This window comes from Cynara cardunculus, unplaced genomic scaffold, assembly GCF_001531365.2.
Source record: "Cynara cardunculus var. scolymus isolate 2C unplaced genomic scaffold, CcrdV1 Un_Scaffold_1688, whole genome shotgun sequence".
NCBI lineage: Eukaryota > Viridiplantae > Streptophyta > Magnoliopsida > Asterales > Asteraceae > Cynara > Cynara cardunculus.
The window spans coordinates 39,499-109,362 of NW_020200840.1; the positions used below are offsets into that span (position 1 = coordinate 39,499).

Genomic DNA, 69,864 nt, shown 5'->3' on the forward strand with positions numbered 1-69,864 from the left:
ATCAATCACAAAGTGGTGAACCACCGTTACGAAGGGTCAACTACAACAACTAGTTGCCCAAGAGTCAAAGAAAGTGAAATCCGTACCTTAAGCTGAATAGAGAAGTAAAACATGATCAAACGGGATTCACGATAAAGTTCGACTTGCTCGCGTGCCTAACGAATGCGCAAATCGGTTATTACTTAAACGACGTAAAATCATATCCTAGTTCTACTAATAAATTACATAGATCCTACATGTTTATAAACAACTTAAACTTCAAATACGACAACCGAATATGTATTACGAAATCGACGCAACACTTAGCTTTATATAATTCCGATTCGACTTTAACAACTTTTGATCTTCATTTTCGGGAGCATTTTTACCCCACTTAGAGATCAATACAGAAAATACTAGCTAAACGAAAGATGTAGTATGATATGCGATGAAACTACTGGTTTTCAAATCACCTCATTTGGATTATCCATCTATTTTATACGAATATTACAAAACAGCAGATCAATCCTAAATACATTACAAACAGCCCCGAAAACACACTATTTTGGGCCACTTAGATTCATAACTGGATTTTCGACCCTACATGAAAGTTGTAGTATACATTAAGGTCTTTGTAACTGAAAAATATGAGCTTATTTCGACTTACGGTTTATAAGTTATACACTGTCATTGCTACCCTAAGCTTAATCATGAAATTTTATCCTTTTCGGCATTATATCGAATAATTGGTGTGTCGTTAAACATATACACCAAATCTCACCATAATGAAACCATAATCTACCCTTTTAATTTCTACATCAATTTAACCAATCCTATTATTCTAAACATGAAATATATCATACTTATAACAATATCTATCCGTAAACTTATACATAACATAAATTATAAACCAGTCTAAAAATTAATAACGTAAACACCCTAACAAGATTGAATGAAATTTATATCTTTATGAAGGGTTCGAAGAGTGGATTCCGAATATATAATCGTTACTTCGATTGCTTCAATGATTTGCAAGAAATCTTAGAGAAAAGAAGAAGAAATGAGAGAGAGAGAGAGAGAGAGAGAGAGATGAGGCGGTTGAAGAGAAGAAGATGAAGAAGAATGGAGAAGCAGCCGATGGATTGCTTTTTTTTTCTTCGTATATATATACATATTATATATATATATACATATTATATATATAAGCCGACGTTGGATTGCTTATCTATTTTTTTCATATATTTATATATTATATATATATATACATATTATATATATATATATATATATTTAATTATTAAAAGTTTAGAAGTTTGGTGGTTTTCCTTAATAATTATCGACCGTTATTTAAGTACGGTACAATTTGGATAAGTTAACGAGAATGTGTTTTTAAAACCCGGGTATTACAATTCTCCCCCCTTAAAAGGAGATTTCGTCCCCGAAATATCTTTCTTTTCAGTGATAATATGTTTTAAACGGTCTTATCAGTGTTTTGTTAAACGTTGTATGACTTTTCGTTTTCTTAAAAACTTTTTGTTTTTAAAAGAAAATTGTTAATGAACCGTCTTAATGACGACATTCTCTATTTACTATGCGCAACGCTTTGAGACGTGCAAAAGGTTATGTCATTACGCTACCTCATTTAATGCCATCCAATCATGGATGAGAACGTGGTCTTTTTCATTATGACCACTTTCACGAACCGTCGTCTTTTTACCCTCTCATATTCCTTCTCTCTCCTCCTACCTATAAATATGAGACTTCTTATCCACTTTTCTCTTTACGCTTTCAAATTTCTTAGACGAAACTCTCCAAAGCAAGATATCTCCAAAGCAAGATATCTCCAAAGCAAGATATCTCTCAAATCTTCAAACTCTTTCCGACCTTTCTCTCTACTCCTCAAAGGTCATTATCTTCTTTTATTTATCTTATGTTATAAGAAACAAGTTTAATCTGTTTAAGAACTTTGTTCTCTTAATACATTAAACAACAAAGGTTATTTAATCATCTCCTTCATGGTTATAATCTTGTTTCTATATACACATTCTACTTGAAAAACCCTAAATCTTCATTAAGGATTTCTCAAAAGAAGTTTTTATTGTTTCAAAAACTTTTTCTATATTCTCATCCCAAACAATCTTTGTTTATACTAACAGTCTGTGTCTATATTTCTTATTATTACAAACAGATGGCCGCCAAGAATGTCAACTTCTCAATCGATGAGGTATCCTTCAAGGCCAACAACCACATTGCCTTGTTGGATATTCCCTCATCTAAGGAGGACTACCAAGAAGCGGCTAACTTCCTCAAGCAGTCGTCATTAGGCTTCACACTCAACCATGAGCCCATCATGGTGAAAGAACTTCTTCAGCAGTTATGGTTCACTGTTGAAGTTGTTGAGATCGAGGTCAAGCCTGGACGCCAAACGGAGCTGATCAACTTCACCTTCAACCGCATGGAAGTGAAGTTTGGCGTCACCACATTCAGGTCGGTTCTTGGCCTTCCCAAAGGCCCCTACGACAGCGAACCAACCACTGTCGAGATCATCGAGTTTCTCTATGCTATTGGCTATCAGTGGCCAATAAAGAAGGACTCAAATGCTCCCATGAAGTCATTGTCCAAGATTGAGAAGAACAGGATGTCAGCTGTCTGGCAATACCTGTTCTCTCATTTCATCCAGTGCATGGATGGAAAAACTGAATGTTAGGACCAGGCCTCTAGGATCGCCTTAACCATAGGCGTATCTGCGATTCAGCGTCGCAATGTAAATTATGATGCGATCATTTTCAATGACCTGGTGCTCAAGCTGAACAAGCACCAGCGAGAAAAGGTGGTTCCTTACACCAGGTTCCTTTCGATGGGGTTTGCAAAGATCTTTAAAGATCATTACTCTACGGAAGGAAACCCCCCCCCCCTGAGTCCAGCCAAGCCACCAAAATCCCTTCAAAACGACCCTCTCAACCAACTCTTGGTTCTCCTCAGAGAGCCAAGAAGTCCAAAAAGGGGACAGCCACGTCTCTGGCTGAAGCCTCTCAAAAGGTTTCAGCTATTGAAACTAGCCTTACCCCCGAGGCGTCTTCAACTAACCCTCCTAGCTCTTCAGTGATTTCTCCCATCACATTCGTATCACTGGTACCTACCCCAACCGCCTCAGTGACCCAAATCACTGAAGGTGTGAATATCAGCGCCGCCACCACTGAACACCCATGTCTCTTCTCGACCATTTTCTCTTTTCCTCCTTCTTTGGTCTTTACACATGTCGATGATGTATCAGCGACCGTCCTCCCTGATACTGAGACACGAACCTCTGAACCTGAGGTTGCTCCTCTCGACACTCCTCAGCATACTGATGTCCATCCTCTCGACGATATCTTTGCTCACGTCAGTGACAATCCTTTTGATGTCATTGATGGCCCCACAGGTTTTCCATTTTCCTACCCGTTTTTTCTACTAACCTTGAGCCTTTTGCTCACACTTTCTCTCTTGCAGGTCCTTCTTCTATGCATCAGCCTGATGCTCAGGGAGAGGAAGAGAACGGGGGCAAGAAAGAAGATGGAGGGGATGAAGAAATTGATGATGACTATGATATGTCATATGATATTAAAATTCCCTTCCCTACTGTTGATTCCATCCTTTGCAGGATAACAAAAGTCCACCAGAAGATGCCCCGCCAGGCTGACCCTGATGCGAGCTTCCTTGCTATCCAGGCGGACGTTCAAGAAGTTCAGAGTTATCTCCAGACTCTCCAAGAAGTTGTTCAAGCCAACACCGACGCCATTGTTGTTCTTTCCAGTAGGGCAGACGATGCTCAGGCTGTCGTCGATCAACAGACTGGTCTTCTTCAATAGATCCTGGATGTTATCCGTCAACCAGCTCCAGTGATTCCTCCTTCTTTCTCTGCCGATGATCGCGCCCAGCTCTATGAGACGCGTGAGGCAATGAAAACTCTAGTCGGTGCTCTGTCAAGGCTAGAGGAGGTAATGGTTCTCCAATGTCAGCGCTTGGACGAACTCTCTAGCCAATTCTCTCAAGTCTTAGCCAGAGAGGGGGAGATGAGGTCCAACGCTGGTGGATCATCTGATGTTGTTCTTGCTCCTTCTGAGGCTGTTGGTCTAGTATCAGCTATAGGTGAAGCTGAAGCTGAGGCTCCTACAGCTGAAGCGGTCGCTACTCCTGTAATCCCGACCACCGAAGTTGCTCCAGCTGAGGTTGTCGATGTCATCCCTAGGGATGATGCCTCTTCCATCACTGCTGTTGGTGATGATGATGATGATGACAAAGATGATGATGAGGATGATGAACCTACCATTCCAGACCCCGGAAGTGACCTAGATGGCAACGACGATGATGATGATGATGATGATGATGATGATGACTTTACCATCAAATACCAGAAGCCATCAACCGCCACCAAGGGAGTTGCTCTCAGGGATTCTGCATCCCAGGGGGAGCAAAGGGAAGGTCAATCTACTCAAAGAAGGAACTAGGACCCCAAGTCTAAGGGCAAGGCGGTCGATGAAGAAGGTAACTTGAAGGTATTGTTCAAAAACCCTCAACAACCTGTTTTTGAAGACTCTACCTCTCAGGTAATAGTCATTTCCTTGTATCAACTTCAGATTCCATCAACAACCTGCAGTCAACTGGAGTGGGTCCCTGATCACCCTATCTTCAGTGCTCCGACCAACCAGCAGATGACTCAACTAAAGGAGTCACTCGACCAGACTAGAGTAAAAATTCCTCTTTGTACCTCTAGTGGTGGTGAGTTCGACTTCCTTTCCGAAGCTGAAAGACTCGAGGCATTGAGGGTTGAAGAAGAGCTAGAGCTTCAGAAGAAGCAGACTGAAGACAGCTTGAAGCTGGCCAAGTCACTAGCTGTAAAGGTCCTCCCCAAGAGAAAGTCCAAGAAAACGGTAAACGTTGTCCAAGCCCAGGCTAAACTTCTTTCTATTGCAGAAGCTGAGCATGAGAAGAACCTGAAGCTGGTGGAAAAGGACAAGCGGTGGAGAGAAGCAAAGCTGAACAAGAGAATCAGTCCCCGCCCGATTATCAGCGTTAGCATCAGCGGACATTCAAAAGATGGTGGAACACTAGTCTCAATGCTCACCAGGGACAATCTCGATGCCATCATCGAGTACCCTTCCTACCTAGGCCATTATGGATACAATGAATGGATGGAGATCAGACAAGCCATTCAGTGATCCAAGTCGACAAACAAGACAATTATCGAGGACACCATCAGCGAGCTCATCAAAAGGATGTCCAGGTATGTCAAGGTCCCTGACAGGCTATCTCTGAAGAAAGGTGGGAAGAAGAAACTCAAGCTCTCWKATCYTAATGATGGACCATTCCTAAGGAACGAACATGAAACAAGGTTCTCTTTAGATGAAGTCCTGAAGGGTCACCAGAGTACAGACATTTCTATGGTGAATCTTGACTTGCCAGATAAGGGTCCCTATACACCCAATGTTGTGCATTTTAAACCTGAGTTAGGAGTTATATTCCTTGACTATGAAGGTGAAGTCAGATTTCAGAGAATGTCAGAGCTACATCTATGTCCAATGAGTCATTTGGTTTACCTTTTGCTCTGGATAGATGATAGCATGCCTGGAAAAGTCATCGATTTGAAGATACAAAGGGAATGCCTACGTCGAAGAAACCTTGGTGAAGATGTACCTAGCTACATAGATCTAAGTGTTCTAGATTAGTTTTCTTTTTGTAACAACAATCTATTTTTCCTTGTAACTTCTTGTACTATGTCTACTTTCAGTGATCATACTTATAGTCTGTAAGCACTAGACATGTACTATAATACTTGTAATATTACCAATGATAATAAAATGAGTATTCCATGTACTTCACTGAAAAAGATCCTTGAAAAAAGTAATAGGGACACAAGTCTATGAGTTCCAATGTTACTTTTTACAATCACTGACAATCTATAAGTCAGTGAATAAGCTTTCAGTTTCAGGTTCTGTACTTGTAATTTTCTCTCAGATATAACTTAAGGAAAATTCTCCAGCTGAGACTGACTTACTGAAAAAGAACCCAAAATAGTAAAAAGGGACATGTACTTTATATGTAACTTTTCTTTACTATTCTTTGATAAGACAACCTTCTTTATGTTGTCTTGTTATCATCAAATAGGGGGAGATTGTTGATCCTCTCTCTCAGTGATTTGATGATAATCCTTTTTCACTTATACATTGTATTTATGTTTCTGTCTTTTCAGTTCCAGCGATCATCACTGAGCCTGTTCAGTGATCGCTGAAGAACTTGTATTGTAATTCAATCAGAGACAACGATACTTCAAGAAGATAACACTCACACCAAAGAACCTTCAGCCAAAGTCGAAGACTGAAACTGAAGATTAGAGATTGGAGAGTACATGCTCTGAAGCGTTACTCAGTGATTATAAACCAGTCTACATATGTGTGAAGACTGCTCAAGCCTCAGCGAATGCTGAAGAGACCTTTAGGTTATTCCAGCATTCAGTGATCAAAGGAAGCTTGCTTAGCACGACTGTTGTTGTCTTGTCCTTATACACACAAAGGACAAACCCATACCCTTCTAAATGTTGGTACGGTACGGAGCTGACTAGTTGACTCTATTGCCCACCAACTTTAGGTAAGAATGTCTGCTCATGAATAGTGCTTTTTGTACTATTCACTGTAGCAAAGGACAAGCCTTTCTCTTAAGGCTTGACACGCACTCTAATCCTACCATTTTGCATTAAATGAACATTTAATGCACTTGGTATAAATAGAAGTGTTTCTTCTCCATGCAGAATCACTATTTAATCTCATGCCTTTCTTCGTTAGGGCTTCTTCCTATACCTATGAATTCCATTGGACTAATTTAAATATGACAATAGGTTGCCCGGATGATCCGTGACAGACTCCAGCTAAATTCTGGCGGATTTTCTATTCATAGAATATCGAAAAAGAAGAACGGCTTTAACTATAACCTCAGCTCTGGTTCTTTTTCATCTACATCTATCCCGATGAGCCGTCTATCGAATACAAAGCAAAGTGGAAAAAGAGAGGAAATATGATACTTGGGCTAAGGGTCAAGTTGGTGATTTTTCTTACATCTCCTCCTCCCGGAGCCGTGGATATTGGCAGGAATTGATTGAAACTTTGGGCCACTGGCCATCCGCCGGGATGTTCAATTTATCTCTCTCAACTTGGATGCCGTGAGGCGGACCTTGGAAAGATTTAACAACGGACCGACCATAGAACCCTGTTCAATAAGTGGAACGCATTAGCTGTTTTTTTATTTTTTCTAGGCATTTCACTTCGAAATACGAAATTGTGGATGTTTTTATTTGGACATCTTGTTTGGGCTACTGGATTTATGTTTCTTTTTCCTCCACCTACCGGGCTAGGTAATTGTTGGGAAAGCCTCTACTGGGCGGGCTACTCCAATAATTACTTTTTTTCTGGGTTCTTTCACGCGAATTTGCTTCCGAAGTCGAGCAGTCTCAATTTCACTACACGATTTTAGAATGAATGCTGGGCCCTAAGCAATCACTTAGTGGAAAAGGAAGTGATCGAGCGATGAACCCTCACGATTTTTGAAATCAACGGATGCGCAGCTTAGGTGGAAGGCGAAGAAGGCCTCCTTCCGGGGGGGTCCGAGCAATCAAAATACTTAATAGCATGGCGATACATTTATACAAAACTTCTACCCCCCGAAAACCTAAGGGTTCCTCCGCAAGGTGCCGCATTTCGCTCAAAGGGTTGAAGGGAGATAGTGCATCAAGCTGTTCGAGCAAGCCCAACTCACTCTTTTAACCTAATTCTTACTTTGAGCATTTTCTAGCCTAAGTAAAGGATCTTCTCTTTACAGCATTTCTTTTCTCATTTGCTAAGAATTCGTGTGTAACCAAAGATTGTTTAGATAGGTTTTTTCTTACCTTATCTTTCTGCAAACAATCTTGTAAAATCTGTATTGATCTTCTTTATCAATATATATTTTAAATTTGAAAATATTGTGTTTGTATTCATCCCCCCCTTCTAGAAACTGTTGTACTTATCTTGTAATCCCTCAAGGGACCAACAGTCTCACCCTCCTCCACGATTGTTGCCCCTCCATGCTCTCAAAACAGCACTGGTTCTCTATCCACCATATTGATGCCTCCTACGTCGCCTCCTTTGAGGCTAATATATTTAAAACTTATTACACTAAAATTTCATGATTAATATAACTAAAAAAAGTTAAATATTTAAATTTGACAAAAAAAATTACCTCGTCAACATCAAGGTGTTAGTTATTACGTATGATAAAAATCAAATTTTTATACGAAAAACAGGGAAGCAAGAAATGCAACAACGAAACCGAGGAACACGTTTATGTAATAAAAGCAACAAACAAAAACTACTAACGTACCTCAATTGTAGATCAACATGATTAAGGATCCAACATAGAATCCCTCTACCAGTCCGCACACAAAGTCGTAAACCGGAACAAGAAAACCTTCTCGCTTGGAGCATCAAAATCGACCTCAAGAACCCCTTAGGGTTGAATTGGCTGTAGATGGGAGAGAGAGAGAGAGAGGAGGAGGAGGAGGAGAGAGCCGATTTTGATTAGGGTTTAATTGTTATGTTTTATCTTTAGGTTAGTTAGGTTTAAATACCCGCGATTTGGGCTTAAATCCTAACGGGCTTGTAAAACCTAACGGACTTCTAAAGCCTCTTTAAACATATTTAAAACTGATTAATAATTAATAACTTACCAAAATAAATTATCAAATTATTATTTTCTAATTAATTGTTAACTATTAACAACTAACAAAATCAGTCCCCAATGTTTTTTACTTTCCAATTTTCGCTAACTGTGTAGCCTCGATAGGTTCATGGAATTTATTTAATAAATTCATTTGTGACATTGGACACTATTTCCAACAAACTCCCACTTGTAAAATTCACAATGAATCCTAGTAAGGTACAATAAATTCACATAAGGTATGTCATCCCTATGATAAATACTGTATTCTAAAACCATATGGTAAGAATAACAGCTCCAGTAAGTGATCCAATATCCCTTCGTTCTATGATATCCTGTTGAATGTATGACATGGAGTACTGTCAATCAAACATTCAAAATTCTATTTCTAGATCGAGATTCGTGTTGACCACATAAAGGACTGTACTATTGATTATCTATCAACTCAGTCCGATCATGGCCATGCGTTTCTGTGTCAGCACGCAATCCTCAAGAGCCCCACATATATCACTTCCCCATAATAGGCGGAAGGAATGGATAAACTTCAACTACACAGACCTTATCTACTCATTATGTTACACTTGACCAAATGCTGTATGGCTGACAATTACGAACAACGTTGGGGAATGATCAAAGCATATCGGACTGCAGATCAAGATCCTATGCATCTCCATTTTAAATATAAAAGATATTACTTTCTTAGAATCACTTTTTGACAGTACCCATGAAGTGATCTCTAAGCTTTTGGCTACTCCAATACTTGATCTCGCATCATGTACATGTAAGTGTAGTTGCATCTCATATGCTATATCCATCAATATGGATATCAACATACACTTCACATCAGTCTTAATTCACTTCTTTCTTCCATAAAGAATGACCGACTATGGACATTTGAATAGATTTTTATTTGGGAAGTGCAAAACATGCAAAAGTAATACAATAATGTACTCAATGTAATTACTCATTAAAATCTCTATAGTAATGCATTACATCTCAAAAGGTACTAATTGTATAAGTCTCAAAACCACTTAAAATACACTTAATCCATTCACTTGCAAATTTAATCCCTATCGCCCTAGTATGACAATCATGCTTGGCTTGTGATAACGGCTTGGTAAACAGATCGTCTGCATTTTCTTCTAATGTAACTCTGCTTACTTTGATGTCTCCTTCTTCAACAACCTTCCGAATGTAGTGATACTTCCTGAGTATATGTCTTGTACGCTTGTGTGTTCGGGGTTCTTTAGCCAAAATAACTGCAACTTCGTTGTCGCAGAAAATCTCATGGTTCCTTAATACTGGGGACCACTCCGAGATCTTCGATGAACTTCTTCATCCACATAGCTTCTTTTACAGCTTCATTAACTGCTATGTACTCATTTTCGGTTGTCGAGTCAGCTACAATATCTTGTTTGGAACTCTTCCAGGTCACCGCTCCCCCATTCAGTACATATATGAATCCTGATTGCGATCGCGAATCATCTCTATCTGTCTGAAAGCTAGCATCTGAATAACCCTTTATTCTTAGCTCTTCTTTGCCACCATAGATTAGTAACATATCTTTAGTTTTTCTCAAGTACATTAGAATATTCTTAACTGCGGTCCAGTGGGCTTCGCTAGGGTTTCCTTGATATCTGCTCATCATGCTCAAAGCACATAAGACATTAGGTCTAGTACATGTCATGGCGTACATGATCGATCCAATAGCTGAAGCATATGGGATCCGACTCATCCTTTCTAGCTCTTCTGCAGTGCTAGGACTTTGAGTTTTACTCAGTATCAAGCCATGCTGTATAGGTATGAATCCTCTTTTGGAGTCTTGCATCTTGAATTTCTTCAAGATCTTATCTATGTATGTACTTTGGCTTAGCCCAATCAGGCGTTGGGATCTATCTCTATAGATCTTAATTCCCAAGATATATGTTGCTTCTCCCAAGTCTTTCATTGAGAAACATTTCCTTAACCAAGATTGTGCCATTAACACATCCACGGATAGTTTTCCATTTAAAAAAGAGGTTTTCACATCCATTTTCCATATTTTATAATCATGAAACGCTGCTTTGGCTATCAGTATCCTAATAGACTTTAACATAGCCACTGATGAAAAGGTCTCATCATAGTCTACACCATGAGTTTGCGTGTAGCCTTTAGCCACCAGTCTGGATTTGTAAGTGTGTAGGTTTCCATTCATGTTGGTCTTCTTCTTGAAAACCCAATTGCACCCAATTTTCTTACAATCAGGTGAACGATCAACCAAGGACCATACTTGGTTATCGTACATGGATTGCATTTAGATTTCCATCGCCTCTTTCCATTTGGCAGACTTAGGGCCCGTCATAGCTTCCTGGTAGCTTGTAAGTTCATCAGAATCTACCAATACATCGCTTTTTTCAGATATGTGAAGACCATATCTTTTAGGTTCTTGACGTATCCTATCGGATCTTCGGAAAAGAGGTGGAATAATGTTAGATTCCTTAATAACACCTTGTTGAGGCTCAACAGGTTCACAAACCTCAGGTTGAGAACAAGTTCCAACAACAGATTCATTTGTTGACTCTCGAATTTCTTCAAGATAAACATGGCTCCTACTGCCCTCTTTTGATATAAATTCTCTTTCTAAGAAGGTTGCCCTGCGAGCTACAAATATTTTGTTCTCAGTGGGTTTATAGAAGAAATATCCAAAAGAGTAGGTCGGTTATCCAATAAAATGATACTTCTCTGATCTGGGTTCAAGCTTGTCTTGAGTTTCACGTCGTATGTAAGCCTCAAAACCCAAACTTTCAAATATGAGAGGTGTGGAACCTTTCCAGTCCATATTTCAGATGGTGTCTTTTTAACCTTTTTTGTTGGTACAAGGTTCAGGATCCTATCACCTGTCTCTAGGGCATAAACCCAAAAGCTTATTGGAAGCATTGTTCGACTCATCATAGAATGAACCATGTCTAACAAAGTTCGATTTCGCCTCTCCAACACACCATTATGCTATGGTGTTGCTGGCGGAGTAAGTTGTGAAACAATTCTACAGTTTCTAAGATGTTCATTAAATTCTTGACTAAGATATTCTCCACCCCTATCGGATCTGAGAATCTTAATCCTTTTGCCCAACTGATTCTCTACTTCATTCTGAAAAGTCTTAATTGCCTCTAAGGTTTCAGACTTATACTTTATCAAATAAACATACCCATAGCGACTATAATCATCAGTAAAGGTAACGAATTAATTTTGACCATGTCTTGTGGCTACCCTGAATGGTCCACATACATCAGAATGTATAAGGTCTAACATGTCATTGCCCCTCTCACAAGTGCCTGTGAAGGGAGCCTTTGTCATCTTTCTTAATAAACTTGATTCGCAATCATCAAATGACTTAGAGTCTAATGATTCCAAAATTCCTTCTGACTGGAGTTTTGCGATTCGATTCTTGTTTATATGCCCAAGACGAGAGTGCCACAGGTATGTCTTATCCAAAACGTTTTGGATGAATCAATATTCAAGATTGAGTTGTTCCTAACATTTACACTGGTGTCATACATGCCACGACAAGGAATTGCTTTAAAATAGAACACAATATTTTTATAAAGCAAAATGTTTCCATTGTCAAAACTGAATCAAAACCATTAAGATAAAGTGCATGAAATGAGATAATTTTTCTTGCCATTGAAGGTGCATAACAACAATCTAATAGTTCCAAAGTGAGACCATTTCAGGGCTTTAAGTCAAAAATCCCGATCTTTTCAACAGCAGATTGATTTGTGTTTCCCATGATCAGGTTAAGCTCTCCTCGTCTCAGTTTTCTACTTCTTCTTAGTCCCTGCACATTTGAACATATGTGTGAGCCACACCCAGTGTCTAACACCCAGGTGTCAGAAGTACAAGTACTATGGAGCTTAATAAAAAACGTACCAGATGGACCAACTTGATTGGTCTTCAGCTTCTTAAGCACATCAAGATGCTTCAGGCAGTTTTGCTTCTGGTAACCCTTTTCCTTGCAATGAAAGCATACAACATCCTCCTTAGACTTTGTCGGTGGTGTCTCAGATTGAGCGACACCCTTCCCCTTCAGTTTAGGGTCAACAACAGCCTTCCCTTTACCATTGGAGTGGTTTCCTCGTTTCCTCTTGGCATCTCCTTCTCTAATGGCTAGGACAGGAAGAGATGAGCTAGAGCCTTTTTCCTTGTCCATGTTAGACTCGGTGGTCTTAAGCATGCGATGCAACTCCATGATGGTCTTTTCCAATTTATTCATATTGTAGTTTAGGATGAACTGCGCATATGACTCAGTCAACGAATTGAGGATGATGTTGATAGACAATTCCTGACTGATTGGAAATCCAAGTCACTCAAGTTGGTCAATATGTGCCTTCGTATTAAGTACGTGCACACTGACGCTCGTTCCTTCCTTAAGCTTGCATCCGGTTAGGGCCTTAACAGTCTCGTAGCGCTCATGTCTAGCATGCTCTCGGAACATTTCCATAAGCTGGTTAATCATGTCGAACGCCCCAAGATCCTCAAAATTCTTTTATAGAGTTCTGGAACCATCGTCGCCAACATTATGCACGTGACTTCGATTGACTCATGACAACGCTTGTCATATTCAGTCTGTTCGGCCCTAGTACACCCTGCAAGATGGGCTTCAGGGAGACCTTCTTCAATGACACAGAGTTTCTTATCGTATTTGAGAGCTATTCTCAAGTTCCATTCCAGTCAAGGAAGTTTGAACCATTCAATTTTTTTTTTTTTTTTTGGAGAGAATGCTTAGTATTGAGAAATTTTATGGAGGATTGGTTGGTGTATTTGGATTCATCTATTAAAACAAAGTTCAAGTTTTTTGATTTTGAAAATTTCTTAAGAAAAATAATTACCCAAGTAATTATTTTAACAAGGCTAAGATCCATATTTCACTTCAAGTTGCGAAGAGGTTCGCCGTATTTCGCACCAAGAAGCTATTTAGGTAGATAAACTATTATCAAATTCATCTCTATGAAACTCTTAGATCTTGCAGGATTCTAATTGACTTTATGCCAATTTGGCATGCTTAATCCCTTCTACGCTTATTACTTCTCGTGACGGGTTCATCGTAGATCACAAGTTACAATAGTAAATCGTCCAAGAATAAACATGTGATATCCGGCCCAAGATTCTTGGGTTATCACAAATGTCACATCACCTTTACTAAAATGACTCACTGACGCGTTGACTTACCCGCACCGGAAGACAAAATAGAACTCGTATGTGTTTATTATTGGATAGCGTAAGATTTACGTTTTTATAAAACAGGGTTTTGTTTTATAATTTAATCAAAACTATTTGATTAAACTTTGGCAAAATATTTAAATACCTATTTAAAACTACAAATTTTGCCAATACCGTCAATGTCAAACTATTCAACTTTGAAAGCACGACAATTTGTTTTTAAACAATTTTAAAACAAATTAATTTTAAATATTTGCCGGTTAACTTTTAACGAAATAATTATTTGTTTTTTGAAAAAAACTTTTCAACCAATCGTCACATGACATAAAAATTAACAACCACGACGCAAAATAACGGTACCTTTGCCTTGATCCTATGTGTTTTTCGATAAGTCAATATCGAGAAAACACAGTCAATCTAGGGACAATCATAAAACCAAAACGGCTCCCACTCAAAAAGACATCTTCAAACTTGATTGGAACTCCCGTCTCCACTCCGTCTTCATGATCTCCAATGTTTGGCCTCCGAAACTTTTAGTTACATGATTTAATCTAATACATAATCCTATAATTTCTATCTAGTACAATTACAGGGAATTAAATAAATGACATACAGGTCACGCAAAATTACATAACCAAAATTAAATAACTAAAAGACATAACCAGAACAACCAACTAAAACAACCAAACGGTCGAGTCAAGGCAAACAGTAACCGGATCCCATGCATAGAAACAACAATTTTCGTGACAGCACAGAAGCATCGCGAAAAAACAACAACAATAAAGATTAAAGTAGATTTTGACAGCTTTTAGCGAAATTTTTTAAAACAGCTTTGTAAAAGCGTCGCAAACAGCACTATTTACTCTTTAAATAAAACTTTCGGCTTTTGCGACAGTTTTATTAATTGTTGCAAACATGATTGTGCCAAAACATGTTTCTAAACTCAAATGTTGTGATTAAGATTATCAACAATAATAAATAGACCCATAAAAAATAATCTTTGTTTATAAACTTTTATGTCATTAAAATCCTTTAATAACCATAAATTTTGTAAACACATTATATCAATTTCTTGCATAATCTTCATGCCAAAATTATCCAAAAACCCATACAATGAACCAACAACATTGGGGAAAACAAAAAAAAAACATAAAGAATTGATTTTTATCACTTTAAAACCCATATATATATTCGAAAAATTCATACACACACACATATATATAAACAAATCTTTGTGTATATCTTATACACATGATTTTCTTATTCAAGTGTAAAACAACATACCACAAACAAATTTCTTTAGTGATCAAAAATCAATCAAAAGGTGATAAGAAACATAAACGTTGGCCTGATACCACTGTTAGTTATTACATACGATAAAAATCGTACGTAATAATGAAACCGAGGAACATGTTTATGTAATCAAAGAAACAAATAAAAACTACAAATGTACCTTGATTGTAGATCAATACGATTAAGGATCCAATGTAGAATCACTCTACCAATCCTCACATGAAGCCGTAAATCGGAACAAGAAAATCTTCTCGCTTGGAGCACCAAAATCGACCTCAAGAACCCCTTGGAGTTGAATTGGCCGTAGATGAGAGAGAGAGAGAGAGAGAGAGAGAGAGAGAGAAGGAGGAGAAGAGAGCCGATTTTGATTAGGGTTTAATTATTAATGTTTATCTCTAGGTTAGTTAAGTTTAAATATCCGCGATTTGGGCTTAAACCCTAATGGGATTCTAATAACCTAACGGACTTCTAAAGTCTCTTTAAACATGTTTAAAATCCATTAATAATTAATAACTTACCAAAATAAATTTCAAATTATTATTTACTATTTAATTGTTAACTATTAACAATTAACAAAATCAGTCCCCAAGGTTTCTTACTTTTCAATTTAGGCTAAGTGTGTAGGCTCGATAGACTTATGGAGTTTATTTACTAAATTCATTTGTGACATTGGACATTATTTCCAGCACAAGGAACTCCAAGAAACTACCCCAAGTAGTAGGGTTAGACTCCTATCCTAGTTAACTGCCTTCGGTATCTTGTTGCCGCATATCTATACTATCTTATAAAGCATTTGGCTAAAACTCTTAAAACTCTTACACATGTTCATCCATAAACAATTTCATCCCTATCCTATTTCATCGCCAACAAAAACCCAATTCCCTTCCTAAACGATTTTATCCCTAAACGATTCCATCCCTACCCGATTTCATCGCCAACAGATTTTGAAGAATACGGATTCGATTTCATCCCTAACCCAGTTCGATTTCATAAACCCTAAACGATTTCATCGCCCTCCCTAAACGATATCGTCGCCAACCGATTAATAAAGAATACAGATTCGATTTAATCCCTAAATATTCTGAGATGATATTGACTATAATAGGATTTAGAGATGCATATATATTGCTTCAGAAGCAGCCTGATTTCGGGTCTGTCAATTACTTCAAACAAGTGGCTAAAACCTCAATCCTCTCGGGTAAGTTTCTCTTTATTTCATGACCTAATTCTTGGTTGATTTATTGTTTGATCAATTAATAGGTCGGGTATGCATGGTTGAATTTTTTTCCATTGTTATAAACTGTGATGCCTACTGATTTTTCTTCTTCTTGAAATTTTGTGTATCAGTCTCTGTTTTTGTAGTAGGTTACTTAAATGAGTATTTCAATTGGAACTCAACTTGCATTTAACCTAAGGTTTTGCAATGACACTTACAGGTTTTATTTGGACTGATTTCCTCCTGATCAATGAAGTGTTACCAGAGGCTGCTCTTCAAGATTTTGCTTTCGAGGTTGTCACTTTGACACTCTTTACTTCTCTCATTAATGGTTATTTTGTCATAAATACACACACACACACATGATTTGCAGAATCTCAACCACTCGCAGAAAGTGGGGTGGGGTTCTATTTCTTAAAGATGATGGAGACTCACGTTAGAATCAAATAGCTTAAGTTTTGTTATTTTGTTTAACTTCTGCATTGTGGGTTTTAGAATCCACATCGGCTAGACCTGAACCAATTCTCCTATTTATATATTGGACCCTTCGTTCTCTCCTTTCAAGGGCTCTTTTGGGCTTGGGTTCCACATATTCTCACGCTAGGATTGTTGAGATGATAATAGAAGTAGTAATACTCATAGAGATCTTGACCTATATATTAGGATAATCATTGAGTTATAACAGAATACTTAATTATTATCTTTATAAAATGTTATTTTATTAAACCAAAAATAAATTGTTTCGTTATTAAACTTAAATTAAATTATGATAAAAAAAATTAAAGAAATTACATAAAAATGAGGACTTTTAAATAGTTGATTTGATATTAACATTGATATTTTTTTTCAAATTTTTTTAATATCTTCAAATTTATATTTTATTCAAAAATAAAATAATTATTGCTTTCTTAAAAGCACATAAAATCGTATTATAACATCGACAGAGACAAAAAATAAAATAGAACACTAAAATCGAGATATATCTCTCTGCATCGCGAGTACCCTTCTAGTGTAAAACAAATTGGTGACAAGTAATGTCTCCAAAATCCATATTTATGAATTAAAATAACAAACCATGTATAAGTATTGTAAAATCTCAAGTAACGTAAAATATATATAAATATTTAATTAATAGTAACTTAACGAACCTTAAAGACAAATACAAACCCCGTAAGCGTTAACTTCAATTTACGATCAAAGTGTTCCTAATCACACCATCCATCTACTTAAACATGGGTCCCTAAACATGGATCTCCATCGATATTGGTTCCACACTCTAAAATCTCTATTGCCCGAGTATCAGGTACCACCAAATGACCCTAACGGTCAATAATCCTACCTCAACCATCATCAGTAGACATACTTAAACAACATCCTCAACCGAAAGAAGGTCGACACACCCATAATGAAACCCGATGATATCAAACTTATACTCGAGGTCTTGTACCCTCAAAAAACCATCACATATGTCTGGAAATACCCTAGACACGAAAGAGTTATGACGTGGCTTCCGTAGGGTCGGATGAGGTCCAAAACAGAGTCTAGTCACAAGATAAAACTACTCCCCTCATATCGTAGTAAATGGTCGCCTACCTCAAACCACATCTTGTCGTCCCATACATTATCCGGGAACACCTGTGTTTGTAAAACACATGGATGAGCAAGGGGTGTCCAGTTATTGTGGTAATGTCCAACCATGAACAAAAAAGGGTGACTTAAAAAGGCCAACCTCTCAGAAAAATCAGCAAACTTGGCCAAAATATCGGTAGCAATTAATATTCAGCACTTCAAAGTCAACGAGACCTTACAAAAACCACCCTACATAGTAATTCAATTGTTATTATCGATATAATTCAATGGTTAATATTGTTAATATGATTGTATGATATTACAAATATATAAATATTTGAAATATTTAAATATAGGGACCAAAATTGTAAATTACTCTAAATATAAGAACCAAATCTATAAATTACTCTAAATACAAGGAACACATATGTAACTTACTATACATATAGGGACACAATTTGTAACTTACTCTAAATACAAAAAATGTTTAAATACATAAAGTATACAACTATACATAACTTACTCTAAATACATGAACAAAATCTATAAAATAATCTAACTATAAAGACCAAATTTGTAAATTACTCTAAATACATAGACCAAATCTATAAATTACTATAAATACAAGGACAAAATCTATAACTTACTCTAAATACAAAAAAATTCAAATACATAATCTAGATGCGTGGACAAAATCTGTAAATTACTCTAAATACAGGGAACAATAACTTACTCTAAATACAATGACCAAATCTGTAACTTACATTAAATACAAAAAATGTTCAAATACATAAAATATAAATAATTTACTCTAAGTACAGGGACTAAATATGTATATTACTCTAAATATATGGACCAAATATGTGACTTACTCTAAATACATGGAAAAAAAAATCTGTAAATCACTCTAAATACATGGGAAAAAAATCTGTAAATCACTATAAATACAAGGATCGAATATGTAAGTTACTCTAAATACCAATAATGTTCAAATATATAAAATATACATAACATGTACAATACATGGACCAAGTCTGTAAATTACGCTAATTACAAACACCATTACTGTAAGCCATTGGATATCAAAAAGATATCGAAAGTTAAGAACAATCCACCACTCGTAGAATGTTCTTGAACTTTTGGTATCTTCTTGTACAAGAAAACAGTCATAAGGTTTAACTTGCAATAAGTATCTTTATGTTCACACGGGTTCTGAAGTTTAATATACAATAGATACAAGAAGTTCTAATCTCTATATAGTAGACGTTAACGCATGGTAACTACCAATTAATTTTTTTTTTAAAGTGAACGGGCAAACTTTTACCATTGTGAGGAAGAGATCAAAATCTGAAAACTTGTGGAGTAATTTCACGATTGTAGGAAGCTCTCATGATTATTGAGTGTTATTTCAGTTGTACAGGTATGACCCCGACACCTTGTTATTATATAGAAAACTTTAACCTTCATCTACCTCAATTAATTGCATTATCTAATATTTGGTAGGTGGGGGTTAATCGTGGATACGAATATCAATAATCGACAGGGGCAAATTAGCTGGAACATCCACAAATTGCAGACATTTAAAACTTGCACCCTTGATTTCATCGGGAAAATAACCACTCCTTTTTTTAAGTGTAAGATCGAGCGGAGAGAGCGGAATCAAAGAAGAAAGCATTCCTTTGTTCTATTACCTTCGCTATCACGTCTCTTTTCTACTCACTCGTAGGGGTCAGGACCCCACAAAGGGGGAGAACTATCAAATCCAATGACTTTGATTTGTTCGTACCATTTTGTCTTTCATACTGTGCCAAATCCCAAAATTAGTTCTATACATATGCCCAGCAATGAGCCCCGAGCTTGTGGTCCTCCTTTGAGTTCGGGTTTAATTAGAGGTAGAGACTTTCATTGAATATGGGATTGAGACTACCTTCAACGCTTCAGGCAGGTGGCCTAGCTAACACAGCAAGGACTTACACCATATACTCAGTGCCCGGGAAGAGGGGGGAGGCTCTTGCGGAAGCCCTGCCCACCCTTCTCTATTATATTTTGATGTGTTACTTGCAGAATCAATAAAGAATTTCTTTTTTTCCCCTCCACAAGTTGATGATGCGTCAATTGCAAGAGTAGTGATTTTGTTAAAATACTGAGAGAGGAATGACTAATAGATGAATTAGTCCAACAACATGGGTATTCAGTTAGTTTCCCTTCAAAAAATCATAACCAGACAATCGGTGGTAATAGGTTCGGGCCAGTCTAGGACTTCATGCCTACTTGCCTATGATGTTATCATGTCGAGCTTTTAACGAGCTCATTTATCTGAAGCTTGAGATTAATAATTGTGGAGCTCGAGTTGATCTTGAACACATACTAAAACTCATTTAACCTAACAAGTCGAGCTCCATAATACCAATGTTCGGCTCAAATCGTTCAAAAACTCGATTAAGTTTTCCTAGTTGAGTCGAGCTGAATCGAGTCATTTGAGCACACTTTTTTAAGCCATGTATTTTCATGCGTTCATAAATCATAAAATTAAAGTATAAAAATTATAGACGTCAAGCCAACAAGCGAGCTAATCAATCTCGAGTTCAAGTCCATAAACGAGTATCAAGCTCTGACTTGGTGATATTTTTTCAAGTCGAACTCGAATAACCCACATCTCGGCTCGACACAACGAAAATCAGCAAAGCATCCAAGTTCAAGGTTGCATATAACATGGTTTCACATCCAGAATGCTACCATCATTTCAAACAAAATTCATATGCAAATGTGGTTGCTATAGAAAAGTAAAAACAGAACCAAATAAACTGAGGTTTTGCCATAATAAAAAAAAAAAAAAAGCTCCATCCGTCAAAAATTTATCGACAATCCAATGAAACATCACAAAAAAAGGATTAAACGACAAGAAACCCGCACTGCCTCAGCCTGGAAACAATGAAAGAAGATAACACAAGATGCTGCAAAAACTCACTCCAATTTTGTTGTGGTTAGCTTCAGAAATTGGGATTCACCAAAGAAGGATAAAAACACGAAATGTACAATATTCCTTTGATAGCATTTGATCAGATTCCGACAAACCAACTTTGAGATGGTAAAGGAAGACAAAGGAGCGCTTTAATACTACGAGTCTTCAAAATGCATGAACTCGTGACAATTAGCCCCAACTTGATTCAGAGCTGATAAAAGTTTTGGCACGATCTTGGCTAACATTAGCTTGAAACCAACAGAATTTGCATTTGCAATGCTTGTTTCGCATATGGAGGCATCTTCTGCAAGAGACCCAATCAGGTAGCCTTTCATGTAAGCATCACAGGCCTTGAGGATGTAATAACCACGCTCTTTAAAATGTTCCTTCACCAGATCTTCAAAGTCCTACACAAATTAATATAACTTGTTTAATAAATGCAAGTTAGAGTGAAGCAGATGAAGGTGATTGACAGTTGCTCCATTTTTTGTCAATGGGACTCACGGCTTAATCGGTCATCTATACACGACTGTTTGATAGTGGCTCAAGGATATGAAAAGTGGCTTCGCTTGTAGGGGGAAGCTTTATGCACAAAGACAAGTTCTTTTTCAAACCTGCCCCTCCCAATTAAAGAACATGCTCATTCCATCTATACACCCCCCCCAAACAAAAACCTTCCCAATCTCTACTGACAAATTAATCCACACAAACAGCTTTATCCATAATGAAAAACCAACCAAACAGCCCCGGACACACACCCTGTTTGTAGACTGGGTTCGTTTGGTTTGGATTGCAAATACCAAATGCAATCAGGTTTTCATTAGATATAAACAGATATTGAAACATATTATGCTGGCACAAGCACAATGACACATTAGGGTGCACACACACATAAAGGGTAAGAGAAAGGGAAAGAAGGATTAGTTTCTAAATTCTTATTCTAGTAACCAGCCAGCTAAGGTCGTTCAAGATTTATGACAAGAATGCAAAATCAATCATCCAAATCTGTGTGTGTGTGTGTGTGTGTGCATGCATTCAGCAAGAAGGTAAAGCAGTAGACTAGAAGGCCAAAGGAAAATTGGAATAAGTGGTTAGAGCTGTCAATGGATATGGAAAACTACTTTAGAGAGCTTGATCTTGCTCAATCAAATTGAGAACATAAAGCTTGTTATGATTCAAAAGAAAGGTAGTAGGGATCATTAATTCTTGTTCCAAGGATAAAGGCATGGTGAAAGGTTTCACATTGAGATGTTGAATAGGGCAATACGCAGTTACTAGGAGATTCACAATATGTTATTAATTACTTGTTGGCGATAACATTGTATCTTGAAAGAGCAACAAACAAGTTGTAGTTTCTCACTCTAGCATCTTGTTCGTGTTCATGGGTAACACCATGGACAAAATGTTAACTGCGAGTTGGAAGAGCTTCTAAATGGTCGATTTGTATTTCGGTAATCAAGTGGCCATAGAAATCATGAAGAACAAGGTGTTCCACATATGCACTAAACACATGAAGATGGACGTCATTTGGTGCTCAACTAGGTTGGAAGTATATTGTTATGCACTGACCCAAGCCCAGGCCCATTAGTAATATTCTAGGAATAGTTCGGGTAGTTTATCCCAGAATCTGTTATGGCTGTGAATAAATAGGGAGTTAGTGAGAATGCGGGATCATCCAGAAAATTGTCTATGGTTTTGTTAGGGAGAGACTAGCCTCTCGAATGCTAGATGTTCCTGGTTTACCTTTCAATTAATCATACAGCCTACTTATTTGCCATTGTGATCTGCTCGCTCATAGATTGAGAGTTTGGTTCATAACAAATTGGTATCAGAGCATTTTCGAGTCCATGGCACCTGGAACGATTTTGCAAAGGGTTGAATCCATGGAGAAGGGGCTCATTCGAGTCCGACTCGCCATTTCCAATCTTCAACAGCATTTCTGTGACCAGATAGCAATCAATACACGGATCATCTATCAGAAATTAGAGGAGATGAAGACAGAAAATGATCACGGATCATCTATCAGAAATTGGAGGAAAGAGAGAATGGGGAGAAGGAGAAAGGATCATGGGATTGTATGTTCAGCAACGAGGGTAGTGAATCAACAGAAAATCAATTTGTTGACAATCGGAAAATAAGAGATTCAAACTCGCGTCCAGATCTAGATCTGGATTCACCGCAGGACCACTTAACCACTTCGTTCATCTACAATCCTGAGTACCACCGAAAAACCAAAAACTCCTCCGTACGGTGGCCCTCTACTCTCGAGTTTGACACAGGTTGTTTGGACGGGCTCCTCGATCCACGGTTCCTCAATCACAAACGAGGAGAAAAATAGCCTAAGCCTGGTTGCGTCACAGATGGGGATTAATCAGTTGAGTTTTGATGTGAAAATTGTTCGGTCGATGATGGAGCAATGGAAATCAAGAACCCTAAGTTTCAGAACTTCACCATCCATACTCTCCAATAAAATCGATGATGATATAAATCAAAACCTAGCCATACATGAATTTAAAGTCAGACCAAATCCAAGTTCAAAATCAGACCCAAATTCAGTTCCTAACCAGACCCAAGCCACCAGATCAATCATCTCAACCATTTCATACCCCTCTATTTCCATCTTCAATTCCTTAATAGAATCTGAACCATATTGAATTGTTCACGACTTGCTTTTCACCACCTTGTTTCTCGAATTATCACTTTGTGTTGCCTTCGTTTAATACAAGATTGAAATTTCCATCTGCTATCTTTGAAGGATGTAATGTCAGTAGCAAAGGAGAAGTTGCTGCTGCTGCTGCTGCTGCATATGAATGGCACCTAGAAGTGTATAAGGGTTTGGATATTTGTATTAATTGTGTCGGTATCTCAACTCTTGTAATGATCATTGACCCTATCTATTTTGCCGCCAAAGGGGGAGTGATTATATTTATGAGATCACTGGCGCTTTTACAAACGCAAAGGCATCTGCATCAATATGCTTTGCTTAGAGTTTGCTCAAACTGACCTGGCAGAAAAAGTGGGTTCTAAATTTATCAAACGCATGGGAGGTTATGATTTCATAGATACCGTGATTCAAGTTGTGTTGGAGCTTAGGGGCCGTTTACTAAACGCTTACCCGGTAAGTACTTAACAGGTAATTTTCCTCACCGGATGAACATGGCAAGGGCCAAAAATCTTACCTGGTAAGAACGAGAATAAGGATGGAGAGTCTTACCTGGTAAGTGAGAGTGACGACTCTTACCCGGGTAAGCTTTTACTAGGAAAATTGTTGCATGGAATACGTTTTGATGTACTACAACCTTACCCAGTAAAATAAATTATAGCGTTGACTCCTAACGGTAAGCACTTACCGAGTAAGCATTTAGGAAAACAGCCGCTTAGTTTTTGTTTATGGATTACTAACCACGGAGGCGAGGAAAACTGGCCAACTCCAACTGAAGAAACAAAATACGTGTTGGTCCCTTCTAGGTTCAAAAAGAGATTTTCATCAATCGTTTATTTGCTGTCCAGATGCCTCAGAGCTCGGACACAATAATTGTTCACACCCTGAATCACAGTTTTGGTAGAGCTACAAGTATAGTGCATGTTACCTTTGAGATTACTGATCAAATCAAATCATGATCTCTTGAAAATAATATATGCTGGTGTTAATGCAAGCTATGCAAAATTTAGTTCTGGTAGTTATTTAAGTGGTAGCAAGCAAGAGATCAGTTCTCGACTTCCATTTGCTTTCGGAATTGCAGGTGTAGGATTAATTGCTGCAGTGGGTGATAGGATTGAAAATATAAAAATTGGCTCTTCAGAAACTATCATGACTTTTGGAGCTTATGCTGAATTTACCTTGGCACATTCTTCCCGTGGCAAGATTAGACCTTGAAGCAGAGTAGGGAAAGATAGCTCTTGTCACAGCTGGTGCAGAGGGGACTAGGCATGGCGGTTCAGCTTGCCAAATTTGCTGTCAACATTTGGATGTTCACTCTCGTTTTAAAAAGAAAGGGCGACAAGGAGCTGAGTTGGATCGGGTTGATTTTAGTGGCAACTGTTTGGATAGATGTTACCGAGCAGCAATAATTTCTTTATTTTTTCTATCCACCTTGAGGACAAGGTGGTTCTTTGGGGGTGGGGTAATGTAATGCAATGACCCAAGGTCAGGCCCATTAGTAGGAGCAATATTCTAGAAGGGGTATTTCGGGTATTTTGATTCCAGAATCTGTAAATAGGGAGTTAATGATAGTGAGGGATCATCCAGAAAATTGTCTATGGTTTTGTTAGGGAGAGATTAACCTCTCGAATGCTAGATGTTCCTGGTTTACCTTTCAATTAATCATACAGCCTACTTATTTGCTATTGTGATCTGTTCGTTCATAGATTGAGAGTTTGGTTCATAACATATAGCTACAACACCTCCATCATACGCCCGTCAGGATTAAAAAAAAATCTTCAGATTTTTAGTGTAGCAAGTTAGATGTGTATGTGTATTTTAGGGTTTATGCATGTATTACTGTTTCTGTATGATTTTTTTAAGCTCACATATTCAAGGTTTTTGACTCATTTAGTAGAAAGTCTAAAACTATCATGCTTAAACGATCTAAAGCACTAACATCATATAATAAATACTTCGTGTCAACTAGTTTGCTTCCAACATTATTTTATATCATACAAGGTAACTTAAATACTCAAGTCTAAGAAGTTGGAGTTCCTAACAAGACTTGGTGTTTGGATCTCATTTCCTTTCCCTACAGGCAAGGTTTTAAAAATGGAATCGAGCCGTTTTCCCGAGGCGAGGCAAGGTGAGGCGTAAGCCTTGAGGCGATCAAAGGTGTAAGCCCCAAATATATAATAGAATATCTATACTATATTATAAAGCATTTGACAAAAACTCTTAAAAACCATTTTTTATGCATGAAGTACTGTGTATTAATGCATATTACATAAAATTCAAGATTACAATTAAATTGTGTACAAGTACAACTTATTAAAGCTCCATGTTCGAATTCGTGTAACTAACTACGGATAAACATAATCAAATAGAGAATAAACATCTCATTTTAAAATATAAAAAATCTAAAATATAATTAGGATACTTATCGAGTTCTAACAGAATCATTATCTTTATAAAAAAGTTATTGTTAAGCCAAAAATAAATTACTTCACTATTTGACCTAAATTAAATTATAATAAAAAAATGAATTAAATAAATTATATAAAAAACAATAATTTGTAAATAGTTAATTTAATATTAATACCGATACATTTTTAAAAAAATTTATGATGTCTTCAAATTTATTTTTATTCAAAAATAGAAACATTATCTTTCTCAAAACTACATAAACCGTATTATATCAACAGAGACAAAAAATAAAACGAAACATTAAAATAAATATGTTTCTCGCTACATTGCGCGAGTACCTTCTAGTTTATACAAAATATATGTATATATACTACAAAATATATACTCGAAGGCAATATGTTCAACTCACGAAACAATGCATTTAGTGTTTACTAACAAAAATTATATATAATTATACATACACATATATAAATAAATAAATATATATATATACATATTTGTATACAACCATATATACACATATAACATCTACTTACAAGTCCAAATGTAGTAGGTACAAGATATATACAAACAAACTCTCTCTCTCACACACACATATATACGAACTATACTAACAAAGAATATATATATATATATATTCATATATTGAAATACAAAAAGTAATTTCAGTTAAATATGTTGTACAATATCTAATTGAAAGCCTTAACCAAAAAAATCATTGCAGCACTAAGTGGAAGAACATAGCACTAATGTGACATCCCGTTCCCGGGGGTATCGTCCTTTGTCCTTAGTACAAGTGAATGAAAGAAAACTTCATATCTTAAACTTTATTCCATTATAATAGAGTTAATACAACAGCGGAAGATGCTGAAAATTTAAAATTTATAATATTCTAACATCTTAGAATAGCAATACTTCAACTTGTTCCTACTCCTTGATTCCTGAGATGCATACATGAATACATAAGCTTTAAGCTTAGTGCGTAGTTATGTTTTCATGATAAAACATTCTTTCCAACTAATTAAAATAATTCTTATAAACTTTCATGTATAAAAACATTTCTTTGAGATCTCATAGTTACATGTTAAGTAAACCAACTTCTCACAGGTTCTTTAACCTCGGGTCCACATAAGGGCGACCCAATAAGGTCCGTTTGCAAGACGTACCTTCTTTCCATATCCCGTACGATGGATATTTAAATGGTTGTACTTAACATGTATAAAAACTTTCATGCCTTGTGTACATACATGTATTATACCATGCAAACACTTTCATGCCTTGATGTAAAACACATACTTGTATCAAAACATGTCATCATGCATCTTTTCTATAACATTTTCACGTAAAGCAAACATGCCAAAATATCTTGTAATGCATAAAATACTTATATGTAGCATGTGTGTACCTCATAAATCTCAAAAGTACTCACCTTATTTTGGACTTCCTAACTCACTTCTTAGTCTTTATTATGCTTTAAGGTAGTATTACAGTCTTGGGATGGAAAAGAATGAGCCCTTTAAGCTTCTATTTATAGGGTGTAAGGTATGCTTTAAGGTACTTGTTCACATAGCTTTTCAACTTGTAAGTTTCTAAGGATATGCCACATATGTACTTGTTCATTCTAGCCTTGCCTAGTAATGCTTTTAGGGGTGCCACAAACTCCTGTTCTCTTACAACTCATTCTCTAGGCTTGCTTTGTCATAAAGAGTAGGCTTGCTTTGTCATAAGAATTTTTGTGGCTCATGTTGTTTGTCTTTAAGTAGCTTAGGAAGCTACTTATGTGCTTATTGGTACGTAGCTTTGTAAGCTACTTGTATGCTTGCTTAATTATTTATTAATATATATAAATATATATATATATATATATATTTTGAATAATGTTATTTACCTTGTTTTAGTTCTTATACTAAGGGCCTTTAGAAACAGCTTAACTTTATAAGAAATTATGATAAAGATATGTATATATCTATATATGTGGATGAAAATTGGGGTTGTTACAATTCTCCCTCCCTTTTAGCGATTTCGTCCTCGAAATTTTTACTCGAAAAGGTGTGGGTACTTATTTCGGATTTCCGACTCTACTTCCCATGTTGATTCTATCCCATGGTGATAGTCCCAATGGACTGAGACTAAGGACACCTCTTTATTTCGAAGCTTCTTAACTATACGTTCTGCGACGGCTATGGGATTTTCTTCAAAATTGAGTTTGCCATTAACAGTAATTTCTTCAACCGGAATCACGACATCCCTTTCGGCAAGGCATTTCTTTAAATTGGACACGTGAAAAGTGTTGTGTATTCCCTTCAATTGTTCTGGTAGTTCAAGTTGATATGCTACTTCTCTTATCTTTTCAATTACCTTATAGGGCCCAACACATCGTGGTCGTAATTTACCCTTTTTGCCAAAACGTAGAACCCCTTTCCAAGGTGATACTTTTAGTAATACCATGTCACCAACCTGGAATTCAATAGGCTTTCTTCTTTTGTCAGCATACCTTTTCTGCCTATCTTGTGCGATTTTGAGTCTTTCCCTTATTTGAGTAACCTTATCCGCAATTTGTTGGATAATTTCGGGTCCAACTAGTTGCTTTTCGCCAACTTCCATCCAACAGATGGTGTTCTACGATTCCTTCCATATAGAACTTCATATGGGGCTGTTTGTTGTTATAAGCAAACTCGATAAAAGGTAGGTGGTTATCCCAATGACCTTTCAGGTCAATGGCACATGTGCATAACATATCTTTTAATGTTTGAATTGTCCTTTCACTTTGACCATCAGTTGTTGCTCCCGTGATACCTCGGGTAGCCTGAATATCTTGTAATGCATAAAATACTTATATGTAGCATGTATGTACCTCATAAATCTCATAAGTACTCACCTTATTTGGGACTTCCTAACTCACTTCTTAGTCTTTATTATGCTTTAAGGTAGTATTACAATCTTGGGATGGAAAAGAATRAGCCCTTTAAGCTTCTATTTATAGGGTGTAAGGTATGCTTTAAGGTACTTGTTCACTTAGCTTTTCAACTTGTAAGTTTCTAAGAATATGCCACATATCTACTTGTTCATTCTAGCCTTGCTTTGTAATGCTTTGAGGGTTGCCACAAACTCCTTTTCTCTTACAACTCATTCTCTAGGCTTGCTTTGTTATAAGAATTTTTGTGGCTCATGTTATTTGTCTTTAAGTAGCTTAGTAAGCTACTTATATGCTTATTGGTAAGTAGCTTTGTAAGCTACTTGTATGCTTGCTTAATTATTTATTAATACATATATATATATATATATATATATATTAATACGTTGTCTTAGTTCTTATATTAAGGGCCTTTAGAAACAACTTAACTTTATAATAAATTATGATAAGAGTATATATCTATATATGTGGCTGAAAATTAGGGCTGTTACAACTAACATAGAAAAAATAATATATATATATATATATATATATATGACTGTGTTTGTGATTCTGTGATAGTGGAACATATGGCACACTTAGGAACAACAATATTTATGTTTGACGGCCTTACAGTTTTCTAGTTTTTATTATTCAAATACACGAAGTCGATCGCCTCAATTCTGCCCACCGCCTCACTGCCTCTACCCACGCCTCTAACACCTAAGATGTACGACCCAATGAAACAGATAGAGGCGCTGCCTCGTATCCTTTTTTTGGACGCCTCGCCTCAAGGCTACGCCTCCCAGGCTTTTAAAAACCATGCCTACAGGTTTACTTCAATTTCTAATTTCAACAGATTCTCTATAACTTGCATAAAATAGAGAACCAAAAGTCAAAATCTCTTAAAAGAATATTATGTTCATCTCCAATAGATTCTCTATTTTAGAGATTTTAACATCCATTATATTATTAAAAGATTTTATATAAATTTATCATCCCAATACACTTTTTAAAAAGAACTTATTTAAAAAAATAATAATTCGATCTCATTGATAGGTATGAATAAAATATTAATTTCTCTCTCCACAGAATTCTCTAAACTTGGAGCTTTCTCTAGTTTTCTCTATTTTAGAGAATTTGTTGGAGCACAATAGAGGGAAAAGCCTCATTTTCTCAATTTTAGAGAATCTATTGGAGATGCTGTTATCACCCTCCTTTTTTCTTTGTGATTATTATCACATGCTACTACATGTATAATTTTGTTAATATAGATGAATATGTGGTGAGGGAAGCAATCATTTGGTCTAATCTTTGCATCTTATAGATGAAGAGAAATTCTCTGGTCTTCGAAAGAGATGCTCGGATCGACATTCGGGAGCTATTTTAAGAATTCAGTCAACCTCCTTTATTTGGATCTCGAATAGGGTTGAGAGCAACAAACCTTCTTGGGTGGATTGGTTGTATGGATCTAATTGGCAGTCTTAATGTCCGTCTAGCTCGTGTTTTGATCCTATGTTTTTGTTTTGTATAGTTTCCTCTTTCTGGTTTCTTTGTTTCTGTAGTGGTTTGATTGCTCTTTCTTAGCATCTGCCCTTGCAAAATGTGGGACTCTCCGGTCTATTGTTTTGGGTTGTTCCTTGTTCGTAATATTATCGCCTTCCAGAAAAAATATGTGGCTGGATTCTAGTCCTCGTCATCTTGGCTATTGACTAAGCATTACAAAACCTTGCTTATAAACTCCATGCTTCCCTTCATTTTAAAACACCACATGAACACAAGGATACATGTTGATATCAATATGGAAGTACTAACTTAGATCTCCATTCTCCTCCAAACATCCCATTGTATGAATTCTAATACAGCTAGCCCATTCACTTCTTGCTTTAAAATATCACTCTGCCAGTATGCCTTTGTCTCCCAAATATCAAGGGAGAATGGAGTTGATTGATCAAATTACTATAATTACTTACAATAATCAATAGTAACTCCAAACAATCTTTTTTCAGAACAACTGATGGACACCCGATCGAAACAATAAAATCAATGGTAATATCGGTTTGTATTGCTCACAATCAAATGATTACAAAAGGTTTTCTGACTTTCGAGAGGCTAGAGACTCTCCACAGGACTCACGTCCAAATTGTCTACACAACAGAATGATTCCCCTCAACTCCCAACACCTTATTTATACCCATAATACCTACCGACTGCTACTCTTGCACTATCCACTTGTTCAATGCACTAGCAGCTTGTACCTTCCTAATATTGCCTTCCAATGCCGACCCCTACTAATATTAATCAGTAGACTAAGGACTATCACAGTACCGAGGGTATAACAATACCCGCTCCCAAAACTCACCTTGTCCTCAACGTGGGACAAAATGGAAAAAAATGATTCAAACTCTTTACATCAATGGCGAAGAGGCGGTGGTAGTAGTGGTGGCGGTGGTTCTTGTTGAGCATCAAACTCCTCAAAAATTAAGGGTATCATTGATGAAGTGTGGGGGATAACTACATTATCGTGATACAAGAAGAAATCTTGTTGAACCGTGAATCCTCGACGTTGTCCACTTTGCAAAAGACCCTTTTCCTTGATTTTGCGTAACAAATCATCCTTGTTTATCTCCTTCAATATTTCCCACCGTTGCTTGCCAGGACCCCCCCCAATACTGCACCTTCCTTACACTCCCTCCGTCTCGCCAAAGCATCAACAACTTCAGTGCAACTGCCGGCTTGTACAAGATATCAAATTCATAACCCCATAGCATGCTAACCCATCCGTGGTCAGTTTTCGCTACAACAATCCTATCCAATAAATGTAATATCTACTTTCTTCCTGCCATAAGTATCACCTTGAGTTCATTCTCATAAACAAACACCATGCTTACCTTCTTAACCAGCCTTCCACTAAAATAAGTGATCGGTCTTACAAGTTGCATCTAGACTTCTCCCATCCGATAAACTCGAGAAACATCAACATAAATGTGGTTGATAATGCACATTTCAACTCTTGAAGCGCTTGCGGTTGATATATATTTCTAAGTAAATCCATAAGAGGGACTACTAAGAACTTGCGATAATACCTCGAAAGACCTATGAATCCATGACATTCAATCACTATTTGTGGTTGTGGCCACCCAATTATTGCTTTTTCTTTCACCGGAAAACTTCAGAAAATTGAACATCTCCTCATTCTCTTCCAGCCTAGTTTTTAACCCATCTTGTTTGATGTTCTCTCTTCTCTTAAGTTGTTACATGCCTCAGCTTCACTAACACCCCATACCCCTCTTGTCTAATATTTTTCCCAATCGCCTTCAACTACGCGATTCTCCTTCCCAAAGATGAGTTCCTTTTCAACAAGACATAGTTTGAGCTTATTTTGATCTTCATAGATTGGGTTTTCCGATAAGTATCTGTTGCATCCAAAGTTTGAATTTGCCAACTCAATTGGAAGAAATTCCTATACTACTTCTATCCCCTGCAAATACACTCGTAACACCTCTAGAAATCCCTTCTTTAACGGTGACATTGTTTCCCATGTAATCACACATTCCTTGATCACCTTAGTTGACAGACTTCATTTTAGACACTAAATCTTTTAAAGTCCACTATAACATTTTCTGCTCATTAATTCCCTCCACTTTCATCATTGTTGGATTTATAAAATCGACCACCGGATTCACATGCACATCCGTTCTCTAATAGGTCTTCCTCAATTCCAATTCTCCGGTGGATGCCACGGGCAATAGCGGACACGGTTCACCCACCGCTTTGATTTTTATCAATGTTGGTATAAATTAATGAATAGAACGTGTGAAGGTTTCAACGGGGAAGAGAGAGAGCGAAGATGGTGGTACCTTGATAATTTCCAATGAGCAACATCCAAGCAATTTCTCCCATACACCTTCCGAGATGCGGATTCTGTCGAACAGATGAATGACCCTTGTTAAGTTTGGCATAGCTAGAATGGGATTGGGCTTGGGCCTAGATGACATCTCGATTTTATTCTTTTTATCTGAACTTTCATGATCGCCAAATTTTTTGTGGCCTTTGTTCTGATCGACGACGAAGAAAACAATAGTAGGAGCACCATAGACCGCGAAAGGCAATGACGGCGACGGTAATGGCGGAGAGGGTGGTGATAGAGGCAGCAGCGGCTCGAAACGGTTGTCAATTAACTCCACCATTCCCCTACCACAATCTCTTTTCATATCTTCTCCCTCCTTCCCTTTCTATATATTTTCTCTTTTCTCCCCGTGCAAGTTCCTCTCCGTATTACACTTCTCTCCTGCTTACACCCTATTAGATTGAATGTACTTAAGTGCAATTAGTATAATGTAGAGGGCACTCCTATGTAATTAGTATCTCTATATAAAGACCGATTGTAATTAGGTTACATATAAAAATCAATACACAAAACCCTTGTGGTTTATTTTGGTATCAGAGCCAAGTTACCAAAACCCTACCTGCCCTCTTGGTCACGCCACTACAATGTTTACCGTCCGCTGCCGCCGCCTCTGTTAATCCGACCGTCCGCTGTCGCCGCCTCTGTTAATCCGACCGTCCGCTGCCTCTACCGCCGCCATCGTTGGAATCATCCGCCGCCGCCGCTGGAATCTCTCGTCCAGTGCCAATGCTGCTGAAGTCTGCCATCTGTTGTCCGCTGCTGGAACCCTAATTTTCAGTCTTCTTTTCTTTTATGGTACATTACTACATCATGGCTCTAATAGCCTCTTTCACAACAGCGGAGAAACAATCTCACAATTCACACAAGTTTGCTTTTACCCTAACTCCTACAAACTATGGCTATTGGAAAACAATGATTCAACTTTTTCTTGTCATAAATAACCTATTCGGACATATAGATGGATCAATACCATGTCCATCCAAACATCTATCATCAACCACAACCACCTCCGATCCAAAGACTACCACCGATCCACAAGATAACCCTAATTACCCGATTTGGATTTCTATTGATGCTCATGTTCGCATGCTGATTATCTCTACTATCTCCGAAGCCTCTTTTCGACATGTCTAGGGTGAAACTTCCCGTGATTTATGGCTTGCCCTAGAATGAGCCTATGCTTCTCACACATCATTCAAGGAATATACACTGAAAACTCAACTTCTCAAGATTCAGATGAAAGGTGATGAAACTCAAGAGGCTTACCTCAATCGTGCATAAGATTATGCAGATATTCTAGTTGCCATTAGCGAACCTGTCAAAGATAAAGATCTCGTTATGCTTGTAGTTTCTGGTCTCCGTGAAGAATACAATGGTCTTAAATCTACCATCACCTCACGTCAATTCCCGACTTCCTTCAATGAACTTCATGCCCTTCTCAGTGACCATGGCTACATGCTTGGAAAAACTCGTGCTTCTACTCCATCTGTTTCTCAGGTTTTTGAAGCTACAACCGGCAATTCTGGTTTGTCACAGCCTTCTGTCCATCATCATCAACTTGTTACTCACATCAGTTCCATTGCATCTAACCTTGGTTATCAGTTGATGCCTGCTTCAACTTCAAGCCCTCAAGCTTTCTATGGTTCTCGTCAGCCCTACAACAACCACCATGGCTTCCGTCACCGTGGAACTTCTCGTGGTAGCAGCTGTGGACGTGGCGATGGTCGCCAATTTAGCTGGGCATCCAATCAGAACACAGTATATACGAAACTTGTAACCGTTGTGGTATTGGGCACCTCCCATCACAGTGTCCTAATCGTGATCCATCCACCATTCGTCCTATGCAAACTGCCAACTTTGCCAACAGCCATGCCTCCCCATCTGCTGAATCAACTTCATGATTCATGGTTTCTGACACGAGCAAACAGTCATGTTACGCCTAATTTAGCAAGCATGGATAACTCTGAAGCTTATCATGGTAGTGACACTCTCCATGTTGATAATGGTAAGGGACTCCCTATACTTCATATTGGCTCCTCAACCATTTACTCACCACACAAACCCTTTTGCCTATCTAATATTCTTCACGTTCCAGAAATCACCAAAAATCTTCTTTCTATCCAGAAATTTTGTTTAGATAACAATGTTTTCTTTGAATTTCACTCAACTTTTTTTTGTCGTGAAGGACAAGTCTACACGCACTACCCTGGCCCAGTGAGAATGGTCTTTACTCTGTTCGTCTACCCCAGCTCAAGTCTATCAATAAAATCGCTTTTGCTGTTGATTGTGCATCCTCTACCATTTGGCATAGGCGGCTCGGTCATCCACATCAGCGTCTTTTTCATTTTATGCTTTCTAGATTTTCTATTCCTGCTACAAAGAAGACATTACCTTTTTGTATGTCCAATCAAATGGGTAAATTATCAAAACATTCATTACCTGTTTCTTCCTTTTGAAGTAATAAAATTTTAGATTTGGTTTATTTTTATGTTTGAGGTCATTCTATCTTTGAAGGTCATCGTTACTTTATGCTATGTGTTGATCATCATTCTCATTATATGTGGATCAATCCATTGGCTCAAAAATCATGTCTACAACACCTTCAAAGGTTTTCTTACCATAGTCGAAAGACACAATTTACAACAAAAGTCAAAAACGTTCTAACTAAATGGGGTGGTGAATTTTGAGATCTATCTCCCTTCTTCTCATCCCTTGGCATTGTTCATCGCCGTTCATGTCCCCACAGCAGTGAGCAAAACGGCTTCGTGGAACGACACAATCGACATGTCATTGAAACTGGTCTCACTTTGCGTGCTCAATCTAGTGTTCCTCAACGTTTCTGGCATTACGCCTACGATACCGTTGTATACCTAATCAATCGCATGCCTTCGCAAACCTCAACAAACAAACCATCGTTAGAACATCTATTCAAACGATCTCCCAATTACTCATTTCTTCGGGTCTTCGGTTGTCAATGGTTTCCTCACCTTCGACTGTACAACCATCACAACATTGACATTTGGTCGACCCCTTGCGTCTTTCTTGCCTATAGCCCTTTCCATCATGGCTATCGTTGCCTTGACCTATCGACCGAGCGTTTATACATTGCTCGTCATGTTCAGTTCAATGAAGACCACTTCCCCTTTGATATTCCTATTGTCCTCACTTCCTCACCTACATCATCATGTCCCTACACCTCCTCGATATCACCTCACGTGGTAACTGACAACACTCCACCTGTCACTCCATCTCCTGCAATACTTGATCCGCCCAGTTCACCACATACTTCCTCACCATCTCTCAGTGTTCTTCTGAACCCACTTCCCCTTTACACCATAATCCACATACTGGTCGTTCATCTCCATTATCATCCACTTCCTCCTCTCCACCACCGCCTCCGCCTCCACTTCCTCCTCCTAAACAACATCCTCCTAACCTCCGGCCCAACCCAACCAACGGGTTCCCTTCAATCCCTCGCTAATCTTACCACCACCTCCATTACACCTATTGAACCGATTAGAATAGGGACTGCCAATTGTGAATTTTATATTAACAAATTACTGAGCCAATTTTCAACAAATCTCCTGAATGGCATCAAGCTATGGCCGAGGAGTACTCCGGTCTTATCAAAAACGGCACGTGGTCTCTAATTCCTCGTGCTCATGATACTAACGTTGTTGATTGTAAGTGGGTTTATAGGATAAAATGGGACAAGACAGGTGCCATCACTCGTTACAAAGCGAGACTCGTCAAAAACGGTTTTCAGCAACATGGCATTGATTTTCATGAAACCTTCGGTCCTGTTGTCAAGGCCACTATCATCAGGGTTGTTTTATCGTTTGCGGTTTCTCAAAAATGATCGCTCAGGCAACTTGTTCAAAATGCTTTTCTTCATGGCCATATTACTGAAACAGTCTATATGAAGCAGCCTCCATGCTTTATTGACCCAGATCATGTTTGTCTACTCCAGAAGTCCATATACGGCCTCAAGCAGCCCCCATGGGCTTGGTTTCACCACCTTTCCAAGGCTCTTCATACCCTTGGCTTTGTAGGCTCCAAGATTGATCCTTCACTGTTTATTTCCAGTCACATGTTGGCACTCTTTTATACATCTTAGTGTATGTTGACGACATCATCATCACGGGAAACAATAATGCTGCTATTGACGCCATCCTTCAATAATTGGGCTCAGCTTTTGCGATAAATGATCTAGGCCCCTCTAAACTACTTCCTGGGTATTGAGATCGTCCCTCAAGGACCAGACAATCATCCTTTCTCAAAAGAGGTTCATTTTGGAGCTCTTACAACAAGCAGGCGTCCCGGACTCTAAGCCCTTGCCTTCCCCCATGACCTCGTCCTTTCGCTATCTTTAGCTGACAGTCCTTTTTCTGACCCAGTTAAATACAGACAAGTTGTTGGTGCTCTTCAATATGTTACTCTTTCTCGGCTAGATATCGCTTTTGCAGTTAATAAAGTGTCAGTTCATGCATGCCCCTACTGAATCACATTGGTCTGCGGTCAAAAGGATTCTATGCTATCTTCGGGCCAGGCATCTACTTTATCTCTCAAAGCCTTCTCCGATGCTGATTGGGGTTGGGTGTCTAGATGATCGTCGGTCCATGGGGGGATTTGCCATCTATTTGGGATCTAACCTTGTATCTTGGACCGCTCGCAAACAACGCATTGTTTCTCGATCCTCTACTGAGTCAGAATACAAAGCTCTAGCTGATACTATAGCTTAACTTACCTGGCTTCAAGCTCTCCTTCGTGAACTTAGCGTTCGTACCCCATCAGCTCCTATATCCTATGATGTGACAATCTAGATGCAGCATATCTATCAGCCAACATGGTCTTTCATGCACGAACAAAGCATGTGGAAGTTGATTTTCATTTTGTCAGAGAAAAGGTTGCTCAAGAAGACCTTCATATACAATTCATTTCCACAAAAGAGCAGATTGATGATATTTTCACAAAGCCGTTGCCGACTCCTAGATTTCTATTCTTACGATCCAAGCTACAGGTCGTTACCGTCCTTAACTTGTAGGGGCGTATTAGACTGAATGTACTTAAGTGCAATTAGTATAATGTAGAGGGCACTCCTATGTAATTAGGTTACATATCAAAATCAGTACACAAAACCCTTACGGTTTATTTCACCCTATTTTAGGGTTAAAAACCATTCACCAGTTGAATGGAATTGACAAAGGATCATCAACTTCAAATCCTCCCAACATCTAAAAGGTGTGCTCTGGTGTTTCCTACTAAACCATCTCGATGCAACACATTCAAACAAACTCACAGAGACTTCGGTTGCGCTTTGTTGCTCAAGCATTTCAAGGAAAAATACTTCTCAGCTTGTAAAATCCAACCACCAGGGGGGGTTACTGCCACTAAAAGTTGGAATCTCTGGTTTACGGCTTTCAAATGACATGGATCGACTCAATTCAGCACCTCCTCTTTTTTTCTCTGCAACCGTAATCACCCTATCGATTTGCTTAATCATCGTGTTCATAGCCTCCATGGATCCCATGTTTAATTCCAGATCATCTTCTAGATAAGCCACACTTCTTTGTCACCATCCCACGATCTCACTACTCTTATACCAATTTGATGCACACCTGATCAAAGCAATAAAATCCCGCTCACAATCAAATGATTACAAAGGGTTTTCTGGCTTTTGAGAGGCCAGAGACTATCCACACAACTCATGTCCAAATTGTCTACAAAACAGAATGATTCCCTTCAACTACCAACACCTTATTTATACCCACAATACCCACCGACTAATTACTAATGCATTATCCACCTGTAGAATGCACTAGCAGCTTGTACCTTCCTAATACTACCTTCCAATGTCGATCCCCTACTAATGTTAACCAGTAGTCCTTAGTCTACCAATACATCAATCTAATTGGTGCTTTTCCATCAATTTTTTGTTGTTCCCATAAAATCCAAATATCATGTCTTTTAAGTTATATATTTAGTTTTGGTATTATAACAGTGAAAAAAGAGAATAAGAACATGAATGCTTGGTTCAAATACTAATTTTTGGATATATTATGCAACTTCATGGAGGATGCTGCAGGAGTGTTGTAGCACTATGGAAGCCAACTTTTGGAAAGCTTGAAGGAAATTTCGGAGGATTTTTGGGATAATTCACAACCACCTTTTGGAGGATACTTGCTGAAGATAAGATTTGGAAATTGTGGTTAAAAAATGACTTAATTATTGTGGTTAAAAAATGACTTCTCTCTTGGAGCTATGGATAGCTAATAGTTTGGTTAAGGATTAGGGAACACATAGCCTTTTTGTCCCCCAAGCTTGTTGTATAAAAAGCTTAGGGTGTTTGCTTGAAAAGATATACTTGAACAAAAATATATTCCCATCTAGCTTCTACTACAAAAATCGATTCCCTCCCTTTTTTTCCTTTTAGCTTTGTTTTCTCATATTATATATATAGACTTGGGATCATGTGAGACCAGCCTGTTTTCGTGAGACCCGTGAGACCACCTTTTTACACTTGAAACTTCACAGCAAAATGCTGTGAAGGTGACTTTTTTTAACCTTCAGAGTGTTTTTGTTGTGAAGGTTCGACTTTTTTTTAACCTTCACAGTGTTTTTGCTGTGAAGTTTCAAGTGTAAAAATGTGGTCCCACGGATCTCACGGAAACAAGCTGGTCTCACGTGAACCCAACCCATTGATATATATATATATATATATATATCAATTAAATCTCTGATCTCATTTCGTTATATTTACCGCTTCATTATATTCTCGTCGATCTTATTTCTCCACAATTATTTATTTATTGTCATCATCTTTATATTATCGCAATTTAATTTCCTGTCTCTATTTATCATAAGCTTTTTATCTATCGCAAATTAGTTTAAATTATCAGAATCGTATTTCTTAATCATCGTAATTTAGTTTATATTTCTTGTAATCATTTTCATCATTCTATTTTTGGAAATTGTATTTCTTAATCATCTTTTATGTTAGTTGTCTCAGAAGTTCTTTTCATCATTTTAATGTCGTGTTTCCTTTAAACAAAAAAATGCAAGGAACCCAAGCGATGAAAGGCTAACAACCTTAACTTAGGTGTAGGGTGAAGTTAAGATAAAAAAGCCTATTTTGATGGTAGAATTTGTTAATCCATAACAAATATTTCCAACCATTCATTCAAAGGTTATGTTGATAAAGATCTCATCTCTTGACAAGTTGGCCATTGTTAAAATGTTAAAGTGTGATGGACTTAGAGATAAACCATCTCAAACACATCAACTTGAATGGTAGGGAGATATACTCAAGAGAATTACTTAGAACCAAGGAGACTTGTTTTCATTCGGTACACCTTATACAAGGGATAGATTGTGTCATTGCCACGACTTTTCTCTATTTTGGAAACATTTGAGTTGGTCCTTGGATGTGTGCCCATCTCAACCTCGAGAGAGTGCCTTATACAAGCTGATGGTTGGATAAAATGAGTTATCTTTTACAAGTTCTACCTGATTTATTTGCTTTAAAATCTTAACGGATCTTTACACCCTTGCTTCCTTTTTAATTAATTGTTTAAATCAATATCTATAAATAACCAACCCAACACCATTTCTTCGAATTCGCCATCTGAAATCATCTCTTTTACTAGACTTCTATCTAAAGTTTTACACCTTCTTCCCTGTGGATCGATACTCAATATTTTACCCCTTTTACTACTTGTAAAAGACGACAGTGGGTTAATAGTGTATACTTGCACGAGTCTCCATGGCTAATAATCCGAGAGATTTATTTTATATAAATCTTGCAACAACTAACATGGTACCCAGGGTATAACAACCTTGGCATCTGACACCTTTGGCCTAACTAGTCCACTAGATCTATACAAAGCACCCTCTCCACATGGCTTGGGAAAATTTTAGGCCTTCTAGCCAAAACATGGGCCCAATGAACTAGTATCACCTTTAGTCAAAGTTGAACTTGAAACCTAGCAGGCAGACACGCCCCAACAAACACGTATACACATGTAATCACACAAAAGGAGAGGAGAAACAGGCCAAACGAAAGTCATCTGGACGGTATGCACATGTGCATACAGGTAATTTTAAGCAATTTGTCTGGTACGCACATGTGCATAACATGCACACTTGTAATAATTAAGTAAATGAAATATTTAAGGAATGTGGTATCAATAATGAAAAAGACATAAATGCCCCAGTTAACAAAGTTTGTACTATTTATTTGGTTAACAAAAGAAGGGGACTCTATGTGTGTGTGTGTGTGTAATTAAAGGAACCCAAATTGAAATAATCATATAGCTTTATCATGGCAGATAAGAAATAGATCAATTAAAAGTTACCAAAATGTGATTAATAATAGGAAAAGCCCAAGCAAATTTAAATAAACAGAAACAGTAAAAGAAATTGCAAGTAATACATCTCTTACCTTGGGGGGCCTTCTCATGAGATACATCATTGTTTTGCAGTTCAGTAAGAACGTATTCTCATTGTAGGACAACGAGTTCTTCTCTCCTTCTGCTGTACCAACTTGTTTGTCATACCCCGCTTCATTAAAATATGGTTTGGAATTGAGTACTAGCCCCTGGAGTGAAACCAGGACCTGAAGGATGCTAGAGGATGAAGGATCCCAGACTTCATTACCTCTTCCTGTCCAGGTATTTAAGAGGCTAAGGCAAACTTTCCCTTCCTCATATAGATTTGGATTTATTCGCCAACCTCCAGAATGATAGTATGCTGACTACACCAATATAAGAAACAATTCACATAGGGATGGGGGACCCGGACCATTATATCATAAGTTTAAGTTTTCAAGTTATATAAATAATTTCAAGCTTCATCTGTAACAGGAGGGAAGAAGGTAAAAACAATATAGCAGTTTCATTTTATTAATCATAGTACTTGCTTTCTTTGCAAACAAGCACTGTTCTTGCGAAATGTGAAAATGTGAACGTAAAAAAGAACACAAGACTTTGTAAGAACAAGATATTTGTATGAAAATTGCTTTTTCAAGAAAGATGGTTAGTTTACAACGTAAAACCAAGTACAATGATTCAGAAGGCCAATTACTCAAAGATACATATAGAAGAGATGGGAAGTTCCTTACTGGTGGAACATCAGGGTATTCTGGAGGAAGATGAAAGTCAAAGAAAAATAGACCATCTTGATAAGGTGTACCATATGCTCCAACAATCACAGCCCTCAACAGATCCATTCTATTTTCATAAACTCTAACATAAATTCCATCTGTGTAAAAAGGCAAAATGTTTATATGGGACAATATTGGCTGGAATCTCGCAAATATCAGTAATGGGAATTGGAGGCACAAATTCAAAACATACCCGGCAAGTTGTTTTGGAGGATATTCCAATCTTGTTGGACTTTCTTAAGCCATCTCCTTCCAGTGCTATTCTGCAAATATATCTAATGTGTCATGAACTAAAACAACTAAACAAATCTTAAATCAAGCTAAATCTGATATAGATATAGTACAACCAACAGGGAATCACATTGAGGATGTAAAGTAAAAAGTTTAGGCTGGAGTTGTTGACCAGTAACCAACTCTCAGATCAGAGAGAAGCTTAAAAATTGAAACAGAATATGTATCACAATATAAGAAACAGACATCTGATCTTAAAATTTTTAAGAAGCCCATTCCCTTCCCATTCCGGGATCACACACAAAACCAGAGTGCCACGTAACCAGCTCCATTTCCATTAGTAAGAACCAAGGAAACAAAAGGAAAACTATCCGAATCCAGAGTACAGCAGAACAAATCAAAGTGAAAAACAAACAAACGCAAGGTCAATTATTAAGCCAAATCCACATTTTCATGTAACTCCAAACAGCACAAGCTAATCCCAAAAAACAAATCAGATCACATAATTTTTCAAGCAAACCAGGCAAGTGGAGAAAATGGAAGGAAACACAATAGAAAATTTTATCTGAAATAGAAGAGTCCACCTAGCAAATCATAGTCTCTAGTCTCAACCAATTAACAGTTAACCAACAAAACAAGAGGGAGTCCAACCAGCAAAACCAAGCAGAAGAAAAGAGCAAAAGAGTTGTTAGGAACATAGAGAACATATATGTAATTTTGGTTATGTACCTTTAGCCTTTAGGGTGCTGGCCGGCCATGTCCAACCATTGTACAATATTTATTGTTCATTTTCATTTCGTCTAAGTAAGAGATGTACTTTACAGAGAATCCTTTCATGGTATTGACCATTTGGCTCTTGGTACAAACCCTATCCCCTCCGCCCTCATACCACAGCCTCCATCAGCTGTTGTGACCTCTACATTGTCAGCCTTCAATAGCTTTAAGAGTATTCATTTTCTTGAGTTTATTCAATGAATAATCATCCATTCAAACTATGCTGTTATATCGGTCAGAATACGAAATATCGGTCAGGACCGATATTCGATATATCGGTTATATCGGTGATATATCGGTGGTATATCGGAAATAGTGGTTAACATAATATTTCTTAGAATTATATATATAATATGCATTAATTAGAGTTTAGAAATATAGTTTCAAAATTAAAACATCACATCATCTAAAGTGTTCAAAAACAAACTAATCGCAAGCAATAGGTTCGGCATCCGAGTCAACATCATCCAATACATTCACTTCTTCGTTTAGGTTAGCTTCCCAATCTTCCTCTTCTTCCCCTTCATCTCCAAAGTGATCATCATCATCATCTCTAAGTTCTAACTTCTAAGTTCTAACTAAGACAAATAAGAATAATCAAGTGAGTGGGTGGGTGATAGTAAGACCTGGAGGCTGGATTACAGTTGTTGTCGCTGTCAAAGAGTCGATTACAGTTGCTGGCTTGCTGCAACCTGGTAAGCAGAGGAGATCGAGAAGAGAGATCGAGAAGTCGAAGTTGAAGACTTGAAGTCGAAGTCAAAGTCTGAAGAAGAAGTCGAAGTCTGAAGACTGAAGTTGAAGTCGAAGTGTGAAGAAGAAGTCGAGACTCTGAAGTTGAACGTGAAGAAGTCGAGACTCTGAAGTTGAACGTGAAGAAGTCGAAGTCTAGAGAAAGAAGAAGACGTTGTGGAACTATTTTAAGATTCAGACCTAATTTAATTATCAGCCCAAAAAATTAGGCCCATGGAATAACAAATTTAAGTTATCAGCCCAAAAAATTAGGCCCATGAAATAACAAAATAAGTTATCAGCCCAAATTTTTAAACCTTATAAAATCGGTATATCGGACCGATTTTTACCTCAAAATATCGCTAAAAATCGCTAAATATCGGAAAATATCGCCGATAATATCGTTTCCGATATTTTGACCGATATTTGAGTTCCGATATTTTTTTTTCGAGCGATATCCGATATATCGCCGATATATCGACGAATATCGCGATATTAACAGCATAGCATTCAAACAAAACCACAAGTCTAAAGACAGCATCCAGGTAAGTCATATGTTCCAACTTATTGGGCATCTAGTCAAGACTCGGCTCAACCTAATGCATGTGGGATACTCGGGATTACCATTATCCCTACCATCTACTCATTAATACAAGAGATTATTACAACTCCGCTATTGTCTAGTGGTATACAAGAGTCATATACCCTTGCAGCCCTTCATAGGAGCACTAACCGAGGCTGTCAAAAACAAGTATGATCTAGGAGAGGGTTTGGTAGAGTATTTAGCCATACAGGCATGGCAGATATGAGCCGCTTATGGTAATAGGAAAAGGTTATGGTGGACAAGAATCAGAAGTGAATAACCTAGAAAGAGTGCTACTATTGCCATAGATGATAGAACTTTCCATACAGAAATAACTTGTCCAAAAGTTTAGGGTCGTCCATAGATTGGGAAGAGGTCCAATTTCTTCAGAGATCCAATTCAATCAGATGCATCTCATTCATGCATTTCATGCATCTCAAGAAAGGTATCCTCGTGCTTCTGCTGTTCGTAGCACTAGTACTTGTTTATCCAACTCACCTTCATCTTAGATTATCACCTTAATTGCATTATCTTATAGGACTTCTCTACAACTACATGAATTTATGCCAGAATAACATAATACCAAAATTATAATCATCATATATTTACATAATCTAGACAAGTTTATATTTAAATGAACCGATTTTCAGAAAAGAAACAAGAGAGAAGAAAACATCTATGATTACGATTAAAAGGAACAACATTTATGCTTCCGCCTAAGTTTTTTGCTCTGTCCCCGCTTAGACGATTGACAGATACAAAGTCATTCATCTGCATGGCTCCATTTTACATTTTTAGACACTGGTCAGTTATATCTGGCAACTTCTTCACCATCTTCCCTCCATGGCAAAGAACCAGACTGCAGAATTACTAAGACATGATAAATGCCTTTTATACATGTATTTTGCTACATTTATAGAAATTTATCAAGGTCTCTTGCTATTATAGCACAATTACATACTAAATTTGCTTCTTTTTCAGAGCAAGATGGAGTAACTGATAAAGAGTTGAAGGAAGCAACAAAGAGAAGAGAGATAATCAACAGAAGGTCCAATGTACCCTGTAGTGGAAGCATTCGAATGACTTGACCACATCACCCCTATGGTGGTATGGATGATATGTCCCCAAAGTTCCAGATTTGGCGAATTATTGATAGATTAGCAACCCAAATTCTTTCCTTATCACAACAGTTGCAGATTTTATCCCGTTACTTGAGATGCATTAGTAATCATTGCCTGGTCTTACGAGCCTATAACCAATTCATGTTTGACAAATTGATTGAATTAAGTGAATTGATCTTTTGTTTTAATAAACTTGCTACAAATCAATCAAAACTACACAGAGTAAGAAACCCTAGGAGATTAATGTGGTTAGAGTAGGTTACATCTAAGAACACGCGGCCAAAAAGGAACTCCATCAAGATTTAAAGCATCTTAAGATTGAATCAACCTAAGAATTTATCAAGGATAAATATTTGAGGTTCAAAGATTATCAACATATTATCTTTACAAGGTTATAAGAAGGTTTCAGCAGAAGGAAATTCAACCATCTCATAATTGACGAAGGTTTTAACTTGTTCAAACTTCAACCAATTTTCATAATTAATTGGATTTAAATCCGTGGAACCTTACTACCACTGTTCATGAAGATAGTCGAAGCCTTTTCATTAACTTAATTTTTCAAGTTATGTTTTTCTATCTCTAGAGCAAGGTGATTAGCCTATTTTAATTCCAATTATTTGGTTTATTCAAATGATCTTGTGTTTGGTTAAATTAGTTGCTAATAGACTTGACTCCGCATGGCATGAGGCTCAATTTATTCACTTCATTACATGAACAATTGGTGCACTTTGCCAGTGTCTGTTGCCTATTGTGAGATATTTAGGAATTATCGTTGATAAACATTTATATGGTTGTATTTTGAGAATTTTGTGGAAAATAACTGAAACGAGAAATCTTGTATATTTTAAGTTGCATATACCCAGCTTTTATCAAGAAGAGATCTAGGACATATTTTAGGAACTCGTGTGCATATGGATTATTGTACACTATTCTCAATTGATGATTATTGAGTGAATGACTCCTCTTTTCACTCAATAACTTATTTTTTATTTCTTTTTTTCTACCAAAGGAACTTTGGCCTCTAGGAGGTCAGGGGTTCAAACCTCACCAAAGGTGAGGAGGGTGTGTGAGTTTATTTGTTGCATTTACCGTATATAAATATTATATACTTCAAAAAAAAAACTTATTTCTTTCCCTGCACATTTATCGTCCTTCCAGACAAATTACTGTCACTGTTCATCACTTTCTACTCTAGAACTAGTACATCCCATAAATCATGTTTGAAATCAACCTATTACTCCTTCCTGTGAAAATGTTGCTGCTACTTCGACTGGATTATCCAACATCCAGGCTTCGCCTGAATGGAAAGAACTACAGAAAGTGATCTTAACTAGTTCACACGTTTCTGAAGGGAAAAGGAAAATTGAGCCATTTGCCATGGACAGGACCAGTCAAAGAGGATCCTAAGGTCAATGATGCTGCTTGATCTACCAAAAAACAGATTTCCACAACCGAGCAAAGGAGTGCAATCTCTAACAGAATAGTCAAACCTAGCAGCTGGATCATTATCAATTTATCAGTGCATTCAGATGCACTGTGTGAACGATGTGGTAACCCTAAAACACTTTATGGAAACAAATTTCGTTCTGGTAATGCTAAGGGGTATTTCAAGCAAAGGCACTCCAATTTATTTCATGAAAAAAGAAATAAATCCATGAATCCTCGTATGTCACAATACCCCTCAAAGAAAAGGAGTTGCAAAACAAAAGAATGGTCATCTTTTGAACATCACCCGAGTATTACTCTTCCATTAAAATGTTCGTAAAAGTTATTGGGGCAAATCCATCCTAGTATCTACCTATCTATGTAACAGGCTTCCAACTGAGGTTTGATTTCAAGACATCATCTTAATCAATTTTATCCAAGCCTTGGTCATTCAAACGATCTCATCCCATGAGTTTTCAGAAGCATCGCCTATATCTCTCAATACGAAACGGAAACCTGATCCATATGCCCTCCCGTGTGTCTTTGTTGGCTATTCATCCACATACAAGGGATACAAATGCTTCCGTCCTCAAGACATAGCAATGTTACATCTGATAAATGGGTCCTTATTTACTCAATCCTATCTCCAAGGGAGAATGCGACTGAGATAGAACAGGGGGCTCCTCGTCCATATCTCTATTAAACCTACACCTGGGCCACAAGTGATGATCCATCTAACCCAATGAATCACTAATCTTAGGACCTCAGAAAGCTCAAAATAAGTCTCAACAACTACGGGTATAGTCTAGAAGCAACAGGTCAATCTCTCAACCTATGGATGTTCAGTCCACTGAACGAGCTGCCATATAAACTCCCCAACCAGTTGTGGAATCAACAATAGCCATTACACCATCATCTGATCTCAATCCACAGGTGGAAGTCGAACCTGTACACAAAATGACCTAGGCCTATTTGCTCTTAGGAAAGGAACTAGAACCTGCAGTCAACAGCCATTATACCTGGTTCATGCCATGCAAACCTGTCCAAGAATTATAAAACCTATTGAATGGAGAAATGCAATGATATGATGGAGGCGTTGGAGAAGAACAGAACTTGTGATTTGTTGAAATTGCCAATAGAGAAAAATCTAGTTGGGTATGCTGGGTGTTTACAGTGAAGTACAAGTTTGAGTATCTGCTGAAAGGTACAAGGCAAGTCTAGTTGCCAAATAATACACCCAAACTTGTGCCATTGATTATCTTAAAGCATTTAAACTTATCAAAAACTGTTTTCCTTGAATTGGATCTTACAGCACTTGATGTTAAAAATGGCTTCCTTCATGAGGAATTAGAAGAGTATATACACATAAAAGTCCCACCTGGCTTTGAATGTGAAATAAGGATGGTGTGCAGGTTTCCAGGTATTGAAGTTGCACATTCAAGGAAGGAGATCTCTATTTGAAGATAAAAGTATGCATTGGATTTATTAAAGGAAAAAAAAAAAAGCTAGGATGTAAACCTATAGCCACACTGATTGAGTTCAATTACAGGTTGTTCGATGCACTAGAAGATTCAGCATAGACAAAGGAACCTATCAAAGACTAGTTAGAAACTAATCTACTTAGCATGTACAAGACTGGTTGTTGTGAGTGCGGTTGGTCCGTTCATGCATGATCCTAAGGAACTACACCTGAAGGGCGTATACAAATTCAACAATACGTCAAGTGGAGTCCGGAAAGAAATGTCCTGTTCAAAAAAGAACAGATGGCATTAGAAGACTACATGGATGCAGACTATGCAGGCTTAAAAGTGAACTAGAGATCAACTTCAGAACATTGTACTTTTGTAGAAGTTAACCTTGCATCATGGAGAAGCAAAAAACAAATTCTTACGGCAAGATCAAGCACAGAGTAAGAGTTCAGGTCAATAGCATACAGTGTTTATGACCTGCTTTGGCTAATAATAGTCCTGAACGAAGATCCTATGAAATTAATTGCGACAACAAGTACACCAACAGCATTGCATATAATGCTGTACACCATGATCAGACAAAACACGTAGAAACTGATCGACGGTTCAGAGGATTACAACTCATCTGATGATTCTTCAACATCAGCTGGTTTGACCTCCACATAGTTTCACCCAAGCTTGTGTGGAATTTTAATTGATATGAGAAATCTTGTATATTAAGTAGCACATATCCTTGATTTTATTCAACCTAGGAGATATTTAAGGAACTTTTATTTGTCTATTGTACCCTATTTTTTATCGATAAAAAGTCATCGAGTGAAAAACTCTTCATTTCACACCTAACACGCATAAAAAACAGTCAATAGTAACAAAAGATATCAAGTGGGGAGACAACAGAAGAACCACTAGGTGATGAGCACCCCATAACAGAGCTGAACTAGAAGGGGGAAAAAACAGTCAGTTAAAAGTGCACTTGCAAAACCGTCTTTGAACTATCTGGTTTTCCAAATTAATCCCTGATTTTCCACAAATTTCAACCTTCCAGGAAACTGCAAGATAGACCCTAATCTTTAAGAGTTGCAATAAATGTCCCTATAATTTAAAATTCTGCAATTGACCAGGTCTCCCTAGAGACAACTGCCTCAAACTTTCATAAAAGACAAAGTAGACCTCTTCCAGAATCTAACAATAACCCCCAAAACCTTCTGTTGAAGGTTAACGATTGCAGAAGTAGCCCAAACAACCCTGCATGGTTTGGGCCTTTGGGGAGTGGCAGACCAACAACCATGAGGGCAAATGGCAAACAAATGAAGATGATAAGATGAAGAAACACTCATAGTTGGCGACATCTCTCATTGGAGCTTCAAGGAATCAAGTGAGTGAGCCTCGTAAGCAAAAGCTATCAAAAGGTAGAACAGACACAGAAGCTGTGAACAGTCAAAATGTATATCAAAGCAAAAAAGACGCCTACAAGGTTTAACATCAAATCCATGGTCAAGAATGCTTGCAAAGCTTTGACCAGAGGTGGTACTTAATGCTGGGGGCCTAGGGAATCAAAGCAAACAGCTTGTTGAAAGACATTAAAGTAAATACTTCAGTCAATTTCCAAGAATAATAGGCCTCATTAAATATTGAAACTCACCTGTCTGTCGCCACCAAGAAAATAATGGTCAAGAGGATCTTTAACAATGTCAAATCCTTTAAAGCTGGAATTGCCAACTTTGAATCTTGGGGAGTCATCTACTTTACCAGAATTCACATTGCAAAGTTCTTCTGGTGCATCTAATAAGCTTGGTACCTCAACAGCATGCTGCTCTCCTCTATCAGAAGCTGGTCTTTCAAGAGTATCAGTGCAGCTGGATTTGCGGGAGCTAGACACATCAATAGAATCTTTGTTCTCTGACCAACTATCCGACCTTGGCAATACTTCATTGTCACCTCCAGAATTTATGCTTGAATTATCTGTATTTCTTTGACCCCTAGAAAAAATTCCACTGGCCAGTCTTGTCATAAATCCCAGGGCGGCCAGGGGTATAGAAAGTGCACCATTTGTTTGGATATTTTCAACTGTATGCTCCGCTGCATCAAGACTGATGTCAGACCCATTTTGTATCCGAAGATCCTGAAGAAAAATGTTTTGTATCAGTCCCCAACACACAAATTAAAGGTGATATAATCAGATGCTTAATAATTAGGTGTACAAAATGTAGAAATCAGAATTCCTGAACCAACTTAAACATTTTGATGCCTAAAAGCTGGATGGGACAACAGTATGACAAGATTTTCAGTCACGTTTTATAAAAGAATCGGCAACATGACAATACATCCTTTAAATTTGTTCCCAAAAGAAGGTGCATAGTACTCATATTGAGCAGCACATTACATTATATACCTCCAACTGGACCTCCTATCGTATTGTTTAAAATAGACACAGCCACAGCATTTTCTGATATAACATAGAACACCTATTTTACACTGGTCTTTTTTTTACTTTACAGAAGAGAATTTCCATACAGCATTACTCTGTTCCTGAAACTAAGGGGCGGTTTGGTTGGTTTTCCGTTAAGTCCTGTATGGATAAAGTTGTCCGTGTGGATTAATCAGTCTGTAATCTGTATCGACTGGGAAGGTTTTTTGCTTGGCAGGGTTTTTTCATAGATAGAAGGAACATGATTTTTAATTGGGAGGGCAGGTTTAAAAAAAACCTTGGCTTTCTGCATAAAGCTCCCCCTAAAAGCTTACTGAACAAGCCACTTTCTATATCATTAAGCCACTACCAAACAGGTAAAACAGTCATGTATAGCTGACCGAATAAGTTACGAGTCCCATTAAGCTCATTAAGCTGCTGACAAACAGGCCCTAAGGCAAGCATGGACCAATTAGGAACCACAGGCATCAGGTTAATGTTGGTTCATTGCAGACAAATGAATGAGCATACAACTATGGAGATCAATGGTTAAGGTGAATGCCTTCACCCACAACCATCAGCTTTCATTCATCAAATGGTGTTTGCAGATACTACAACCACCAGAACCAGAAAAGATGGTTGGATCACCGAAAAAGGTCAAGAAACTTTCACGTATGGACCTTAACGTATTTCCATTATTATACTATCTCCCCTCTCTCTGCTGGTTATTTTCGTTATTGTGTTCATTTGCAAACCTTCACCACGTAACTGTATGTTAAGAGAATAAGAAGGAAAAGAAATCCAAAATGAACATTTTATTCAAAATAGGAAAATATTTTCTGAACTACTATGCATTATCCTTTAACTGGCAAGGTTAAATTTAGTAGTTTAATTGGAAAGAGTAACGTATTGTGATCATCAAATAGCGGCTCATACCAAAGAGGATTAGAATATCAAGAAATAGAAAAAAAAGCCTTCCAAACAAAAGGTAGAAGAAAAAACTGGTCTAGTCTTTAAAGTTAGCTGTATACATTGTGAGCACATTGATCTGATCAGTGAAACTAGCAATAATATTTGCAGTAACAGCAGCAAAAAGGTGACAACTGAATTCTGGCATGTACCAAACATCCAACTAGACATTGATTTTCTTTAATTGACAAGCAGAAATAAGTTTCTCCCTTGGAACTATATTACAACTAGCAAATATAACCAAATGCCACTCCGTGAACGACCATTCCTTTGTTATACATCAACTGCATACTGCAATAACTTAGAAATGACTTTTTACCAAACAATTTCACTGATCTAGCATATGTTAACATAATGATTTTAAACAGTTAAAAACTTCATTGAACTGAAGAAAAGAAAACCATCTGGAGAAAACAAGAGCACACTAACTGAAGAAAAACCTGCCCAACTAAAAACTACAGAAAAACAAACAACCCCAAACCATACACAAGCTAACAAAATTGATACAGCTAGATAAAGATTTGTTGCTTCTGAGATGAATATAAAAGAACAAATGACATCAAGAGCCTTATAAGCACTTGAATAGAAATGAACCTCTAGTGCCTTGTGAAGGTTCTCCATTTCAGTATCCTCCACTGTTTCCCAGCTAGCTGCATCATCACTTACTTCACTTCCACCAGCAACTGACTCATCGTCATCATCACGACCAACAACATATATTGCTTGTGGACCAACCTGATTGGAAACAAAAGATCATATAGGCTACTTGCAATTACCATCACAAAGAGGAATAAACTTATTCCATAAGTGCACATAAAAGGAAACATTTCTAAGAATCATTAGGCATGGGAATGAGACCCACCCCATTGGGGAACCCGATGTACCCGCCCCAAAGGGGCCGGGGTTTCCCCACAAAACCGGGGATAGGGACGGGGATCCCAAAAGTTTAAAGTTGAGGATGGGGACGGGCCGGGTAATGTGATCCCCGCCCCGGCACCATCCCCGAATATTAAATGTATTATATATATATATATATATATTATATATACTTAGATTTAGTATCTTTTAGATCTAGTGAATATTTTGACCTTTTCTTCTTATATACATTTTTCTAACTTGTTTTACTTTTTTTGGATAAAAAACATGAAGAGTTGCATGCTCAAACAATTACACATGATGTTGTGATTTTGTTAGCATATGAATATTTGATGGTCCATAAAAGCAAAATTTTGGAAATATGTGAGACTTAAACATGGACCATTTGACCGAGTGTGGTGTTTAATTTAATTTAAAATATCTCACATAAAGGGGAAAAAATCCCCGATTCCCTGTCGGGGATGGGAATGTGATCCTATTCCCCGGAAGGGACGGGGACAAGGATGGGGACGGAGATTGAAGATCGGGTACGGGTAGGGCTGTAAACGAACCGAACGTTCAGCGAACCGTTCATGAACCATTTGGCGGGAAGTTCGTTTATGTTCGTTTGTTTAATAAATGAACGAACATGAACAATTTTTTTTGTTCGTTTAGTTAAACGAACGTACATGAACAAGAGTCTTGTTCGTTCATTTATGTTCGTGAACGTTCGTTTACGTTCGTTTATGTTCGTTTATATACTAAATTTAATATATAATATTTTGTTTATTTACATTGAATTCAAATAATATTTATTTATGTTCGTTTAGCCCATTCATTTATGTTCATTTAGCCCGTTCATTTACGTTCGTTTAGCATGTTAACGAACAAACATAAACGAACACGAACACACATGATTTCTAAACGAACGAACACGAACACAAAGATTTTCGGTCGTTTACCGTTCGTGTTCGTTCGTATGTGGTTAAGTTAAACGAAAACAAGCCTCCGTTCGTGTTCGTTCGGTTAGTTTACAGCCCTAGGTACGGGGAGAGGGATTGGATTCCCGCCCCATTCCCATGCCTAATAATCATACTTGTTTCTATTTTGTTTAAAGCTAATATAGAGAAAAGAAGGATTTTGTTTTGTACTAAAGGTGCAGCATGAGTTAGTGTAGAAGTAGTTCTTTTCTTTATGAAGCCTTTGCATAAGGTAGGTTCTTTCGTTCCAAAACACATATTCCTTTGTACTTTCAGAACATGGTTCCCCATCCTAATTGTAATAGAAGTGTAACAAATGATCATTAAGCTACTTTCCATACAAATATATATCCAATCTCTAAACCATCTGATTGTCACCAGTTTGTCCATGTTCTTTTCCCTATTTCCTTAGTAGAAGAGTATGTCTCTGTTTCTTAGAATCTAGTGTAAAAATGTTCCATTAGAAGATGGCCATGGTGGAAGTTCATACTAGGCTTTCAACCCCACTACAAAAAAGTAACCTGATTTCACTATAGAACCTGCATCTCCAACAACATTGTCGCTTACCATTTCCTATTCATCTTAAACTCTTCCTTCATTCTAAGCCGAGGAGTGAACCCCTTTCCCAATCAGGATAAGTATTCTTCACTAGTAACATTCCATCATTAGGGGTCAAACACAGGAGAATGACATTTGGTTCTACAAATGCAAAGGAAGTTAATGAAGAGATATTTTTGGTTTTAAAATCCTGCTTACTTATTAATTCTTAATAATCAATTCTTCAGAAGATGTGAATGTTTATGACACAATTTTGGAATTACTAGTGATGCCACATTCAGCACCAAATTAGCAAGCAATAATCTGTAGTTCATTTAACCTATGTATAACTTGAGTGTAGAAGTCCCAAACATTTTTATACAACACAAGGAACTTTCATGTTTATGAACCAGAACTTCAAAAAGAAGCCAAAAAAGCTCCAGGCTTTATGATAGGGCATGTTTATACTGGATATCATATTCCAATGGCCTGTTCAGTACTTGGTCCCGTATTCAGTAACCACCTAAGAATATCATGTAAAGGCCTCCAACTATACAAACAATTTACATAGTCCTAGCCACTTTATGAGTTACCAGCATATCAGAAATTAATGTTGCTCTTATTGTTATTCCAGAAAGTTGTACCTGTAGCGATAAGAGTTATCATTTGTAGATCTTCATCTTGTTTATGTTTATCCCTATGACTCATGTGACCTATATAGGGGTACTTTTAAAAAATTAATGAGAAACACATTTTTCTTCCAAGATAGAGAGTTTATCATGGTATGAGAGCTTGGCTTATGGTACAATGCCCTGTAGCACAAGTGATCTAAAAGAGACCCAATCAAGTAAAAGCCCACCACCCTCACAGCCACAAGGCATGTGTTATCTCTCTTTTTCAACCATTCTCTTTGTTAACACATCCTACACTACAAAAACAAAAGGACCCCTAATTTCTTGTTGTTTTACCCCATAATGTGATCATTTAACTCATTTGCGTTGAATTTTAATTTTAGATATCTATTTTTGTGTTCTTGGAAGATGTGTATCTATTCGATTGTTATTTGTATGGCTTTCACAAATTAGGATCATTGTTTTACATAAACAATTGTCTCACATCTTAAAGTAGTAATGTCTGGAAATTAATTATGCAGAGGCTAAAAAAATACGGGTTAGAGTTTTCCAAAGATATGGAAGAGTGTACCATTGATATCATCCCATCAGCCCAAGCAACTTCAATATCACCATTTCTGAGTCCTGTAATATTTCCAACCCAAGAGAGGTCTGAAAAGTTCGTGCAAGCTTCAACACTGGATGCATCTCCTGATTTCCCACACCCTGCATGCTTTGTTGAATCTTCTTTAACCTTGTTCCCATCAGTCAACTCTGCCACATTCTCAGTATTGCTAGCATCAGCAGCTGTCTGAGGCGCTACAGAAGTGGATGGTAACCGAACAACAACATCCCCGTAACAATAATCATAGTCCTGGTGCCCTTCAAGCTCATAAACACTGACAACTTCCTCCTTATCGAATTCCTTAGGATCTTCCGCTTTGGCAACTGACTTTAACCACCTCACACAAGCTGTCCTCTCTTTTGCATTTACACTTTTCACAACTCCCACACGACTAATATCACTAGTGTCATCATTACCATCAGTGGGCTTTTCTACCACATACTGTTCGGAGACAAATTCATGATCTCCAGGGTTTTCAATTGGTATCAAAGAGATTGAATCCAATCCACGTCCTATCGTTCCATCCTGCCAAGCTACATCAACTCTTGTTTTTGTATTAATAATTTGAAGGGCTTTTTCAAAATGTTCCTCTTTTCTCCGAGACCTTTTATCTCTCTTAACCAAAACTTTACGGACCTTTTTACGATGTAGAGGCCAATTTTCATGGGCTGGACCTTTCAAAGCAGGCAATGAGCTAGTGCATGAACTAGATTCAATAGATGGATTGTGATCATTTTTTCCAATGTCTACAGCAGGTGCAATATTTGGATAAACATCCATGGGGTCAGATTTCCTGGTGGATTCCTCCCCAGGAACCACTTCTGAATCACTCTCAGACTTCTCTTGAGTACGTAAGCCAGCTTTTATGGAGTCCTGAAGTTCCAACTCCGATGAAGTCTTGCCATGAGGAATCATAGACGAGGGCTTGGGTGATGGAAGAAGACACCAATCACCGAGTTGCCAATTTGCATGTGCAAAACAAGCCAACAACTTTAAGTTTTTTGGATTCTGCTCCTCAGACGGTGTTATTGAAGAGTCTGGCCCATAACCTGCAGATGCTATCCAATATACAAATGCTGACCCAGCCGTAACATTTGTTACGGTTCCTTCCAATCGTGAAGCCTTCCACAACCCAGATAGCCATCTAGAATTCTTAAAAACAGATGAAGAGCTTGCCTTTACTCTCTGACCAGGATAATATGGATAATGTGCATCTTCAAGGGGATTCTTCCCAACGGGTTTTAGACGCAGTGGGTCGGCTTTCATTACTCTACAAACAGAACCATCATCAAACATGACTGTCACATTATCAAGTACATCATCAATTCTACCCAGCCATGGGCCAAGGACTACATAATCACCAACTTGAAAATCCCTCACCCGCCTCAAGTCTTTTGATGAGATGTTATTTACGACAGATCCATCAATAGTTGATAGATCAACATATATGTTGACATCAACCACAACACCCACTTGTCCAGTTGCATCAGAAGCAGAAGCAACATAATCTCCATGCAAAAAACCTCGGTCAATAACTGTCACATCATTAAGACTTTGGGTCGTCTCAGATTCATCCATCCAAAGTACTCTAACATGGTCAGCTGGAAGTGGACTGCTCTCATCATCATCATTATCGGTATTCTCAGTGACATTTCCATGAAAATCTTTGGTACCATCCTCATTGACACTAGTCAGTTCAGTGTCTTCATTCTCCTCATCTTCGTCGTCACTGCTGCTATCCGAGTCAGAATCACCCGCAACTTCAGTCACTATCCCAGTCTTCCCCTCAGATTTGCTTCGTACAACATCTTGTCTGTAAATATACGATATAGCCCCTGGACGCCTGCCATTTTCATCTATCTTGACATTTGAACCCTCATTTGGATAATGTTCTGTATCTTCATGAGCATCAGAATGCAGCTTGGTTTCCATCTAAAAGTCAAAAAAGAAAGGACAGGAAATATTAGAAAAACTGCTCTACAAACTGAATTGGTATTGGTAGATTTATCAATAACAATCGACTTCTAAAAGTTCAAAATTGAACAGGTAAGAGTAATTGGTGTTAGTATGTTCATCATTAACAAAGAATATGCATGTGAGAATGAAAGAACCTACTATATACAAAGACTTCATTAAGAAAAAAGTAATTCTAACTCATGCTGCACCTTTAGTTCAGCTTGAAATTCTTCTCTTTTTTACCTTGGCTCATCCGAAATAAGTATTTTCCAAATTTGAGAATCCCAATAAATTATTGCAGTATGCAATTATATGCCAGCTGATGTACAACAAATGGCATTTGGTTAGCTCTGTTTGATAGTGATAATATAGTTCTAAGGGGGAAAGACATCTCTTTTTGCTGAAAAAGAAATGCAGTGTTGTCGAAGAAAGAGAACATCAGCATTTACCATCAAATACAATATGCATCTTAAAAAACAAAAGGCACACCAGATATAAATAGACTAGTCATCACAATAAAAATTTAAAAGAGAAATAACATAAGCATAAAGAAAAACAATCCATCATGATCAAATTAAAGTAACTTTATAGATCATCATGCCCCACATCAACATCAGTACAACATATGGTGTCTAATTTTGATACATAAAGAGGCACAGATTAAAAACATATTGAACCAGCACCCAATTCATATCCAGTGTAGATGACACATGAGCTTCACACCCATCCTATTTAGCTAAATACACTAGCTTGAGATTTTGGAGGTGTTTGGATGTGCGTTTAAACCGATTCTTGCAACTAAGTTGCATTAACCAGTTTTGGGTTTTTTGGTCAAATTGATTATGATTCTACTTTTCCGATTATTCAGGACCATAAAATGAATAATCTATAATAATTCGTAAATCTAGATTGGCCCCTCTACTATATCTGTACAAATAGGGGTTTTTGAACAGAACTTCGATAGGCGAGAGGTGTAAGAACGCGATGATCGGAAAACTGATTATTGGCTCTAAGCAATAGATGTAAGCAGCTTATTATCTTGTTATCTGATTGACTGATTCTTATTTTTCATGGCAATAATCAGTTCAATTCGCACATCCAGACACTCCTTTATTTCAAGCTTTTCCGCCATCCACTAGTACAGGAAAAAAAAAAACATAAGAGATAATTTCCTTTCATTCCCGTTGCAACTTCATCAAACAAGTAAGCATCACTAGACCATTGGTAACAAGAACCTCAATGCCAAACTGAATTAATTTAAAATCATTAAACTGCCAGAATATCGTAAATGAAAAGGGTTTCATAGCAGCTTATAATAAATATGAATAGAATCCAATGCAGCGACTAATGGACTAAACTGATAAATACAAAAGAAACAAATCCAAAGTGGACCTAACAACAATTACCTTTGATTAGGGTTGTCAGATGGATATCAGATTCGGCGATCCTACAAGGCTAATAACGTGAACACACAGTGAGTGAGAAAATAAATAAATTAAAACAACGAAAAGCAGCTGAAGAACCCACGAGAAGAAGTCGATCCTTTGTTTGGTTGAAACGATAAAACAAGAAATCAGCTGAAAAGAATCACGCATTCATTGAGGAACAAGAAGATTCAAAAGACTGGGTTTAGAAATAAAGCGAACATCAATGGATGAATCGTGTAGGCTAATGAACCTCAACAAGCAATCTATTGGCTTCAACGCAACGAATCTTTTGAACAAGTGTTGGAGGGATAATGAAATCAAAATCTGTAGCTATAAAAAGAGGAAAGAATTTATGTTGATTGTAAGGGAGAAGAGATTACCAGGTTGATTGGACGATTGTGAAGAAGAAGTAATCATAAGTTTGCAAAAAGACCAGAAGTCGAAGGAGCTGAAGAAATGCGGTGAGGGTATTTAGACTTGCGTGTGTATAAGACTCGTATTTTGCTTCTCTTTTTTTTGCCCAAAACAAAATATGAATTGTTTATGTATAAAATGAGAGAGTAAGTTATGGATTTTGTCCCTACGATGTATTGTTTTTGGTCATCAGAGTTTTTTATACTAAAACAGCCCCTAGAATTTGTATTTTCGTAATGTTTTGGTCTCGACCCGTTAGTTAACTCTCATTCCGAGGCAATTAGGAGTATTAGGTTATTGAATTAACCCCCCTCCGACCCCACCCTTCAAAGCTACGATAACTCCACCCATTTCTCTGTATCCCATTTCCAGCCACCTTACAACATCACGTACAAACACAAAAAACAAACCCAAATTTATCAAAAAGGGTTGTTCTACAAGGGTGCATGATCTAATGGTGATGTTGGTCGTGTTGAGAGCTTTGAGAAGAAAGAACAAAAGGTGCACAGTGGTGATCGTGATAGTACTGTTTTGTCCCACTGCCAACGATTTTCCTTGAGAAACACTACCATTGTATTCCCTTGAAACCCACCTATTTCGTCCAAACTTGTTTTGTCCCTACCCCCTTGACCACTGATTTTGTCCCTGCCACATAACCCATAAAACTAAGCATGAGATATAGATTTGAGCCGATTTAGTGGTGTTTTTCTCAATAGAATTAACCAACATCAGTTAACACGGTCTTGTTATACGTATTTTTTTTGTTTTTTTTCTTCTGATAAAGAATAAAAAATATATATTGCATAATATAATCTAAATCTTTTTTGATATTATATATACACACACAAGATGAGTCTGAGACCATCACTTGAATATTAAACTAACTATGGAACATTTATGTAAATATATATATGATTTTGCATTTGCTAAATTAATTTAACAAAATCTCAAAAAGAAATTAATTGCTTTGATGTTTTAAAATTTTAAAAACAACACAAAATTAATTAATTGCTTTCATATTTGTCTTCAAATAAAAGTAACAATTTTTTAAAAATTTATATACTCGCTTTAATAATTGTACTTATATTTTATCTCTTCTTACAACATATAATAAATAAAATATCACTTAAACGTCTTATATTATTTATAAATTAACTTTAGACCCATGAGGTATCATGCATGCTCTCGTTTTATGGATACTAGAAGGGTACTCATGTAATGTATCGAGTCATATCCTGATTTCAACGTTTCGTTTTATTCTTTATTTATGTCGATATAGTACAGTTTTATCTGATTTTGAGAAAACGATAATTTTTTTATTTTTGAATAAAATATCATAAAAATTTAAAAAAAAACTATATCAATATTAGTATCAAATTGACCATTTAAAAGTTGTTGTTTTGTGTAATTTTTTTTAATTCAAAATTTTTATTATAATTTAATTTAACGTAACAAAATAATTTAATTTAGATTTAATAATATAAGTTTTTATAAATATAATAATTAAATATTCTGTTATAACTCAATAATTATCCTAATTATATTTTAGATTTTTTTATATTTAAAATGAGATGTTTATCTTATATTTACATGGAGCTTTAATAAGTTGTACTTACGCACAATTTACTTGTAATCTTAAATTTTAAGTAATATGCATCAATAAACAGTACTTCATGCATGAAAAATGGTTTTTAAGAGTTTTTGTTAAATATTTTATAATATAATATAGATGTATATAATACAATATTAGCAAATATATTATGTTATGTATTCTTTTTAATAGGAAAAAGATAAATAAAATAAAAAGTGTAGAGGACCAAAATGCCCCTTTAGTTAATGTTAGTTCTAAAGATTAAAAAATATCGTAATAACACAGTAGAGGAGGGAGTGGATATAATAATTTTCAAAATTTTAATATATCTTTTATTAAAAACTATGGTATTTACAAAATTCAAAATTGTTGCGAAAATAACCTAAGGATCAACTAGTGCTCAATAATATAACAATCTATTTATGCTCTCTAGATCTTTCACTCTATAATATACTCACTTAGCTGATAAAAAAATTTAAATGAAATAAAGATGCAAGTGAGACAACAGCTGATCAGTGTAGCAAAATAGTTTCGCCAAAAAAGAACTATCGACTACATTAAAGAAAGTCGGGCACAAATTTGAGTAATGAGTCGAGGCTCATGTTGGCAGGCCCGTTCCTGACAATTTTTTGGCCCTGAGCGAGATGTAAAAAGGGGCTCTCAATAAGTACGATATTTTTTCGATATTGTTTTTATAATCAGAAATAACATTGAATTCATATAAAATCGTTTTTCCGAGTGTTCCTAGACGCAAAATCAATCAATACTCGTTTCTAAACTAATATTATCTACTAGAACATTTTTTTGTAGTATCGTTGATTTGTTTCGTCATCAAAAACATCCTATGATATACTTTTGGTGGGGTCACAAAGTCGATTCTTCTGATTTTCGAGTGACACTATGTAAATCAATATAAATAGATTGGACTTTTCCATGTCATCTCATGGTAATGTTTTTAACATCATTTTAAACTTTTATATTATGTTTTCGAATTTGGGAAGATTAATACCATTTAAAACTTATATCATGTTTTCGAATTTGGGAAGATTAATACCATTTTAAACTTTTATATTATGTTTTCGAATTTGGGAATGAAAGAAAGAATGAGAATGGAAAAGAAAAATAAAAGAAGAAAAATAAAGTTTTTTGTTTGTGTTTTTAATAGAGAAAAAAAAGAAGGAAAAATAATGAAATAAAAATAAATTTTTGATATAATTTTTTTCTTTTGCCTAAAAAAATCTCGAGAACAAAATATTTTTCTTCTCCTATTACTTTCCTCTCTTTCCTACGTAAAAGAAGACTCAAGAACATAGGGTTAAAGTTAAAACAAACTTTTTTGAAATCATCGATTATATAAATTAAGAAACTCGTGTTGGTGATAGTTTGAAATCTTATTCTTCTTTTAGAGATAAAATAGTACATAAGATTTATACACTCAATATTAGATAATAAAGAACAACTATGAAAAAACAATTATAGTTTTATTATTCTAAATATAGATATAAGTTGTACCGTCTTATATGGTTGGTAATTTTTTCATAAGATGGGGGTTTTGTTAGCTAATAACAAGAAAATCTTTCATATTTTAATACAAAAATAGAATTAATGCAAGAATGGAACAATCAAAAGAGTCGATGGAAGATAAATTATGAAGAATATATCAAAGTTTTCGAAGCAAGTAGTTTTAGACGTCGGTTTTAGATAAAAAAAATTAGAAAAACATTAAAAAATATTATATAATGAACGACATATTAACCTCTTTAGGTATTTTTTTTTCTCTAATATATTTAATTCATATATGTTTGGGTCTTTAATAGTTAATGTAGTACCAAAATCTTTTCTTGTCATATTAGATACTAAATTTTTTATGTGTCTTGTATTTACTAATTTATTTAAACTATTATATTTTGTATATATATACACCCTATATATATATATATATATTAAAAATTTTGGGCCCCTAATTTTTATGGGCCCTGGGCATATGCCCGGCCCGCCCTCCCCCAGGGACGGTCCTATGTGTTGGACACGGTTTCCTTAAAATCGATTCACCCCCAACAGGTGCGTCAATTTCCTAAGATACAACTCTAAACATAATAGAATTATGTCGGACTTTACCTTCATCGGTTTTCCACTTTATTCTCACTTTTTCCGTGCGGCCTCGTTTTCCTCTATCCCTTAGAACTCAAGGTTGGGGTTTTTATATATAAAACACATTTGTAATACATGGGAGGTTAAACGCTACTACAATGGAATATAATTCCATCGATTGTAACCGAAGCATATGAAAGGTCTAAAGACTCCATTGTTACCATTCATGTTAAGATTAATATAGATAACCAAAGGCCTCTAGCCTAGCGGTATTGGTTCCTTTGGCCTCTTAGAAGGTCAAAGCTTCAAGTCTCACCAAAGGTGAAGTTGGTGTGTGAATTTATTTGTTGCATTTATCGTATATAAATATTATGTACTTCAAAAGAAATATTAATATAAATACTAATTTTTCCAACAATGATACCTCATGAATGGAAGTTATCATTGAAATCTCATAAATCATAGTACACAAGTTCAATATGTGAATATTGCAAGGAGAGGTAGGTGTTAGCCTTTGAACCTTCCCTTATGATGTATATACTAGTTGTGTACACGTGCAATGCGGCGGGATGTTAAATTTTATTGAGGATCAAAAAACATATCAAACGTCTCAATATATCTCACTCAAAATTAAGGTTTAAGTGGATAAGATGTACATTAATGTGAGTCTTAACGTCATTTTTGTCATACTTGAACCTAATAAAGGAGGATAAGTTATAGCCTTGAAACAAAGATAAAGAGTATTCAACTATCTAAGGGGCCGTTTACTAAATGTTTATCCAGGTAAGCGCTTACTATGTTACATTACCTTACAAGATAAATGTGACAAAGACAAAGAATCTTACCCGATAAAAGCGAGACAAGGAACAAGAGTCTTACTCGGTAAGTGAATGTTACAACTCTTACCATGGTAAGAGCTTATTGTGTAAATTATTGCATATGGTGTTGTTTTGGTGGACTAAAATATTACCCGATAAGTAATTAACGGTGTTAAATTTTACCGGTAAGCACTTATTGAGTAAGTTTTTAGTAAACGGCCTCTAAGTAGAGCTTCACAAATTTAGAAAGCTCCATGGGCATGTTTGGCTCGGCTCGGCTGAAATTTTTTAATTGAGCTTTCAAACAAGCCAAGTCGAACATTGGTTTTATGAACTTTGACTCGTTAAATTAAACGAGTCCTATTTTATGTTCGAGATCGACTCAATCTCGAAAATTATTAAGCTCGAGCTCGAGTAATTCGTTAAAAGCTCGACTCGTTTGCACCCCTAATGCACCAGAAAGTGGAATATTAAGCAATACAAATATGTTACTTATGCAAATTGTTGGTGAATCTGTTCATGAGGATGAACATATGCCATCCTCGATCGTTGAGAAGGGCTRCATGTATAGCGTGGAGGAGCCAGAATGAGCAGCGACAACACGGTCAGGACTAAACGGATTGACCATTGACTCCGGGAGTCTGTAACCTATTCCTGCAGCGGGTGAAGATGGTGCAACCTATGGTCCAGGTAAATGTTGAGGGAGTGTGTGAGATTGGTGATCGACAAATATAGATGGAGGAGGCCAGTGAGCCGTTGAACCAAGTTGTAGAAATTCAGTGTTGTAATTCAAGACAGTTATGTATCTGTGCAATGCAACGGGATACATAAATCTAAAGTCGAGAATACAAATAAAAAAAAATCATTTCATCTCTTTTCCCTCGTTTTCTTTTCTTTCACACAAACACTACTAATTTATCAATCTATTATACTGGGTTAGCTTTTTATTAACAAATTGTTATACCGATTTATATTAAATCACTAAAAAAAGCATTGATTCGTCATAATTAATTTATAATATTCCACTTTTACCATAATATTTTAATATCATATTACAAAAAAAAATTGTATCACTCTATATGTGCTGCTTGCACAAATAAATAAGGTTGGTGCTAATGTCCATTTCTATTTCTCCTAGTTCTACCTACATCACATAGCCGAAACCATCCACTCGCATTCATTTTAAAAATTACAACATTAATTATATTATTAAAATATTTTATATATTTAATAGAATATTATTTAAAATTTAGTTTAAAATAATCATAATAATAAACAAAATGGTAATATTTTTAAGTAGTTATTTGAAACTTGAAGAATTTTACGCCCTATTTCCTGTGTTTTTTTTTTCCCATTTTGAAGCAAAAAGAACAGTTGGAGATGCTCCAAGAAGAAAAATTCTATGTTTTGCAAAAGGGGCATAATCATTTCATTCAATATAATGGTGAACAAGTGAACATAACCAACTAACCAAGCTCCAGGATAAAGAACCAATTTTGCATAATTTGAAACCAGTATAATAATCAAGTACTCAACTACAAAAATTGCATATCCAACTTCAGATCAAAATATCAACTCTAATCTCTATCACAAAACCATCATCTACATTTATTTCAACTTCCAGATATTATAGAAAAAGATTGGGGAAAAACCAACTCTCTTCAGGCACCAATAACTTATGTTTCTTCAACAATCAGCTCGTCTGCAGGCCTCTCCATTTTCACACCAACATCTTCAGAGTAATCTCCATGAACCTACATATCTAAGAAATGTTCAGGAATGATAACCACATCAATCAATATCAAAAAAAACAATCGATACATGATGATAATCACATCAATCAAGATCACGACGATAGATACATGACATGGTGCAATCACCATGATCAAATTGCATAAACCCTCTTACCTCCATCAATTTGCCTAGGTCGAACTTGGGAGCCTTCAAAATCTTAACTTCGTGGGTAAATGCTAGATGTTGCCTTCTCAATCTCTCTGCCAATTGATTCAGAAATGAACTTATGGACCAACACCTTCAGATCACAAGATTGGGCCTGGCTGACCATGATCTCCCTCATCTTACGACGAATCTAACAGAATCAAACATAAAAGAAAAATCAGCAACAAAGAACTCCAAACTTGATGAAGAGCTGCAATTGTAATTGCCAAATATAAATCTCACAAGAGTTAAGCATCAAATTAGTAGTTAAAAATAGAAGGTATGGTATATACCAGTCAGATTTGGCTAGATTGTGCATAGCAGGTCCTCTTCAATTGGTTGATACGCTTCTTTGTAAAGCCAATGCAGAACATCTCAATGTGTAACTGTCGGTTGTGCTCACATCAACATGTGCCTCGATCAAAGACTGCCATTTGCTGACAAGAGACCTCAGTTTATTCATGGTGAAGTCCATACCCTGGATAAAAGAATGCAAAGTTAACATTAAAACACCGTTCACTATATAAAAGAACAAAAAAACAATAAGATAAATATTGTATCATACCCAGAAATTGGTTAACACACTCTTCCCTTGGACATCCTCAACTCTCAGACGGATCTTTCTGTAGGCATGATCCTCATCATTTTAGAGGTCGGCTAAGGATATCTCAAAGACACGATGTTTCAGTCCTTCTAAAGCAATTTGATTGGAAAAAAAGAACATTTAGGCTTCAATTTCTAAATCCAGGTATCAGAAAAAATGATAATTTCTAATACACAAAATAAGATTTCCATGAAAAGGTTGTATGGTTCAAAAAAGGTAACAACAACGGTACTTCAGGGGTTCAAATCTATTCTAGGCACTGAATCACCTCCCCAATCCCTTGCCTAGCTTCAAATTAGAATTTTCCAGCACCTACAAAACTAATGCTGATCCATTTGTACCCCATAAAGAGCTGGAAATGCTGATGGAGGATTAGAAACATACACAAGTCCTTATAAAACTAACCATTCTTCCTCAAGTTCATACATAGATGTCACCAAAAAACAAAATTGCCATTTGAATCAAACCAATCAACCAGAAACTTCATGTTCACATGCAAATATCATCACTCAATTAAAAATAACCCATCTTAATTTCTTTGGTACTCATCCATCATAAAAACCCGAGTATCAACAAGACTAAAATAGCAAACTTAGATCATCTGCCTCACAAGGTTAATATGAAAGATCAATAATCTCACAAATTTTAAACAAAAAGAAAATACATAAGAAGACAGTAGTAACTTTGTGGATGGCTCAAGTCAATAAAACTGTAACTCACCTTTGAAAAACCTCCACAGGATCGTTCTGGAAAATCGCCTGAATCGTGCTTGAAAATAGCCTAGTTACAAAAAGAAATTGAAAACATAAGGATACAACAGTCAAATATTGAAACATCTCAAACCGTTGTTGATAGGTAAATATATTTATATGGGTCAAGCATCTATCAACTAATGGTTTATTTGTAACTGTCAAGGGTTATCATCTTAGAAGAGCAACTATGGTTTAAATGCATGTGAAGATTATATATGTCAATACTATATTAAAACACAGTTCCATTAGGCAGTTACATTATAAAGCCAAACAAAACAACATAAACAGGATAACACAAGATTATGGAAACAAGGTTTTAAGGGGAAATCAAGGTTTTAAAGAGTTTGGGGCAAACAAGAGTATTATAACAAATTAAACAACTCTTTTTCATAGACAACATAAACAGGATTAACACAAAAACAACTCTAATCATGGATTAAAAGACGACCATTTTGACTATAGAAAAGAGGAAACGGTACCTATATGGAATATTCAAAGAATACTAATAATCTATCTACAATATGAGAATATAAGGTAAATAAATGCATATATGTTTGCAGGTTTTGCCATCAGTAAATGTGATTGAATTATTACAAGCTTCACTTGAAAACCCCTAAAATGTAATAAAAAAACCCCTTAAAAGAAATAGCCATTTTTCATACTCTTCTAAGTCTGTAGTTTGATTAAGAACCAGATTCAAAAATAGCCATTTTCATACTACCTTAAGTCTGTAGTTTGATTCTACAAAGTGAACTATGCATAAAACCAACAGATCCATAAAAACCAGAAAACAAAAACACAAATAAAAACGTCTCCCCATCCATAGCCTTTGACTCTACTCCTCCATTTTCAATTATACGAGTTAACACCAAAACACACCTTAACCCATAATCTTTCCTCAGCACAAGAAACCAATCACTAATAGTAATTTTCAATTAAAAGTTCCAGTTCTAGTAATTTTCAATTAAAAGTCAAAATGCATATCTTGATTTGAAGAAAGGTAGTATCAGCTAAAAAGCTTCAACCAATCATTCAAACAGAACACAAATGAAATAAAAAGCTTCAAGTGAGGTGATAAAGGCAAACTTGAAGTTTTGAGACAATGAGACAGTGAGGTGATAAAGGCAAACTTCAAGTGATGACCAATGAGACAACAGGTCAATAGAGGGTAAGGAATGGGACTGGAAATTRATTTAATGTTGGGGCTTGGTTGGGGGAATTAGAGGGTAAGATATACAGGTAATGGAAATGATTAGATATACAGGTAATGGACCATTCATGAATTCACCTGCCCACCCCCTCCCTCGACCGGCAACCACCGTCCCACTCTCTCCCCCCTCTGCAACTCACTGCCGCACCACCTTTCCCAACAGAAACACACCGATTAAGAACCAGATTCAAAAATAGAACCAAACAAATTAACTGAATTAGAACCAAACAAATTAGCAAAATAAACCCTAACTTAACTCACCTTTTGAAAACCTCCACAGAATCGCCTAAATAGTGCTTGATAGATAAATCATGCTTGATAGATAAATCGTGCTTGAAAATCACAGAACCGATTGAAACCTCCACAGAATCGTGACAGGAGCGATGATTTACAAACACTCACAGTTGCCTGAATCGTTGCCTTGGGGACTGAATCGTCATCTCTGTAATCGTGGAGCGAGGAGAGAGCGCGATAGAGAGAGCCGGACGTTGGGCAGAGTTGTGTTGGGAAGAGGAGCGTCGTTTGGAGCATGGAAGCGATAGAGCCAGCCGGATGTGTGCTTCATAGGATAGTACTTATATAAAGTAGCATAGAAAAGTTGTACATTTTTAAGACTTTAAGACTTTTTGCATTAAAGAGCAGTACCTTATGCATGTTAAGATGTTTTTAAGACTTTGGGCAAATTTGCTTTATAAAGTAGTATAGATAATCTAGAGGTCCTTGAAGGTTTTTGTCATTTGTGTAAACACTAACACACTTCACACAAGATTCATCCAGACATAGCTAACACATAGAAAAAATTCAAATACTAAAAAAAATTAAAACTATTAAAAAAATAACTACCCAAAAAAAAAAAATTAAACTAACAACAACAAAAAAATTTATCTACTAAAAAAATTACTAAAAAATTAATCTTAAAATAAAAAACATAAAAAAAATGTAAAAAAATAACAAGTAACAAAAAACCCTTGTCCGGATAGGGAATCTGGACAACACTCAACAAAGTTCAACTCCGATCACCTCTCCGGTGACTGAGTCCGGTCAAAGACACAGAAACTAACCTAACATCAAGATCCAAAGATTAAAGGTTCAAAGAAAACCAAACATGAATTCTTAACAGATTTTAAATACAATGATATGAGTGTTCTTGACAGTCCCTAAGTCAAAAAATTCCAGATTCAAAGTTTTTATGATTTAGATATCACGATTAAGGACTAATGTTCGTTTAAGTCCAAAATTGATTCATTGATTCACAATGTTGATCCCAGATCTCTCAATAACACTAATAATCTAGTTATGAATAACCAAATTATAGTGATTTAATGAAGAAAGTTATGAAGTCTTAAGAATAAAATAAGAAAGTTTAAGAACAATTTTGAGCTTCAAAGGTTTTACTTTATAGATTCATAAACGTAAAACAAAGAGTAAAAACCTTATTTTTACAATAGACCTAATCATCTATTTATACTAAACGACTATTAAGAAGATAACTATCTAATGCTACTTTCTAGCAAATCGTCTAGCTAACAGATACAGTTTATCTTTCTCATGGATAAACATTAATAATAAGATAAATTTAAATTCCAGCTGTTGATTTGTCGTCTCCAGCTGTCATTCATGATATGATAATTTCATCCTTATTTTCAAATCTTCATTGCATACTTGGATGAAGTGCTGGAAAGTCTTCTAAGTGTTGCTTGTCCAGAGGATCGATGAGGATGCTCTTTCCATCGCATCCTTGGACCTGTCCATTGATCCTCTGGTTGAACTTGTC

General features: G+C 36.6%; 1 protein-coding gene and 1 pseudogene across 9 annotated transcripts; both read right to left on the bottom strand.

The window, feature by feature from the left end:
• Window positions 1-20,730: 20,730 nt before the first annotated feature.
• On the bottom strand, window positions 20,731-59,135 carry LOC112502640 (probable ubiquitin-conjugating enzyme E2 23). Of its 9 annotated transcripts, none has more exons than XM_025106604.1 (10): window positions 59,053-59,135; window positions 58,652-58,700; window positions 57,455-57,564; window positions 55,257-57,221; window positions 52,276-52,416; window positions 49,948-50,427; window positions 42,167-42,236; window positions 41,932-42,071; window positions 41,254-41,565; window positions 21,018-21,346 (listed from the first exon to the last, which is right to left on the bottom strand). In XM_025106604.1, the coding sequence occupies exons 4-10, from the start codon at window positions 57,219-57,221 to the stop codon at window positions 21,095-21,097; spliced, it is 3,360 nt and encodes a 1,119-aa protein (XP_024962372.1). In that variant the 5' UTR covers window positions 57,455-57,564; window positions 58,652-58,700; window positions 59,053-59,135; the 3' UTR covers window positions 21,018-21,094. The 9 variants fall into 9 exon arrangements, with proteins under 9 accessions (XP_024962375.1, XP_024962372.1, XP_024962371.1 ...); XM_025106603.1 differs by lacking the exon at window positions 57,455-57,564 and adding an exon at window positions 58,773-58,822 and having other exon boundaries at window positions 58,652-58,692; window positions 58,923-59,101; XM_025106605.1 differs by lacking the exon at window positions 57,455-57,564 and adding an exon at window positions 58,773-58,822 and having other exon boundaries at window positions 58,923-59,101.
• Window positions 59,136-65,247: 6,112 nt separating this feature from the next.
• Window positions 65,248-66,248, bottom strand: LOC112502639 (annotated as a pseudogene).
• Window positions 66,249-69,864: the final 3,616 nt, after the last annotated feature.

Coding starts and splice junctions, on each gene's coding strand:
- LOC112502640 (XM_025106607.1), bottom strand. CDS start 57,221: ATGGAAACCAAGCTGCATTCTGATGCTCATGAAGATACAGAACATTAT. Junction 52,417..55,256: donor CTGATGGGATGATATCAATG/GTACACTCTTCC, acceptor GTTTCCAATCAG/GTTGGTCCACAAGCAATATA. Junction 42,072..42,166: donor CCTCCAAAACAACTTGCCGG/GTATGTTTTGAA, acceptor CTTTTTACACAG/ATGGAATTTATGTTAGAGTT.